The sequence below is a fragment of the Ammospiza nelsoni genome, chromosome Z, assembly GCF_027579445.1.
Source record: "Ammospiza nelsoni isolate bAmmNel1 chromosome Z, bAmmNel1.pri, whole genome shotgun sequence".
Taxonomy (NCBI): Eukaryota; Metazoa; Chordata; class Aves; order Passeriformes; family Passerellidae; genus Ammospiza; species Ammospiza nelsoni.
Genome location: NC_080669.1, coordinates 7,322,403 through 7,394,006, shown reverse-complemented (window position 1 = coordinate 7,394,006; position 71,604 = coordinate 7,322,403). Strand labels below are relative to the sequence as shown.

At 48.4% G+C, this 71,604-nt stretch overlaps 1 pseudogene; it reads left to right on the top strand.

The window, feature by feature from the left end:
- Positions 1 to 23,884: 23,884 nt before the first annotated feature.
- On the top strand, positions 23,885 to 38,793 carry LOC132087011 (serine/threonine-protein kinase PAK 3-like; annotated as a pseudogene).
- The last annotated feature ends 32,811 nt before the right edge of the window (positions 38,794 to 71,604 follow it).

Below are 71,604 nucleotides of genomic sequence, written 5' to 3'. Positions count from 1 at the left end.
GCGGATTTCTTTGTGACAAAGAAGAGGACCAGAGCCTGCACCTGGGCCCCGAAACTTCAGCTATAGCTAAGAAGTGCAAAAGCCTGCCATCAGGTCATAAGTAAAGAGGTCAACTTGAGGAAGACGTCTTGGCCTTCATCAGAAGGACACCATTCCCCACTTTAAAACCCACCAGCCCATTTGAAGTGAAAGACTGCAGAAATGTGAAAGAACTTTGGACTCAATTATAATACATTTTAATACAGAGGGGGGCACACAGTGTTACCTAATGAATACGTGTTAGGTTTTTTGGGAATTATATGAATGTGTACTCATTTTAGATGAGTAGAGAGCCAGTGATTCTTCACACATGTCTTTAGGAGACAACTCCTCCTGTGCCTGGCGCTGTAATAAACACACCACCTTCTAACTTCAACTGTGGTGAGTTCTATTCCACACTTCATTTGGTGACCGCAGCAGGAACGCTTCTCTGCTCCAGCAAGAACAACCGCGCTGTGGACGTCTCTGGGCACTGCCAGGACATTCCTTTCCTGGAGGCACCTCTGCTCTGGGCTGTTCCTCGTGGGGGACAGACAAGACTGCTGGGACTGTGGAGAAAGTATATATATAACCCTGTATAAAGTAACCCGTAAGGAGAACACAGGGGAAGGGCTGTTCCTAAGTCACACAGAGATGTCCTGCGCACAACGTACGCCTGTACAGTTTGGGTTTGGGTCTTGCTACCGGCAGAAAGGATTTGCTGTGTCAATAAGGACCTGCTAGAAATTCTGGGGGTGAATTGAGCAAATGCTGTTTTATTGCTGCAATTTTTCCTGTGTGTTGTAATTGTGGTTGTGTTTTCAGTGGGTGTGTGTTGAGGAAGATGATGTGGGTGGATGCTGATGTGGTAGATGGTGAGTTGTGTTGAGAAAAGCGAGCACTCTGTCCCCTCATAAAGAGAGACTCCTTTCCCGGTGAGCTTGTGTGTGTGGACTTTATAATTGCAGGGGTTGGTACTCCCTGTGACACCTGGTGCCTGGGTATATAGGGGGGTTGAGTGTTTTTTTCCCCACATTGTGATCATTTGGGACTGAATGGTTGTGTTTGGGGAGATTTTAGAATTTTGTTTGCAACAAGTGCAGCAATTTATGCAGAAAACTACAGTGTGGTGATTTACGTATGTTGACCTATGGTAGTTCCTTTATACCACCCCCCCTTCCCCAGGGTTACATATCTCCTGCCAGAAGGTGGACACTCTCTTTCCTCTCCTGGACATCCTCGTTCCTCTCCTGGATGCTCCCTCTCTCTCCTGGAGTTTTTCTCCATTAAAGCTGTGCGATTTGGTCCCGAGAAGAAAGAGCGCCTCTCATCTTTTGCTTTGTCCTTGTCAGTGTCACTGGGGTCCAGAGCTCGCCAAACTGATCCCCCACGAGGCAAAAACCCACAAATGGCCCCACATGCAGAGCTCAAAAATTGGCGACATTTCTGATGGACAGGAGTGTTTGCCATACTTTTGGAATTCCCTATTCCCACATATGTCAGGCAGTTGTTGAAAGGATGCACCACACTCTAAAACCCTTAAATGGTCAAAAAAGGGGGAGTGGCCCAAGCAACACCTCTGATAAGGTAGAGCAAAGCTTTAGATGTCTTTATCTTTTGAATAGATCATTTGTAGGACCTAATCCTCCCATTTTTAGGCACTTTTCAAACAGCACACAGGCAAAACTGAAAGAAAATGCTCCCGTTTTGATTAGAAACATTCAGTTAGGACAAATTGAAGGACCATTTGCACTAATCACTTGGGGCAAAGGGTATGCTTGTATTTATTTGCACAGGTGCCAGACCTAAGTGGGTCCCCGCGAAGAACGTGAAACCGTCTCATACACAAGAGCGCACCGACAATTCCACCAGCAGGGAAATGAGCACGCAGACGTGAGCCACACGGAGAAACTACAGTTCATGCCAGACATTCCCTGTTCAACCTGTGAAAGCTACAAATCTTGAGTTTGATTGCTGCTCTTTAGACTGTGAAAATTGTTTGTATCATAGAGCTCTTTCAGCAAAAGCATGGTGTCCGTTTTGTTCAAAAGAATTCTAAGATACCCAAATTTATAAAAACTGAAGGTCCGAGGAACAGTTTAGTGCCCTGAACAAGTGCTAAAAGATTTGCTTGAGAGCTGAAAGCGATGGGGAAGCAGCTGAACAGAAGCATGGAGTTTGATCAAATGATATACTGGCATTTGTTGGTTTTGCTTGCTTGCTTTTGCAGTGCATATATGCCTGTAGATCAACCAAAAATGAATGTTTACCTTGCTTTAGCCAAGTCAGCAGGCTCAGACACCATATGTTTGACCAATTTGAGCCCAGACAAACCCTTGGTGACCTGTTTGGTCGGTGTGCCAGTGCCAGCCAAGGAATGGCCAATAGCCAATCGTGACAAATATTGGTGTGAGGCTGCCAACGAGACCAATCCCATAACCAGCTGGCATCATTGGGCCCCTGATCTGCTTAGAGCACCTTCTAAACCTCAAGAATTGGAATTCTTGGTTCATTTCTAATGGAAATTTGTGCTGCCTTTCAGTACCAGGGAGATCCACAGTTAAATGTTACTCCCCATCATCCTGTGGACAGATACTCAAGTTTGTGGTGCAATTGTACTACCCCAGTGTCCCCTAAGGGTGAAACTGCTGACAAGCAGATGACCTAGATGAATCCCCACGACAATTAGTAACAGAATATTGACTCATTGGTGGAGATGAAGCCTGACAGGGAATTCCTCAAAAATTAAGGGTGGCCCATCTAGCATCAGACAACTCACTGGGATAGCACCTATCGTTAAAAAAGCCATCAAGAGAAAACAGAGAAAAAAGATTTGCCCATCATTATAAAGAAAAGTGTAATAGCAATTTCAGACCTAGGGCCCTGCTAAATGAGTTACATCAAATTTATTTCTGCATCCACTTGCCTCAGGTGAGGCATTGAGACCATTATAGCAATTGGGGTGTTGGGTGGAGAAAGAAGACAGTGCTACTTGCGTTGCAATTAGTGACGTGATGACTGATGTTAGTGTTGTCAGACATGCAACCTTACAGAACAGAGCAGCAATTGATTTTCTTTTACTGGCACATGGACATGGTTGTGAGGAATTTGAATGATTGTGTTGCATGAACCTGTCTGATCACTCTGAATCCATGCAGAAAAGCATACAAAAGCTGAAAGATTTGACAGCTCCAAAAAAAGAAGACGGTGGGTCATGGTTAGATGATTTGTTCTAAGGATGGAGCTTTGCACCTTGGCTAAGGGGAACTTTGTAGAATAGGTCTCTATGGATTGGGTGTTTTGGTAGTGGTACTAGTAGTAATACCTTGCATACATTGGTGTGTGTGACAAATGATGGACAAAATGATCAAAGAAGTTTTTGTCACACAAGAGAGAGAGGTAGGGAATGGTTTCACAGAGAGTTCTTGAAATCTCACACAGATGGTGGATGAAGGTATGGACATGGAGGGAGGTTTTGAATTAAGACCTTGGAACAGGCGAGACTTTTTTGGAACAATGACTTGTAATTGCTATCAGACATGACTTTTGCCCTTTGAACTGACTGGACTTTCACAGCATTAAAATTGCTGTGTTGGAGTGTAGCAATGCTTAATGCGAGCAAAAAGGATGCTTTAAGCAAGTAATAAGCAGGTATGCTGCAGTAAAGCTATGAAATGCAAGGTAGTTAATAAACGACACGGATACAAAGGTTTCTTTTTAGTTGTACTGAGAGGGGGAATTGTGGGAATCCTTCAAATCAGGGGGTTTTGGGAAAGCTACAAAAGGCAGAGCTCAGAGAAAGCGGTTGGAGCTAAGCAGCAGCCATAGGATTTGTCAGCACAAGAGTTATAGAAGTAGAAAAGTAAGGAGAAATAGCAAAATGGCCTGTGTGTTAGTGCTTGGCTAGAATAACTCGTTAGCCTTCAAAAAAGTATCTCTAGCAAGATATTAGGAACTTCTCAGCTTAATAATGGAGCTCAGTGCATTGTGTTTTAAGGCTTACAAGCAGGTATTGTATTCAAAAGAAGCAAGCACTGTTTTAACAAAAGGTACGTGTGCTTATAGTGGTTGGATAGAACTACTTTCAGTATGCTTCTGCTTTGTGTGATTGGTCAAAAAATTTTTCAAGTAAGCTGTGCCATTAAGTTCTTTGCCTGCTGCCACAGATGTGAGCCGCTGGCATCTTCCCATAGTCAGACCCAAGTAATGAGACTGATGCTGGAAAACAAACAGCTCGAGGCGCGTTCCTCAGCAGTCCCGTCCCGTTCGTGATTTGTACAGGGACCCCCGGCTGGCAATAGTGTATAGATGTTAAATTACATCCATGATAAATTAATAGGTATTGTTTCATTAATTTTGATACTTTTGAATTTCATATAGATTTATATATTTTAATTTAATAAAGATTTGATTTCTTCCTCCAGCTTGGGAGAGCGAAGAATTACAACAGTGCAAAACCTTCTGCCCACACAGCAGTCAGCCCCCAGGCGTGTGCATGCACACCCACCCACTGCGCTTGCTCTTCTCAGCATCTCAGGGCTGCTGTTTGCACAAAATTGGGATGAATTTAACTCAACAGAGCCACGGCTGGTGTGTCCAGCTTGTCATGAACACTCATGTGACAACGAACAACACAGAGCTCTCAAATCACATGATCACAGGTCATTTCATTCCTGCTGGGCACTGAGGACATCTTAAAAGTGCCAAAGACACAGAAAACGGGGTGGAAAACACTGGCATCATGGTACTGCTGGTATCCTCATGAAGGATAATCTCTTGAATTTCTTAAGGTGGGAGCTTTCCAAAAACTAGGAAAATTGCTCAGCACTGGCTGCCCAATTGTGAATGGTTTTCTTGACTTGGCAAAGCTGGGGTGTTAACAATGGACTCCGTCCTTGGTTCAAATCACCTGCCCTCACTGCAGACAAAAGCACCACCACCAGCAGCAGAAGCTACTTCAGTCAATTTTCTCAAAAAGCTCTGGTAAATTTGGGAGAGGAAAAGAAAACAGATCAGACACTGGGGATTAATGACAAGACTCTGAGGAACAGTTCCAAAGCAAAGGGCAGCAGCTTCTCTCTGGGCCCCTCCTTGTGCTCCAAGGCAGCCAGGCTGCCCTGGCTGCCCAGGACCCTGCGCCCCGCAGGCTCTGCAGAGCTGCACAGCGGGGAGGCAGCTTCGGGCACCTCAGCCCCTGGGCAGGAGTGGCTGCTTGCCCTGCAGGGCTGCCTGTGGGCAAAAGCAGGGTGCTGGCCTTCTGCTCTTGGCCCTAGCCTGGCCTTGCAGGGCTAATCCTGTTCACTGTCTCAAATGTGCTAAAGACAGACTTGTTTGTTTCCAGCTCTGCACAGCATTGATGTGCACTGCAAAATACCAAAGGACTAAGGCCTGAACAACAGACCCTGACTGAAGCCTCCACAACAGGACCCGAGCCAAAGCTGCTCTCTAGATGATCTTTCCAACCCAAAGTTCTATGTATCTGCTCCTTAACCAAGTATTACTGTCAAATATATTGTTGCCTCCATTCACTGGTGAAGCATGTCTGCATCTTTCCGCATGAGGAAAATGGACAAGGCCACACCTGGTCTTGGTTCTTCCTTGAGCCCTGGGCAGGCTCGAGGAGAAAACCAAGAGGAGAATGAAATCAGCTGTGCCCCAGCAGAAGCTCTGGCACATTGCTCGTCCAGCACTGTCGGAGCCGGGCTACTCTCACAGCGCACTCGGGAGCCTCGTGGCCAGCAAAGGTGGAGGCACCGCAGCATTTCCCGGTTCCCGGCCGTGGCTCTGCAGGGCTTGGCTGGGACAGCTTCCCCCAGCTGATGTGCAGCACTGGATGAAGGGGAAAGCATTGTGGTACCTGGTGATGTATCTTCCTTAATAACCAGAGACACCCTTTTGTAATAATGCTGAGGTGCTTTGCTTAGCTTATTCTTTCCTGACTCTTTTTTGCACTTTTGCATGACAGAAAATTACACTGTTCCTTCAGATGGTGTCTGTGTCTGCATCTCTGACCCTCCCCAATATCAAAACAAACACACAGCCAGTTTAGCACGAGACCTGCCTCTCTGCCAGCCCATCTCTTGGCAAACACCCCTGGCAGCCATCTCCACAAATGAAATTCCCACGTTGCAACTTCCTTTTCTGCAGGCAAGTGAGAAAAGAAGCCGCTCCCAATTCTGGACACCTGCGAAAACCAGCTGCTTTCAGCAGTCACAACCCTGAAATATCAACCTCCTTCCTTAAGCTGCCACAGGGAGCCCCCACCAAGATCGTTTTGTCCAACGATACCCACAGAAGAGCTGGAGAAGGGAGCAGATTGAAACACAACTGCTTCAGAGTTTAAACCTGCCTTTATCAAATGAGAACACACCAACCTGTCCCAAAGGGAAAGCAGGCAGGAACGAGAAGCTCCTCTCCCACAATAGCAAACTCTGTGCTTCCTTCTGTTCCAGCTGAAGAGTGGAGGCCATGGGCTACACCTCACTTTGGGAAGGAGCCCTGGGAATTAGCCTGATCTGGGAGGGCAAAAAAAGGAGCTCTCCAAAAAGCAGGAAAAGATCCTCTGGAAGGAATAGATGATGACAATATTTCTGCAGAAAAGCGAAAAAAAGGATAATTGAAGCATTTCCAAGTGCCCAGACTGAAATTTATTTGCCAGTACGACAACCCCAAAGTCTCTGTGGTGTGTCAAGAAACTCAGGAATGAACTGCAAGGCTTGGATAAACATCATTGGTGTTGTTAGCCTTAAGAAACACATAATCCCATAAGCGATTATATGCAGGTGCTTTTATGAAGACCTCTGGGTTTCAGGAGTATTCAATTCAAATCTGACTCCAACCATATATTTGAGATGATCATGCTTTTATGTTCTATTGTTACATAACTTCCATGTTAATTATTACACTTCTATTGTTCTATTGTATACATAGACTTCAGCCAAGCATAGCCCTCCCTAAATTTCCAATATAATTGTTCATGATTCTTCTCATGACTACAAATAATTATATTTAATTACTAAACAATCATCACATCTAACAATTATATAATTTTTCATACTGCTTATGCAGGTTGATCTGGGAAAACACAAAGCCTAAAATTTTCAGATTCAATCTTTTACATTTTCCAGGGCTCCACTATCAGTGTCTGTCCCCCAGAGCACAAGCAGCTCCCCAACAAGACTAAGGGACAAAGCTTCCCCCTTCAGCTCCCCACAGCAGCTCTAGGGAATCTCTCTCCATTGCAAGATCTCCTTTGTCAGTCTACAGTGACAGGAGTTGGCTGCAGGAGGCATTTGCATTGGAGCTCTCCCCAGATGGGGGGAAGAAAAGGAAAAGGTGATTCATGAGGAAAGAAAAGGGCAATGCTGTTTGGGAAGACACCAGTGTGAGTTTGCTACAACTCTAGGCCAGAAATGCTTTGAAGAAAGCAACATCCATCCATGGGGCAGCACTTTGGCTTTGATATCCATGCTGACAAAATTGCTGCCCCTTCCTGCTGCTGTAGCTGACTCCAAATCATGAGAAATGCGCCAACTCTGCCAAAGACAGGAGGACATGCTGAGATGAAACCAGCTAGTCTGCTAAAACGGAGTCCAAATTAATGTTTTCTAAGTCCCACTTTTCATCCTTTCTGCAGCCAAGCCAGAGCAATGTCCTTCCTCTCTGTCCCCGATGGTTATCCAGGCATGGGATGCAGCATGTAGACAGAGCCTGTCACTGCTCCCAGTGCCCTGCCCTGCCCTTCGCTGCCTGCCTTGCCCTTCCCTGTCCTGCTGGAACCTGCTGTGCTGTGCCGTGCCGAGCCGAGCCGAGCCTGGCCAGCGGTCGCGTATTTCGGGAAAGACCCTCCACTCTGCTGGCCGTCAGCGTAATGAACATAGCACTTTCTAACTTTGACTAGTTAGAGAGTCTTTGTCGGTGATTTTCAGTTTTAACAATGCAGGGAGCTTTTGTTTTCCCTGACAGAAGCACAGTTGCTGCCAAGGGAAGCACACCCAAAGACCAGTAGTGACCCAGCCTTCCCTTTGCTTCCCTTTTCCTTCCCTCACTGCTACACAGTGCTCTCATACCACGACCTCAGTGCTGCCTCACCCGAGCATTTAGAGCTGCCTCCACGCCATTCCAGGTGAAGTGCAGGTGCTCACGATTCTGAGGTTTTCCTAGCTTCTTGGGAGAAGGTGTTTGCTTCATCTGGACTTCTTGGCGTTTCATCAGAGGAGCCAGGAACAAGCAAATTTCATCTCCACTGTGAGCTCTTCATTCTGCTTGTTCCCATGGAGCTTAAATACCAACCTGAGCTCGTCGTTCCACTGGTACCCATAGACCATCACAACCCTTCCCTGGCCTCTCCAGAGAGGAGCAGCTGCACATCTTCAGAGCAGCACTTGCCAGCCCGCAGCCCATCAGGGAGGGAAAGAGCTTCTGCCCTTGCTTTCCAAGCAGCTCCTGGTTAATGACCCTTTCAAGTGTTTTCCTGCAGTGCTCTATCATGGGTAGATCTCAAGGGAGAAGCAGGTAGAAAGTGTCAAGTCGCCTAGGAAGGGGGACCTTGAAAACAGAAAGATTCTCTGCCTCATTTTCCTGTCCTCGCTGCAGATTTGGAGGGTGTTCTGGATATTTTATGGACAGACTCTCTGTAGGGGTACAAGGGCACGGTGAAAGATATTGCCTAACAAGTGGTCAGTGTTAGGTGCACTCTCCTCTTTCTTTGAATGAAGCCAAACTGGGACTCTGATAGGACATTGCAGATGTTTAAGACTGTCTGCCCTGCAAATCAAGCCGTGCCATTGAAATGAGCTCTGTGTGCCCAATAACAGCTGCAGCTGAAGAATATGACCTCACTCTCAAGGCTGTTTATAGAATAAACTCACAGTACAAGTTTAGCATGCATGTCCATAGATCTGGGCTCTTCCTGGGTGAATCCATTTTCTGTGGTCTTTTGTGATGAGAAACCAAATGTAGTCAAATCCCAAAGCTGCTGGGAAGACGCACAATGCTGTGATTCTAGGGTGTTTGTGTGTGTGTGTGTCTCTGTGCGTGTCTATATCAGATTTCCGGTCCATGCTTTAATCTATGTACATGTCAATTTGGATAAATATTTTTAAGAGGAAGAACTCACTCCTTCAATCCTCTGGGAAGTCTGAATACATTTCTGGAACGGAGGTTGCTGTGTGCTTCCTGTGATGTTTGATCCAAGGCAGGACTAGAGCTCTGCGTCCCAGAGACACATTTTGGAGCCTGACCAATGTGTTTGGATTCTTGCAGCCAGGCCAGACACTTCAAGCCCCCAGCACTCCAGCTGCCAGCGCAGGTTCTGCAGCATGGACAGCCACAGCTGGCTGTGGAATACTCCTGGGAAAGAGGAATTGCCACCGCCGGTTCTGGACATGGTGCTTGAGACACTGGAGGAGATGTTTTCTCCCTCTGCTTGGGCAACTGCATTGGGCAGGGAAGAAAGGGGCTGGACTGAGAACTTGTGAATGTTGTTGCATGGCTGAGAAGGAAAAGCTTCTTGAGTTCAGCTGTGAATGGACAAGGAAGTATTTGCCTGGTAAAGCATGACTTCTTAAAGAAGAGGGAATGAAAATGTCATCCATGAGTAAGGATGGAAAGGTGTGAGCCTGTGTTGGCCAAGTTTGGGTGCTCCTTTTCCTGGGAAGAACCCCTGATGCAGGAGCATTTGTGGTGAGGAAGTGGAAGCTTTGTAGGTTCTAAGAGGCTTTGTTTGATGGGAAAGAAGAGAAGAGTGTTTGGAGAAGTGGCACTGAAGGCCCAGTGTCCCGTGCAGGGAGGGGCATGCCAGCGGTGCCTCTGTTGCAGCAGCAGATGTGGGCTGTGCCTCTTTTGGGTGGGAAAGCCAAGGCAAAGCAAGGGCTGGGCTGCTGCTGCTGCTGTGTGAGCCCTGCCGTGCGTGTGGGCGCTCCCAGAGCCGTGGCTGGGGCTGGGCGGCAGCTGCAGCTTTCTTGTCCTCTCAGTAAGCTGCTGCCTGCAGTCCAGTTTCCATCTGGGAAATCCTCAGCTGGGCAAACTGGCCAGTCTTGCTGTCCATGTTGCAGAGCTCTTTCCCCTTGCTCTTGGGCATCTCTGTGGGAAGAGTTGTGTGCTGCGGCCTGGATGAGACTTCTGTGCTCAGGGCTGTGGAGGAAGGAGCACATCCCTTTGCCAGGAGCTGGCAGGACTCCTGCTTAGCAACCATTCCATGTGTTCAGTGTCACCCCCATGTTCAACACTGTCAGCTCTGACAGCTTTTGGACTGTGTTTGAGAAGTCAATTTTTCTGACTGTTGAAGGGCTTTGGGTCCCAGAGTTGTTGTTAGGAAGAAGGGATTAAGTGTGTGAGCCATGGAGTTGTTGGACCAGGTGTTTTGTGTAAGTGGTGAGAAGGGTTTCTTCCTTTCTGTTTCTCTTTCAAGGGCAATATTATTGTTGCCCCTGAGTCTTCAGGAGGGGAGCCTGTGGGCAGAGCTGCAGCAGAGGGAGCTTTGCCTGGCACCGAGAGCCGCAGGAACAATTCCCAGGAGCCCGAGGAGCTTGGTAGGGACAGAGCCCCCACTGGTTTCGAGAGGGGTGAGATGGCTGCTCTGAGCCTGCCTCTGGCAGGGAGGGAGATGAGAAGGGTTGAGTTCCTGTCTGCAGGCTTGGTGCTTCCTGGTGCCTTGAGTTCAAATCCTGCACGGGCACAACCTGCCTGAGCCCTGCCCTCCACGCTTCTCCAGAGGCTCTGACACTGAGTCCTCTGCTGGGGCAAGAGAGCAGGGAATAAATCTGACCTTGTGGCAGTTGTGTCACCAAGCCAGGTGTCCCAGTTTTGTGCTGATGTCCGTGGATAAGTTTGCTGCAGGATGTCAGTGCTCTGGAGGCAACCCGGAGTGACTCTTGAAGCAAGAGAGGAAAAGCCCAGCAAAAGGTCAGTGTAGAAGTCTGAGCTTTTTGTCTCCAAGCATTAAATCCATGTAGTAGCCAGTCTGCCGATAGCTGTAGTGAGATACATTAAAAATACAAGCAGCAGAAGCTCTGAGGCCAAGGAAATCATTAGTCACAGATCCAGGAGTGTCGACGGAAGGAGACCCAGACATCCGTTGATCATCATAGGCCCAATTTTATTGATCAGTACGGCGGGTTAAATACAGTTAATAATAAGCTTCATACATATTGCAAAAGTTGAGCTCAGGATTGGTCAGCTTACATATCAGCATCTACGCCTACTTCTACATTCCTATGGTTCTACTTTTGATACTTTCTACATATTCTCAGGATATATTCAGGAATATCTCTACTCCCTTTCCTCATGTTGCAGCAAGGTCACTGCTGACCTTTCCTTTTAGCTTGCTGACTGCTGGCTTTTCTCTTTCAGCTTAACCAGCGGCATTATTTCAGCGTGGTCTTTCTCAGCTAACCAATTATTAATAAATCTCTCCACATTTCCCCCGTTTTCTTCTTGCGCAAGGAGATTAGTTTGCCATGTTTTTGCTATTGTACGGCTAACCATGTTTTGAATACAGTTAAAGATACAAGGCAAAATAAGCAAAAACAGTAAGATTACACCCAGCAGGCCTATAGCATAGATCACAAGGTTCCTCAGCCACGGTCCAAGTCCTAAGCCTTTAAGCCATTCGTCAATTCCTAAACCGTCCTCTTCCTTAAGTTTGTGAAGTCCCTGTTGCAATTCTTTTATCTTAGAGTGAATGGACACCGAATGATCAGACAGATTCATGCAACACATTCCCTCAAACTCTTCACATCCATGCCCTTGTGCTAAGAGCAAAAAATCTACAGCAGCTCTATTCTGCAAAAGAGCATGGTTAACACTTTGCACATCTGCAGTTAACATGTCTAAAATTTGTGATGTCTTGTTCAACTCATCCCTTGCCCAGCATCCTAATTGTTTTGCTAAATTCATAGCTTTATTGGCAGATCCTCCTGGCATGATAGTTGAAACCACCACCTGTTTGAATGTGCCCCAAAACCGTGGATCTCCTATCTTGCTGCAGTCTAAATCATGTATGCTACGTTTTTTCCTGTTTGAATTTTGACTCAGCTGCATTAGCAAGGACACATTAGGGTGAAACAGTGACAATTTTCCCAAATAACAGGGTCCACCCTGTGGTTTAGCTGGTATGCCATTCCACGCCCTGTCTCCACAAATCAAAAATATTCCTGTGGGTAATTTCATTGGTGCTGTGATATTTGTGCCGTTACACTGATTGTAATGCTGTGGAGAGAATTCACTCACATTCAGGGATGAATCTAGGGTGGCCCATGTTTCTTTAGGTTGGTTTAAATTCTGAGCACCCAAAAGTCTGAAGCTAAACCATCCACCAGCTGTAGTGTTAGATACGCTGGCATTTGTACTTTCAAAAAGATCCAATTCCTCAGGAGGAGAATGCAAAGAGGTGTTAAGTGATTGGATTAGTAAGCATTGACGATAGCCATCACTCTGACCTGCAGTATACCCTTGTTGCACCGGCAATGTGATGTTTGACATGTTAGACATACATAAGGTTTGGTTGTTTATCAAACTGCAAAATTCTCCAGGAGACCACACCGGAAGTCCCACCAGGCATGTTCGAAATGGGTTAGTGACTCCTCCAAGACTAAGACAAAGTGATGATTGGTTAGTTTGATTAGCAAGTGTCACCCATAAATTTTCCCTTGGTTGACTAAAGTGTGTTATTCCTACTGCTTCACTTGCTACAGCATTGAGCAGTATAACAAGAATAAACCTCATTTTTCTTTCTGCTTGCTTTGCTTCTCCCTTTCTTCCCTCTGCTTGCGTTGTTTTTCCTTTCTTCGCTGTCTTTTCCCTGGTTTGTTAGATTGTCTATTGTAGGGCTGAGTTAATTTTTGAATGTACTGATCTAATTCTAAATCAGCATCCTTGCTTACAAGTATAGCATGAGATAAGTTTAAAGGCAAATCAGCTTTACAGCGAGCTGCTATGATGCGTGAGGCTTTATTAATTTCAAATATTCTAAGGTTTTCCTGCAACTTCCACCTAAGATATGCTATAATCACTTGTCCTGCACTCTCAAAGAGCTGTAATCCTGTCCGTCCTGGCAGGCCAGTACTTTGTTCAAGAGCTCTAACCCAGAAATAATTTCGAATCTACCTTCCAGAACAAGGGTTACACCATAAATAATCTACTGACCTCTGTGAATACCAATAAACCTGATTACAATCTGCACAATGCAAAGCTACCCATGCATAGCATTTATCATTATCCCTTTTGCAAACATAACAAGGAAGTGAATATAAGTAAGTAAGGACCAGTATGAAATTGTGGTTCTTCAATCCAAAGCAACCAATTCAATGGTGGTGATCGCAAAGCCTCTTCTGCCTTTTTACTGTATGAGGCTAACAGCTCAAGGTCTCTCTTTAACACAAGGTGTATCTTATTTCGTAATCGTAGTTCTTGTTCGTTATCCTCCTCAACAACTATATCTTTCCGAGGGTCCCACAACTGTAAAAGTGTTCTAATCATAGAAAATTAATTAGCAATCACTGATACCCTTATTCAAATGAGACCCTTCCCCTTTTTCCTTCTTTTTCTTATCTGTCTTTAATCTTGCTGCTCCTGATCTCACTGGTCCTGCCACTTGCAAACTCAATTTTTGCAATTTGTCAATGCAGCAATCTAATGCTCTATCAGGATCCCCTTTGAAGGGTCCTACAATTGAATGCTGTGTTAAAGGCACTAATTTCCTACACCTTATAGAAACTATACGTGATTTACTTTGAACCTTAATTCTATTCACAATACATTGTAGTTCCCATCGATAATAAGCAAGAATTTTCTGTTCAGGAGACTCATAAAGATTTAAAGCTATATATGCATTTTGCCCTGTTTGTCTCCTTAATTCATCTTGCCAACTTTTACCCCACGTGTGCTCTTGTTCACAAGTATGACACCACAAATCCCACAATAGTGATTGTTCTATCCAAAAAGTTCTTTCACAACCCCCACAACGTAGAGCTATCCAGGCAGCACAATGTGGATTGTAACAGTCAAGGCAATGTAGTTTCACTGGATTCGTTAAATGAAAAGTTGATAATGAGTCAATAAAACCAATCAGCTCCTGGGCTGTCCGATAGTGACGTGTCAGTGCTCTGTCCAACGCTTCCGAGTACCCCTTCAATTGTAACAGTAGTGGTTGTAGGACTAGAAGCAGTTTCTTCCCCAGTCGCTCCCTGTCCTCCTCCGTGAGGCAATCCACCAGAGGCTGCATCAAAAACAGGTTTAGTCCACTTAGCAGGCACCCACAAAGGCCCTGTAGGTGAGGAAACACAAAGATACCCCCGACCCCAATATAATACTTTTGCAGGTTTTTCCCATAGTCCTGTACTCGGGTTCTTATACTTAACCCAGACCTCTGTTTCCTTAGTATTTTCCTGACCTGACCTCAGATGATGTTTCATTGCAGGGGGGGTATCATCTTCCCCAAAAATGCATAAATGGTTAATCACATACAAAACCTTAGCCAAACATGCTTGTGGATCTGCCAAATCTTGATGTTTTTCAATATACTGCTTAAGGGTACCGTTTGCTCTTTCCACTATTGCCTGTCCAGTAGGAGAGTGTGGAATACCTGTCACATGCTTAACAGACCACTGATTCAAAAATTTCTGGACCCTAGCACTTACATAAGCTGGACCATTATCGGTTTTAATACTCTTTGGAACTCCCATAACAGCGAAACAACTTAACAGGTGTCTGATAACATGTGTAGCTTTGTCTCCTGCCTGAGCCGTAGCCCATATGTAATGACTATATGTATCTATGGTGACGTGCACATGCTTGACTTTACCAAATCTGGCTATGTGTGTAACATCCATTTGCCATTTCTCATTTATTTCTAAACCTCGAGGATTTACCCCGATGCCTAGACCTATCCCACCATTATGATAACTACATGTTGGACATGCTCTGACAATGGCCTTGGCTTCTGACAAACTCAGCTCAAAGTGTTTTGCTAAACCTCTTGCATTTTGATGATATCTACTATGTGCTTCTCTGGCCAATGTGTGCTTGTCAATAGGACAAGAATTATCAATGGGTAGGGTAACCAATTTATCTGCACGTTCATTCCCTTCTCCTAAACCTTCAGACCACTTATGACTCCTAATATGAATCACAGAATATGCTGCATTTCTTTCTCGTAAAGCCTTCCTTAACTGTATCAGTAACTCATACAATCGTTTATTATTCACTTCCTTAATTGCTGCTTCCTCTATTCGTTTGGCTACTCCTGCAACATACATAGAGTCTGTGACCACATTTAAAGGCTCCTGTAAGTTGGATACCGCCCATACTACTGCTAACAATTCCAAAGTTTGTAAGCTATCTGCAGGGTCTGCTGTGAGGAGTTGATGCTTCCATTGTCCCTTTTCTTGCCAGGTAACAGCAGCACGCCTTGATTTCTTTCCTGCATCTGTAAAAGCTGTAATAGCTCCTTCTATGGGGCGTTCTTCTCTCAAAGGTCGAGTAATCCAGTTCCATTCTGTCATCCATTGCAAAACTCTAGGCACTAATTTACTAGTCTCTACTTTAGCAGGTGACATCAATAATGCTTCTTGTAAATTCTTTGAATTAATCAAGTACCAGTCCAAGGTTTCTTTTTCCATAGGCAATCTAATAGTAGCAGGTTCTCTACCATCCACTTCAAGAATTCTGAGACGCCCCTTTTTGATTAATACAGCCAATTGTTCAATTTTTGAAGATATTGTTTTCTTATGCTGTAGTGGTGGTGATAACCATTCCAACACCCGTATCTCCCCCGTTTTCTTTTGCAACTGAGAGAGAGCACCAAGCAAGTGGCAAGGGCTATTCCAGATAGTAAGGTCAATGGGGTGGTCGAGTTGTCGACGAGACACATACCCTTGCTGTACACACTTACTAATTTGCTGCAAAGCAAGATGATGCTCCTTTGTCAGGTGTACAGGAGTAGTAGGGTCCACGCCTTTTAACAAAGGCCGCAGGGTTTCTAATAAATGATTTGGTATTCCCACAATAGGCTTCAGCCACTGTAAGTCTCCCAGCAACTTCTGTGCATCATGTAAAGTTTTAATGTCCAATTGTAATTCCAATTTTTGTGGTATTACTATTTGATCCATCAGAGTCCATCCCAAATATTTCCAGGGCTTTGTAGCCTGAATTTTCTCTGCAGCAATAACAAGTGAATATGCAGCAAGAGTATTTTTAATGGTTTCAATCTGTAAAGAGGAGAATGGCTGTTGCTGTGCAAACAAAATATCGTCCATGTAATGATATATTATAGTTGCTGGCCATTTGCGACGTAGTGGCTGTAAAGCAGCATCAACATAAAGCTGACATAAAGTGGGAGAGTTGCGCATGCCCTGCGGAAGAGATGTCCATTCAAATCTTTTATCCGGTTCTCCACGATTTATTGCTGGTAAAGTGAAAGCAAATCTCTTCATGTCATCAGGATGTAGGCCAATAGTGAAAAAACAATCCTTTAGGTCAATAATTAAAAGTGGCCAGTGTTCTGGAATCATAGCTGGATTTGGAAGACCAGGCTGTAAAGCTCCCATTGGTTCCATTTGGTCATTCACAGCCCTCAAATCGTGTATCAAATGATATTTCCCTGATTTCTTTTTGATTACAAAAATAGGTGTATTCCAAGGGCTTGTAGATAGTCGTAGGTGCCCTTTTGTATATTGTTCCTGTACCAATTCATGGGCATGCATAAGACTCTCCCCTTTTAATGGCCATTGCTTAACCACCACCGGTGTATCTGTTTTCCAGGTGAGTGGAATGGGGAAAGTCCAAGCAATGGCAATTACCCCAAAGGGTGCTGATTAGTTAACACCACTCCCAATTGTGTTAAAATGTCCCTTCCAATTAAACAAGAAACTGTAGGAGGCAGTTGAACAATTGAAAACACAGCAGATATTTGTTGATTCTCAATACACACAGACAAAGACGGCGACCTGCTTGCCAGTGTAAATCCTCCCACTCCTGTGAGCATGTTTGATGAGGGAAATAGAGGCCAGTGTTGTGGCCATGCTTCTGGAGAAATGATGCTAGTATCTGCTCCTGTATCCAATAATCCATAAAGGGTAATGCTTTGATGCCCATAAGTAATTCCAACCTTTTGCTTTGGTCTATTTTGTAAATCCACAGTTAAAAGTGTAACACCAGTAGAGCCAAAACCTTTTTCATCCCGTGTTTGTCCAGTAAATGATTGTATTCCTGATGTCATTTGTGACAGTGGTACCAATTGTGCAATGCGTTGTCCTTTTGTAATTTTAATCGGAGGATAAAGGGTGTAAGCCATGATTTGTATTTCCCCAGTAAAGTCTGCATCGATAACACCAGGCAAAACAAATAATCCCAACATAGTTGTAGAAGAACGTCCCAGCAATAATGCTCCACATGTTTGTCCATTTAATATAAGAGGGCCCTTTACTCCAGTGGGTATCCTCTCAGGCCGATTCGTCATTAGTGTGACGTCTACTGCTGCTGATAAGTCCAAGCCGAGGCTCCCTGTTGTTGCGGGTTGCAGACAGGAGGTAGCAGCGATGTTACGGCAGCAGCTGGTGTCTCTGATGACACGGTGGCAACTTGTGTCTGTCCCTCATTGCCGCATCGGTAACACTTGATGAATGGTCTCGAGCCTCCTTACGTGACCACCAGTGAGCCGCTTCGGGGAGGAGCAAGAGCAGCTAACACCTGATTTTGAGTAGACTATGCTTTTGCAACCCTAATCCTAATTCCTTTAAGGCTTCTACTATAAATGCCTGTGAAGCTGTTGGCATTAATGCCATTCACTCTAATGCTTCCTCAATAGCCCAATTTGCCCCTAAAGTAGCTAGCACTCTTTGGGTTGCTGGATTGCTATTTTGCAAGGCACACTACTTCAATAGGGCCCTGCAACACCAGCCCGATCTATAGCAGTAGCTGCTCTATCGATAAAATTTCCAAATGATTCTTCTCTACCTTGTTTAATGCCCATATAAACCGGTAACCCTCCTGGCTCTTTAACCATGTCAATTGCAGCACTCACTAACCACATAGACTCCCTAAGTTTATCTTCTCCCGATATCATCTGTGCCTCTGTACGTAAAAATGCCTCTAAGCCCATCAGCTCCTTTACTGTTACTCCATGTAATGGGTCATGTGCATTAAACAACAACTGCTGATGCTGAGTGAATATCAACCGAACTATTCCTCTTAAATCATTAGGACATAAAACCTGAGTATTAAAAAGATAATCTAGCATTTGCTTAACAGGTTCACTTTTTACTCCAAACTGACTAACCGTAGAACGTAGCTGAGTTAACAGCTTCCAATCTAAGGGAGTATATTCTGCTATATTATGCGTAAGGTTCCCCTGTGCATCATAGTGTGGTGTGTATGTAACTGGGCATGCAAGACTAGAAGCTATTTCCACCGCCTCACCATCCCCCATTTGCATTACTTCTTTCGCCAAAGCAGCCCAAGCTTCCCTCCTCTGTTTAGCCATCTCCCCCCATGGATCACGGTGTGCCCCTGGGATGGGATCTGGCTCTTTAAGGGTGCTATGCTGCTGGCGCTTCGGTGCAGACACCGAGTTTTCGCACGGGGAAGGCAGTGAAGCAGAGGCTTGCTCGCGCGGGGGAAGCAGGGGAAGCAGCCCCCCCGCTGGAGCTGACAGTGAAACCGGAGCCGGCTCAAGCTGAGACGGCCCGTGGGGGGCAATCAGCCCCCCCGCTGGAGCCGGCTCGCGCGGTGTATGCAGCCCCCCCGCCGAAACTGTAATCGGAGCCGGCTCATTGAGGGGAAGCGGCGGAGGCAAGGCTGGCGGCGGAGGCGAAGCTGGCTTGCTCCCACTCCCACCGTCCGACCCGCCCAAAGCCGGTGGCGGAGGCAAAGCTGGTTTGCTCTTACCCCCACCATCCGACTCGCCCGAAGCCGGTAGCTGAGGCAAAGCTGGTTTGCTCTTACCCCCACCATCCGACTCGCTCTCCCCCTCTGACAGGAAAGGTGCAGACGGTTCCACTGCGCCTATAGGAAAATCTTCCACACTACTTTCCTGGGGACCCTTAGGCATAAGTATCTTAGTTACAGAAGGTGCCAGGGGATCATCCTCACGACCATACCCTATATTCCTCCTATGAGCTTCTGTTGCCCTTTCTGCTGCCTTTCTCTCAGAGACCTGCTGCAGTAACGTGTTATACACCACCCGCCATAACTTCCCGAATTTCTTTGCTGACTTATCATCGTCCAACACTGTATCCCACAATATTTCCCCAAACTTCATCCACTCTGCTAGCTCATGAACTGTATGAGGGTTAGAAAAAATACCCTTAGCATGGCCATAGGCTAATAACCCTGGTAACTCCTTTTTTAAATCTATCCCTTTTATCCCACGCCGCTCTAAATAGGCGGTAAATAAATCATATGCCGCTTGCCTATCCATACCTATTAATCAGCGCGCGCTGTTGCAGCTCTCCAGGCTCCCGCGGCACGTATTGGCTTAAGTCCACCGTTGTGAACCTTAAGGGTGCTTCAAATTCCGGCACCGTCCCTGCTGCCGGGACCCAAACCCAACTTCCCGACCGTGGCGTAATCCCTTTTTCTTTTAATCGAGAAAAAGGGCAGAGATTCGGTTATGCCCGCATTCTCCACCATTTGTCGACGGAAGGAGACCCAGACATCCGTTGATCATCATAGGCCCAATTTTATTGATCAGTACGGCGGGTTAAATACAGTTAATAATAAGCTTCATACATATTGCAAAAGTTGAGCTCAGGATTGGTCAGCTTACATATCAGCATCTACGCCTACTTCTACATTCCTATGGTTCTACTTTTGATACTTTCTACATATTCTCAGGATATATTCAGGAATATCTCTACTCCCTTTCCTCATGTTGCAGCAAGGTCACTGCTGACCTTTCCTTTTAGCTTGCTGACTGCTGGCTTTTCTCTTTCAGCTTAACCAGCAGCATTATTTCAGCGTGGTCTTTCTCAGCTAACCAATTATTAATAAATCTCTCCACACAGAAGCTCAAGGAAAATCTGAAATCAGCCCTTAAAGTTAATGAGAACTAAAGGAGAGAGAGAGCACTTTGGGTCTGCATCCTTGAGCAAAGCTGGTGCTGCCTGAAATCCTGTTAGGGAGCTCTTTCCTTCACAGCTGTGAGAAACAGAATTCACTGCTTAGAATTATAAAATGTATAATACTAATAGGATAAAAAAAGACAATATTTGCAGCACTGTGGTGCTCGGGGCTAACACCCAAACAACACCTGGTGCTAAGTGACAGTGTTAGCTTTATGGTGTTACATTGCTGAGAGGCAAGTATATTCATGTGTTTCATGAATTTTTCAAGCATTCTTGGGAATTTTCTGATGTTTTGGGAACTCCTTAGTTTGATTGCTTTGCACTCAGTTTTACTGCATGACATCCTTTGCATCAGGTCAACATATATTATTTCTGCTTGTGTCTCCTGATGTTTCACACCCTCTGATAAGGCTTTAGTAGGTTCTCCCTAAATTTCACATGGTATTCTCTAATTGTCCTCTGGTGCTCTGGTTTGTGTCAGGGTTATTTTATCACTTGGACAGGTTGGGCAGTGGACAGCCTTACACTGATTTTAGTTACACACAAGCCTTTTTTCCAGTTATGTTTTGCTAGGGTCTATAACACAATACATTCATCACACAATTGTTTCCATAAGTGATGCATAGATATTATATTCATTACGCTACTGTTTCTATGAGCAACACAGTGCAAACTTAAGCTGATAGATTCTATTATATTACAAGCAGCTACAAGAGTTCTAACTGATGCTATTTCTAAATACTTATAATCACTAACAATGCCCATAAGCTAATACATAAATGCCTAAGCCAAAATTACCTGGTCATTTGTCACGGAGCTGTTCATCCCAGAGCTGGCGGTTGTTTTGGAGGAGCTGTGGCTCACTGCAGAGAGCAGGTTGTAGATGGCAGGGAATGGTGCTAGTTGATAACTCAGCTCCCAGCACCTTCAGCTTCAGCCATTTCAGTGAGGACTGAGGTGTCTCTGTCAGCACAGAGAAAGAACCAGGCTGGGCTTCTTTGTGGCAGCTGGGTCTGTCTGTGTTTCAAGCTCTCATGGGGGCCTTGGCCCTGCGAAAGTATCCTAAAAAGTGTATTGGGATACTTCAAAACTGCAGAAGTTATAAACTCTTGGAAGGAGTCTGGCTCTTTGAAGAGCAGGCTTCAAATTGCCAAGTGAGATTTTGCCTTTCGGCTCATCTTTTACAGACTTTGATAGAAGGACAGTTACTTCCAAGAGGACAAATGATGCAGAGAGGCCAATATTGACCCAGTGTTCCCTTTGCTTCCCAGACTTCCAGCTAATCTGCCTTGCCAGGAGGGCTGCCCTGCATGGGAAGAAGGACCAGAGGCAGAGCCTGTGAGCATCAGACGGGTGGAATCCCTTAGTGTACACATAGATTTATAGATTTCTACAATTCTCTTTCTATATCCATATAGTTGCATTTATAGATTTACAGAGGTGGGTTTATATGTGCATATATATACATCTATATAGTTAAATTGATCTCTATTGTTCTAGATGGGATAGAATTAGTTACATTTCTAGATTTTGAGATCTACATTTATACAGTTATTAGAGTTACATTTACATGCCTACATTTAGACACCTACATTTAGATGCTTAAATTTAGATGCTTAGATATAGATCTAGAAATATGCTGAGTTATTTAGTTAGAGGTATGTGGAAGTTTAGATGCATAGATTGAGCTGTGTAATCCTAGGCTGCATTTTTACCTCTTTCCCCCCTCGGCTGCTTTTTCACCTCTTGCTTTTGCCCCTGTGCCCCCTGTGTCCCCTGTCCCTGTGCTGGGTCCAAGCTGGCGGCCGGTGCGGGCGGAGCAGCACTTCCAGCCCCGGCTGTCCCTGGAGCGGTGGGAGCTGCCGCTGGCCCCAGGCACTGTCCCCTGAGGAGCTGCTGAAGGACGGTGAGACAGAGGGGGCTGAGGGGGCTGAGGGGGCGGTGGCGCCGAAGGGACGCTGACCCTGAGCTGCTGCTGGGGCTGAGGGCTGTGGGGCAGCCGAGGGCCATGGTGGCCCTGAGGTGACAGGGAAGTGGCACAGGCTGACAGACCAAAACTTCTCATGCATTTCTTCATCAATCTGCAGAAATGTTGGGTAAACAATTTGCTATTCCCTTTACTGATGCTTCTAGTATTGCGTGATCCTGTCCTGCCCGGTCAACGAGATGGCATTGGTTTAGGCATGGTGTTAGACCTAGGGGTACTCAGCCCTTGCAGTTATGGCAAATGGATGTAACTCATGTAGAAGAATTTGGTCAGGAAAAATTTGTACATGTTTGCATTGATACCTATGCTTGTGTTTTATAGGGTACTCTCTTAACTGGTGAGACGTCATGTTGAGAAACATTTGTACAATTGTTTTCCTATATTAGGTATCCCCTTAGCAATTAAGACTGACAATAGTCATGCTTCGTGTTCCTTTAGATTCAACTTTCTGTAATTTATGGGGTATTTGATGTTACACTGGTATTTCTCACAATCCTACTGGACAGGCAATTATTGAGCGTGCCCATCAGATATTCAAGGGCATGCTGCAAAAACAAAAAGTGGGAACTCCAGAGTTATCCCCTGAGGAAAACACAGCTGAAGCCAATTTTGTGCCTAATTAGCTCAGAACAACAGGAGATAGGGAAGATGCACCTATTCTTGTGCATCATGCCCTCACAGATAATCCAAGGGAGGAATTGCCTGACGGCATTCAGGTCATGTTCACAAGTCCAGGAACAGGGGTGTGGCAAGGACCAGCTACAGTCAAATGAAGAGAAAGAAGTTCTGTGGGTTTACTTACAGATAAAGGCGTTCGTTGGATTCCAGCCACGTGGACCTTCACTTCCCTCACAAGTTGTAAATCAGATAGAAAATGCTTGATATCTGCATAGTTGTGCATGTAAGCCATGGCTTAAAGTTCATTGTATCAAGTGTAACTAAAAAACTTGGTGACGAGTTTGTCAAGAACATAATTGAGCAGTGGTCCGAGGGAAAAGCAAAAATTTCAGCCTATCAACCTAATATGCAATAACTGCTCATACACACTTAACACTAGTACCCCGAAAATGGCATTAGCTAAATTTTTAAGGCATAACTCAAGAAGATATCAGAGTTTTCTCTAAGATGTATCTTTGATAGAAATATATAAGCAAAGATTGTTACTGCAATTGCAGTTTAAACTTGTTTTAATTGCTGTAGTAAATCAAATTGTGCTAGAGAGCAAGATAATAGCTACAGAATGTAGAGTAAGAATAGCAATACCACAAACACATCTAAAGCAGTTTGGGCAAAGCACAGGCGTGATGGACCACAAGGGCGACAATGGCACCAGTCTGGAAAATAGTAACCATGTTGCTTAGTGGAGTGATTAAGGAAACGCAGGGGGTATACAAAATAGAGCAGCGAGCTAACATGAGGGTTACATAGGCTAGCAGAACAAGGCAAGAATCTTTCTGCCTATCACTAGCTCCACCTTCGGATCCATTTGGCACCTGTTTAATTGGCATTCCTTCAGACTCAATGGAAGAATTGGGAAATTAGATCAGAGCTCAAATTTATGGCAACTGAAGTAAGGCCTGTTCAAATTGGTGCACTAATCAAAATGGGATGATCACAGAAATTTGGTGTGAAAAACAAAGCATCTCTAGAAATCCGTTAGGAATTCAGGCATTTACAATCGTTCAAGGTTTAAATACTACAAGTCAGTGACCACAGGAATTGGATATTTTGGGATCAGTGCCAGGAAATTACTGTTTGTTCTATGATTACCACCAGGTTAAAGAGCTGATTAGGGAGAAATCAGAAAAACTCGGCGATGACGGCACTTGGATATTTCCTGTTTCTTCCTGGTATTACAATACCATGGCATACTGAGCCAATTGGACATGGTTGTATCCCTAAAACCAAAATCTGCAAGGATGTCACCTCCTGGAGTTTTTCTCATTTGTGGAGATAAAGCTTAGCCTGAGACTCCTGAGAAAGCATGAGGAGGACTGTGCTATTTTGGGAAACTGACACTGTTTGCCCCTAGCATTCAACAGATGCTTGACATCAGGCACAAATTAAATGTCCAAAACGTACTGTGCATCTATTAGGTTCAGACTGTAAGGATAATGTAGAATTGTAGAATATGCCTTTGGTTCTACTGGCATCACTTTTTACACCAGGAGTAGCTTCATCACAGGCCCTTACACAATTCAAACGATTGGCTTGTTGGACAAACAAACAAATTAACATCTGCCATACTGAATGAGCTTACCACTGATGTGGGTAGCATACGCCATGCTGTATTACAGGATAGGGCTGCAATAGTGTTTTTGTTGCTAGCACAGAGAGATGGGTGTGAAGATTTTGAAGGGATGAGTTGCATGAATCTCTCTGAGCACTCTGAATCTATGGACAAGCAAGTGTCATTGCTTAAGGAGAACATGATAAAAGATGACAGTTGTTTAGAATTCTTTTGATGAGTGGCTAAAATCCTGGGGAATAAGAGGCTGGCTCAAGGACTTAGTATGCTTTGGTATTAGGTATTCTTGGCTATGTAATGAATAAATAATTTTACATATTATAGGCTTTGTATTTCATTCTTTTATCAGTTCTGCTAATAGTGCCTTGCTTACTATGCTGTAAGCAAAAGGAAATTGACCGTGCTTTTAAATCAGTCTGGCTTCTGCAAAAACAAAAGCGGGGAACTGTTGAAGATATTTTGCAGGTGGAGGAGTTTTTGCAAGACAACGGCCGTATTCAGCCGATGCACAATCCAGCCTGCTTGTAATAATGGACACTGAACACGTTCAGTGGGGTCGATATATCCTTGAAGAAGATGAAAGAAAAAGAGTCATCAGGACTCAGCAAGTTTGTCAGCAAGCTTGAGAAAGTGAGCCATGGGTGGGCCATACAACCCCAGCAAGATGCGTGAAAACTTAGATAATCCAAGCAGCATTCTATTTTAGATGTGTGAACAGCTAGGATTAACCAATCATGTATTAGCTAGAGACGTGTGGACAGTAGAGATTTATTATAGATAGTCTTTTTAGGAACAATAAATTTTTCTTCACTGGATCATATTGGTTATGGTGTGATGCCCATGAACCTCCGCACCCTGCACTTAAGGGTGGGTTGGTGTTGCCCAGAAAATGTACACATTTGGGGAAGTGCCCTTGGAAGAGAGGGGCTTGATTGCCAAGGAAACTGCTTCCCCAGGAGCCCCCAAAGAGACAGGTGCAAGTGTCTCCATTTGACTTCCTGTGTTTCCTTCAGTCCTTGCACTTGGCTGAGAGGCAGGCGAAGGATGTGAAGAGCAGCTTAGGCATCTGCCTAAGCATCCAGAGACCAAGCCAAGCACCTGTGGCAGGGTTTGTTGCTCACCTTTAAGCACAGGTCTGAGCCGGATCCTGTTTGTCCAGCCGAGTGCCCCAAAGCTCTCTTGGGGAGCTGTGAATTCAAAGGCCTGATGCACACATTCATGCCACCTCCCCTATCTGGTGAGTTTTAACTCTTGGCAAGATGTGTTTGCCCCGTGCTTGCTGGAAGCTGCTCTGCTCCAGAGCCACCAGGGAGCTGGGCTGTGCTGGCCTGGCACTGTGGAGAGTCCTCCCCTGAGCACTTGGCTGGGCTTGGTGTGTCCCAGGATGTCTTAGAAACTTGGGGCAATGGATTTGTTCCAATCAGAGGCATTTGGGGCAGGGTTGGTGCAGCCCACTTGGCAGCGTGTCCAAGGGCCCTTGCTGACACGGCGCAGCATGGTTACCATGGAACAGAATGGAACAGGGCCCTTTGTGACACGTGGTGAAGTGGCTGCTGGCGGTGACGAAGCAACGCCACAGTGCTCGGTGCACTAGACAGGACAGGACGTGCCAGAGCTGTGCTGTGAGGAGCCCCACACAGCCGGCTCTTTCGTCACTGACCCACAGCGATTCCAAGGCGTTTTTCCTGCAGCTGGCCTTGCAGCCAGACTGCGGGACTTGCTACCTCCGAGCTTTTCCCAGGCATCTGTCTCAAAGGTGTCCTAGAGGCCAGAAAGCAGGATGGCAGGCCGAGTGCTCAGGCTCTTCAGGGTGCTTTGGGGGAAGAAAAAGAAAGGGCCTGCAGCCTCCCCAGCGCAGCAGCCTGCAGAGCCGGAGAAGTTGCAGCCAGTGCAGGACGGTGAGTGGCAGAGCTGGGCCGCAGGACTGGTGCCTGCGGCCGGCCTGGCCCCATCCCATCCCCGCCCCTATGGATGTGCCCACAGACAGGACGTAAGAGGGGCTGGGGCTGCCCCTGCTGGCCATGCTCCGTCGGGGGCTGTCCCTGCCTGGGCCGTGCAGGGCTGTGCCGTGTTCTCCGGCCTTTCCCGCAGCCCCTCAGCTCTGGCTGCACTCGCTCTTTGCCAGATGGGGGCAAGGATGGGACACTGGAGCAGGACCCCACTCACGGCTGCTTCCACAGACCAGCGCAGGTACCTGCGGCCATCCCCACCTGGGCTGGGCCTGCTGGCACTGCTCGGCCCAGCACCGCCCTTGGAGCAGGCCACGGAACGTCCCTCTCTTCCTGCCCTTCCTTCTGTTGCAGATACTGCGGAGGTTCCTGGGCCTTGGGCGCAGAAACACCAGCGCCGCAACAACCGAGGGCACGGCTGAGCTGCAGGCAGAGGCTGATGTCACTTCAGCCTCCCCGGAACGTGCAGCAGACTCTGTCAGGGCAGTGGCTGAGAGCAGGCCAGAGGCTGTCATGGCCCTGCAGGGTCTGCACTTGAACAAGCACAGTGCCAGTGCCCTGTCGGTTGTGTCCAGGCACCTGCTGAGCGAGTGCGGGGACAGGCTGCACCCAGAGCTCAGAGGCCACGTGGAGCTCAGCAAGGAGCCCTCGCTGGTGAGAAGGGGCAGTGCCTGATATCTACTTGGAACAGGAGGTAGTAGAACAGGAAGGCCATCTTGCAATGGTGCCTGCTGTATCTGAAGTGAAATAGGCACCTTTGTGGCTAGGGAGCTGCGTGGGCAAGAAGGATGGCAGGCTGGCGGCCTTGAGCAGCTGAAGATGCGGCAGCGCGTGGCCAGGGGGCCAAGAAGGCCAAGGGCTTGGTGGCTGTGCCAGCAGCAGTGGGGCAGCAGGAGCAGGGCAGTGAGCGTGGCCCTGTGCTGGGCAGCGCTGCGGCCACAGCTGGAGTGCTGTGTGCACTTGTGGGCCCTGGGGAGCAGAAAGTCATGGAGGGGCTGCAGCGTGTGCACAGAAGGACAGGGGAGCTGGGCAAGGGGGTGCAGCACAAGGCCAGGGAGGAGGTGCCGAGGGAGCTTTAGCCTGGACAATGGGGGGGGCTCATTAGGCACCTTCAGGCGGACTTCCATAGATTGCTGCCTTAGATCCATAGATCCAAAGCTCAGCACAAGGGCTGTTTCCCTTCCAGACATCCCCTCACTGCATCCAAGTTCTTTAGACACTGGTGTGAGCAACACTTTCTTATTTTGTTTATTTGTTGGTTTGATAGAAAGAAAACCCTTGTGCAATTTCTCCTTCTCCAGGGAGCAAGGGAGCTTTGTCTCAATCTTTCCTGCCCTTTTACAGCACTGGCAGAAATTCTGCTAGAATTTTACTTTTCAAAGAGGCAGTTCTGGATAATGCAGTATTTATGCACAGGAACACATAGTTTGGGGCAGGGATGTTTGTGCAGAACAAGCTGTTCTGGTGCCCGACCAGCCAGTAGGGCTTGCTTATCATTTTCAAGTAAACGGCTCCCGTGTTTTTCGGCAGCCCAGGGAATCAGTGTGTTTTGTGTTTGGGACTTGATCAGGAAATCAATGTGCTTGCATTCCAGCTGGCCCTCAGAGATTAGAGAAGGTGGGAGGAGCTGGGCTGCATTTCTGATTCCAGCCACTTTAGCACCATCAGTGTGGTCAAGTGCAAGAGAAGAACTTGCCCGAGCACAGATGCACAAAGAGTGCTGTTCCCTGTGCAGCGCTCTGGGTCTGATTGCATTCCATAAGGACCCACATGCTCCAGAGACCCCAAGAGTGTGGGTTACTGAAGCAACAGGAGAGCAAGTTCAGGATGGCTTCTGATTGGGGCACTGCTACCAAGTGATGATGTGTGTAGCGACAGAAAGAACATTATTGATCCCGGGTGACCCCCACGTGGCGAAAAATGTGCTTTGACTCTGTGGTTTAGAAGTTTAAACAAATTCTTTATTAAGCTATGTTATATTAAACTAGTACTATGTTAAAACTATACTATGGAAATACTATACTAAAAAGATACTAAAGCAAAACTAGTGACTGTCTCCACACAGTCTTTTATCTAATTAGCTAATCAATCCAAACAACTGTCACTAAAATGCAATAACAAATCACTTACAGTAAACAATCGCTATAACACATTCTTCATGGACTAAGCAACAAGAACAGCAAGTAGAGATAATAATTGTTTTCTCTTCTTCTCTAAGTTTCTCACTACACTTCCTTAAAAAAAAGCCTAGGAGAGAAAATTATATCTCTCTCCATTCAAAGAATGTAAATCCCACAGTACAGTAAAGAGAGATTATAAAAGTGAGATCTGTCTATCTATCTATCTATTTGAATCTTCCTGGCTCTGCTCCAAAGCAGTGGAAGATGCAATGCTCACCTAAACGCATCCCTTCAGGAGAGACAAACAGGACATGGTAGAAGCAGAGGGAGGCCCTCACCAGACCCTTGAGAAATGCCCCAACTTCCCTGTCAGCTGCCTGAGAGGCTCTTGCAGCTTCTGTCCCAGTTGGCCCCTGATTGTAGAGCCAGGGTCACTTTGGAATCTGTGCCTCCCCTCAAACAGAGAATGACCCAGCAGAGCAGCAGCACAGTGCTTTGGGAACGTGTGAGCCCAGCAGTCTTGGAGTCTTGGCCCACAAAGGTCATATGGGAAGCTGAAACCCATCTTCTCTCGCTTTCTGTGCAGGTGCTTCTTGAGAGAGAGCAGGAGCAGACTGCTTCATCAGAGATGCCATGACAGACTCAGGGACAGCTGTTCCCAGCCCGACAGCAGGAAGAGCAGCTTGGGCAGCAGGTGGAAGAGCCACAGGAGAAAGGCCAGGTAAGCCTGACTGGCCAGGGCAAAGAGGGAAGGGCAGGAAGAAGGGCATAAACCACAGCTCTTGGGACTGAGGAGGCCAGGAATCCCACAGGCACTGGAAGCACAGAGCCTTGGAATCTGCAGAGATCAGCCCTGGGACAGGAGGGTTACAGTGGAAGCAGATGTGGGTAGGGAAGCAGAAAGAAGTGGCTGAATCCATGTGATTTTGAGGCAAAAAGAGGGAAAAGCTGAGCCTGATGACAGCTTCCAGTCACTTGCTCTGCTTTTGTGTGCACAGAACATCAAGGTAGAACCACAAGCAGAGCTGCCTGAATCTCAGAGTGACATGGCAGTGAAGAGGAGGAATGAAGACATCCAAGAAGAGAAGAATCTCCCTATGCAGAGGGACAGTCAACAAAAACAGGTGAATGAAAGAATGGCAGCTGCTCCACTCATGAAAGAGAGTCCTTTCCGTTGTTGTTTACAGAACATGGACAAACAGGTGCCGGCACAACTGCAGGAAACTGAGGCTAGGATCAAGGCAAGGAAGAAGAGGCCAGACGAAAAAATTGAAATAATCAAAGAGAAAATTAATCGCCTCCTTCAGGAGTAAAAGGATTTAGAAAAGCAAGTGAAATAGCAATAGGCACTGCAGTCACCCAAGGGGTGGTTTCTGCCCTCCTTGCCTTTGCAGTGCAGAGCAGCAGGGGGGTGGGGTGTTGCCTCTGAGTGCCATCCTGATGAGGCCTCTGTCAGAGCTGCTCTCAAGGACACTTCCTGCTCTGCTGAATCGCAGCTGATGCTCTAGACAGTGGCATTACTCCCTTGGCCATTTAGCCAGCAGTCATCCCAATGAACTCCTGCTGGCTTCTGCCGGGTGACCTTGTTTCTTGAGGTGTTTTTGCAGGTGAACACGGTCACTCACATAGATTTGGAATACAGGCTACAAGCTGTCTGTAACCCTTGTGAATCTGCTCCTGTCCTTTACTTCTTCCGAGTCGATGACTCCTGGCTGACGGGGACAAGCTGTAGTCTCTGACTGCTTTGTTCTGTTTGACTTGAGGTGGAAGGTTCGCCATCCTACCTGGCAGCCTGCAGCGAGTTCCAGCAAGTGATGGGCAACCAAGAGCCCCGAGGCTGGCATGAGGCCCAGGAACTGTACCATCCAGAGATGCTGCAGGATAAGCACGTCCCGAGGAAGGTGCAGATAAAGAGAATTTCATGGCAGGAGGTAGAACATTAGAATGAGGAGCTGCAAATGTATCTGCAGACCTAGGAGGGGGAAAGGAGTCTTTGAGAGGAAGTGGAGCGGTCGTTGCTGCAGTCATCCTTTAGAACAAGAAAGTGGCTATGAACATGAGTAAAATCAGTCTTTGGTTTTGACCATTTGGTTTCACAAGTGGACATCCAAAGCAATCCAGTTGAAGAGCTCTGCATGTGGCTAACAGCAGCTTCCTAAGGGCTTGCATTTCAAATGGCAATCTCTCTTGCATTTCAGGGCAATCTCTGCCACACCTTCCTGACATCAACTCATTTCTTCTCTCAGATCTACACCAACTCTGACACTGAAGCTGCTGCAGCAATGCCGCCCCAAGGAGCCTTTGCTCCCCAGCCAAAGACGTGGAGCCTGAGCACTTGGTTCACCTCCCATGCTGACCCAGCTGCTGCTCTGCAACAGGAGATGGCGGGTGACTCCCTGGAGCAACACAGTACGTCTGCTGTCTTTCTTATCTGAGGGACAGTGTATTGTGTGCACATGTCAGCACAGCTGTACCAAAGGGCTCTCCTCACTTCAGGGTCACAGAAGTGCTGGCATTGCTCCAAGGCAGCAAGAGAGAGCTCTGGGTGTTCCTGCTGCCTCAGAGGGCAGCTTAGACTGACTGGAGTTTGCCTGGGCTTCCCTCTCTGCCAAAGGCAGAAGCAGGAATTGTTCCTGCATCAGCAGAAGGCTGTGACTGCTTGAGTTCTAGCCACTGGTAGAAGGCCTGCTGAGATCAGTCTCTAGAAGAACAAATCAAGCCCTTTGTGATTCTGCAGCACAACCCAATGAATCTGCTTCTTGCCTGTAACAGCTGCCAGTGCTGTGCTCTCAGATAAGACCTGGTAGAGTTGAGAAGAGAGCCCAGGGGATTCTGTGTCTACCATCACCTGTTGGGACAAAAAGGGCACTGATCCACACCTCGGTGGGGCTGATCTCAAAGCCCATCCTGTTGTGTCCTGAATGGGGGCAAAAGCTTGTACAGGGCTCAGGCTCACTCTGGCTTCTTCCCATCAGTGCCTGTCAGTGCTCATGCTTGGCCTTTGCCAGCCTGGTTGTGCTCGCTGCCCCAGCCCTGAGGGCTGCAGGGACTGCAGAGGCTGGAGCCTTCCTTAGCTGGGAGGGTCCCGCTGCTGCCCGGCTGCTGCAGCGCGGAGCTGCCTGAGGCAGCAGCCCCTTCTCTGGGCCAGCTTCTGCCTCGCACGGCCTGGACTCACAATAGGGTCAGCATCTCCTCTGGGCAGCTCTCTGTGTCACAGGGGTGCCTGAGGAGCACTGCTGTCCCTCTGTGCCCGGGCCTGCCATGCCGAGTTGGGAAGATGGGGAGGTGTGCGGTGCCGAGAGTGCGAGTGCAATGGGAGCGACTGATCCGCGCTGTCAGGGTGAAGAGAAGCGGCGTGGTTCTTCACGCGGGGCACGGGCAAGGGCGTCTTTGAGCTCAGCCTGCTCATAAAGGGTGAGGGTCCTGATGCTGAAAGCCCCGTCGCGATTGGTTCTGGCATGAGCTGCTCTGGTTTACAACTGGGAAGGCATTCTATTGGCAAACTGCTGCAAGGTGGAAAAGATGGGAACACTTGGCAATATTCCTCCTGTTCTGAACTTGACATCTGTTCAGAGGAATTGATTCGGGATGTGCAGGTGCATTTAATCTTAGCAAGTAGGAAACCTTTTCTAAATCTCGCAGTGTTTATTCCCAACAAAACAAAGGCACTCTTAGTTCCAGCTCTCCTCAATGTTTCTAGAGGACAAACTTACTTGCTTTGGTATGTATTCTCTTCTGGTCTCAGTGTAGTCTGAATCCATCTCCCTGTGCTTCCCTGTGTGTCTGCTGCCAAGAGGTTTCTCACTTCAAAGGATGCAAGAAATCAGTCTCTGTGCCAGCCAGACTTGTGCTGTGGACGTGCTGTTCTTTTCTTGTTGTTCCAGTTCCTGTTCCTGTTGTTGTTAGCCACCTCAGAGCTGGCTAACAAAGGGAGGGCTCAGAGCCCCAGACAGTGGGGCTGCCATTTGTATCTCCGAGAAGGTGGGATCTCTGCTTTAAAGTGAACATTTTGCATTTTGTTTCCCTCAGGCAGAATGGTGAAGACGGAAAATCCTATCATCAAATACATTGAACTGGAAAGTATTGGCAGTGGGTGAGTCCAAGCAATGCTAATTTTACAAAACTATGCATGAGGTGTTTTGCTGGTGGAATAGGTATCAAGCGTGAAGTCAGACAAGCTGCAAATGTGTTCAGGCACTGGGCTTAGATTGTCAATGCTGATCAGAATTTCTAATTGTGCTCAGAAGGCATTGTCCAGAACATCTCCATGCTTCCAGAGTCCTGCAGCTTTTAGGCATTTACAGCAGAGATCTCCTGTGTGGGCTGGCTTTCACTGCAAGATCTAAATGGCTTCTCCTTTCTCTGCTTCTCTTTTGTTTCTAGGAGTTTTGGAGATGTTTTTAAAGCACTCGACACTGCCACAGGAGGAGAGGTAAATGTCAACAGCCCCTGCAGACTCTGCTGCTCTTGAGGGGCTTTCCCCACAGCTCTCCTCTGGTGTGAGCTGTGGCTGGAGCTTGGCTAGAGCCATGCTGAAAAGGAACAAGAAGCATAGACTGGTGCCAGCCTGCAAAATACATTTGGCACTTTGTCCTCCTCAGCTGCCGGAAGGAAGGCACGCAGGGCAGCGCTTCCTTTCAGACAAGGACGCGCTCACTCGCTCTCCATTGCTAAAACAAAGGTGGTGCCATAGAGCACCTCCCTGCTCTTTGGGGCTACAGCTTCAGGGTCCTGAATTCTCAATTCTGGCTGCCAGCAAATCCATCGGAAAGTTACTGGTAGTTCCTTAGCCACCTGCAGTGCTGCACTTGGCAATTGCACATAGGGAGAGATCTGCAAGTGCCCTAAAAGCCCTAAGCCCTGCCCATTGCCCAAGATGGATCCACAGAGTATTAAGGCATGGATTACTTCTTCTGAATCCTAGAAAGAGCAGCAGAGAGTGTGGTCAGAGGTTTGTGGGTCATAGTTGAGACACCACTGTTACCAAGTGGACAAGGCAAAATGTCAGCGGCCCCACATGTTCTGTAACTGGCTCCCAAGGGAGCAGAGAAATGGGCTGTTGGAATGTCAGTTCCTAATTACTGCAGTGCCTAATCACAAGGCAGTTTGGCACAGCTCAGCTGTATCATTGCAAAATCACTCGCTTCATGTGCGTTGTTGTCTCCTGCCACCAACTGCTCAAGTTACTGATTTTCAATGTCATTTTAGGTGGCCATAAAGAAAATAAATCTTCAAGGACCGAGAAGGATGGAACGAAGCATTAATGAAATCCAAATCATGAAGAGGTACAGGAGTCCCGATGTTGTGAATTTTTTAGACAGGTGAGTGGTTCTGGTCTTATCCCATGTGTGCATTTACATACAGCAAACATAAGAGGTTAAAAACCCACTTTGGTCAGTGGCAGATAGTAGAGCTGTCAATTTTTATTTATTCATATCTCTCTACTCATCTCCAATGGATGAGAAGAGAGTGCATCCCTTCTGCATGAGTCTTCCCTGGCACACCTAGTTTGAAAATTATTCCAAAATTATTCAAAATCTGGATCAGCTGTATCTTCCTTAGTCATCAGCCTCGAAGTTTACTGCCTCCACATAGTTTTGGGATTGATTTTTTCAAGTTTCTGAAGTGCTGATGAACCGTCCTAAAATGGATTTCCCTTGGATTGTTGCCACTCTTTGCCATTGCTGGGCATGCCAGGAAGACTAGGTGCTTATTTCCAGAAACACCATGCCTGACAGGTTTTTTACCTGGGCTGTTTCTAAACTGCATTTTTCACTCACTAGCCATCTAAGACATCTCCTTTTTCACAGCTGTGCTTTTCTCCTTGAGACTGCAAAGATTGCAAACAATGCACAGCCAAGAGGGAATATCTATTGCTATGATTCTGTCCTTGTCACAAAGGCATTTGGAAGTAAGAAACCTGGAGGCAAAAATCAACGTAGCCATGCATGCTCATCTCCACGGCCTTCTTTCCTTCTTTCAGCTACCTTGTGGGTGAGGAACTCTGGCTGGTGCTGGAGTACATGGACGGAGGCACCCTGAACGATATCCTCAGCACGACCGCTCTGTATGAAGATGAGGCAGCAGCCATCAGTCGGGAGGTCAGCAATCCCATCTGTGTTTCCAAGGGCTTGGGCAGGATTGTCTGGGAAACAGGGGCTCAGACCTGCAGTGATTTCCTGTGCCAAGCTTTGGTTCTGTGTTGCTGGTGTGCTATGGGCAAGAAAAAGCATCTCAAGTGAAAGGCCTGCCAGTGCTCCTGCACTCCCTGTACTCAGTGCCAGTACTCTTCTCTCCTGCTGTTGTATTCTCGCTCGGGCTCATGTATTTGTATTTGCTGTTCTCCACCTTGCCTCTCTAAATGTTTGCCTGGAGTCTGTCTTCACTGCATTCCTTGCCTGTGAAAGCAAAGGTGCTGGTGGCAGGATTTGAAATGATCAGCAAAGAAAAAAGAGAGAGACTCGTTTCTCTCAGGCCTCAGCATACAAGGACAGGAGTGCAGCCAAAAGGCTCTTTGCTTCTGAGCACATGCACTGCAGCAGCAGTCATCCTGGCTGGTTTGCAGGGCACAGTTTATAACAGCAGGTGCTGTTGCTCTTTCAGAAGCTGACATGCCTTTCCTCAGAAAGGTCCTGCTCTTCAAGTGCTGGAGCAGCAAGCTCTTCCTCTCAGTGGCACTGTGTTCTGCCATTACTGCCCATTCCCCTGCAGAGGGAATCTTTTAGATTCTTTGTTGCCTTTCTTGTGGGATGAAATCACATCACTCATTTTGGCCCTCCTCTTTCTGTTTTCTCTCTCAGTGCCTGGAAGGACTGCATTTTCTTCACTCAAACCATGTGATCCATCGAGATGTGAAGAGTGACAACATCCTTCTCAGAACCGATGGTTCTGTCAAGCTGGGTCAGTGTATTCTTGGTCAGGAGCAGCATTCCAGGGATGTGGGTGTGGGGCTGCTTGGAGTGACAGCCAGCTCCTCAAAAATGGTGCTGGTGGCAGCGCAGGGACACCCACTGTGAGCTGAGGGCACAGTTGCAACGTGCACATAGGTAGGACAAGGAACAAGCAGTCAAGAGTGGCCTTGCTCTGTGTGTGTCCCTTCCAGAGGGAGGGAGTTACAAGTCTAAAGCTTCCAAAGAACAAAAGACACTACTGGCGACAGTGTAAAAAATGGGGGGAGTTTAAAAGTCGCCAATGCCAGGAGATTCAACAGCACATTTTCCAACTTCTACTGGGCAATTCTTTGGCTTGCTTTCCTAATTGCACAGAATTCAAATAGAAACAGAGTTTTGCTTTCTCCTCAGGTGATTTTGGCCTCTCTACTCAGCTCAGCCCTGAGCAGAGCAGACGGTGCTCGGTAGTCGGGACTCCTTGGTGGCTGGCGCCAGAAGTGCTGACAAGTCAACCATATGGTCCCAAAGTGGACATATGGTCTTTTGGAATCGTGGGGATTGAAATGATCGAACAAGAACCTCCCTACTGGAACCAAAGTCCCATCACGGTAAGGAGCAAATACTCACTGATCCCACTGTCTTTCTCACCTGTCCCTTGTCCTGCGTGCCATTGGGCAAAAGCCCATTGCCATCTGCCTGAACTACTTCCACCAAGGTCTCCTCCTAAAAATGTGCCTGCAACACATCAGCATCTGCTGTAGTTTTGGTTTCAGCAGTGGGGGAACTCAAGCCTTACCACATGCAAACAAACTCCAAACAAACTCTCTTCTCAGGCAACACTTTCCTTTGGCTTTTAAGTGGTTCCAGTCCTTTGGCTGTGGAGATGGCCTTAATAGTAGAAAGGAAGCATCTGACAACTGCTGTTATCTTTCCAGAAATGAAGGAAGGCAACACAAACCCAACAAAGTTTCTAAAACTGTGGTCTTTAGAGATGAACCTAACTCCCTGTACAGTTTCTTCTCACTGGGAAACATGCCTGAAACCTGGGCATGAGAGTGTAAAGGCCACTGAGTCTCTTCTGCTTCTTGTACAGTGCTGCTGAAACACTCAGTCACTGTGTTTCTCTCCTAGCCAAAGGCAAATTCTCTGTGTCACCAAGTCAGAGCCTGGTGATGTGGAGAGCCTGCCAAAACCTCCAATTTCTTTCCAGGCCCTTTCTGGCATGGGCCTACCATTAATGCATTGACTTGAGTAGCCAAATGAGCAGAGGGTGGCCATAGGGATGGCACCTCTCCTTCTTCTGACCATGACAATTTTTCTTTTGCTGCAAAATGGGAAGCTGCAATTTTCAGACTGCCGAGAGACAGAGCTGCAGGTGGCTCCTTTGTGCCCAAGCAGCAATTTTCATCCCAATACATTTGTGCAGGCATCTAAATGTGTCTCTGTTGAAGATGAGATTGCAAATGTTTATTTCCTTACCTGGGGATTAATTGATGGATTCCCTTTCTTTCCTTCCAATTACCATTGTTTTCAAAAAAAGCACAAAAGGTATGATGAGTTTTGTTCTTGGGCACGTGCGCTTAAAGGACCAACAAGCACTGCAGACATGCCTTTCATGTACTAACCCTTGAAATTAGTTTGTATAGCACAGTCCCTCTTCCAAAAAGCCTCTCAAGCTGGTGTGAATCCTTATGGAAGCAAATGTGCGTTTTCTGATGTAGTTCCCATTAACTAGCACAGTCAATGAAATCAGCTGCCAAGGCAAGATCTGTGGGATGGTGGAAAAGCTGTGGCTGCATCAGGTTTGGGTTTTCTGGTTGGTAAAGGAAAATGATCTCTGGGTCTCTGCCAGGGCAGAAACTGTCACTGAAGAACAGAGGTTAAACAAAGGGAGGTGGGAGAGCACTTAGAGATGTGAAAGCAGCAAGTGGAGCCTGGTGTCTCCTTTTTCTCCAGGCTACACAACTGATAGCCACAGTAGGGACCCCACGGCTGCAGCAGCCCAACCGATTCTCGCCTTGCCTGCGTGACTTCCTGAGATGCTGCCTGCAGACAGACGAGGAGCAGCGCTGGTCTGCCAGGGAGCTCCTGCAGGTAAAATGGGAAGGGGCTGCAGGTGAAACAGGTTCTGAGGCATGGGCTCCTCCTCCACTCAAGTCCAAGGCATCAGATGAGCCCCCTTCCTCCTCACCTCCATTCTTGGTGCTCTTCAAATGAAAATGATGAGGAATCCTAGACTGGGCTGAGCTGCCAGGGCCCTGTAAAGGTCCTCTGGTGAAAGTGTCCTGCAATGAGCAGGGACATCTTCAAAGAGATCAGGTTTCTCAGAGCCCTTTCCCACTGGAGCCGGAATGGTTGCAGGGATGGTGCTCCTAAAAGCTCTTGCGGGCAACCAGTGCCAGAGTCACACCATGCTCCGAGTAAACAAGTTCTGATTAGATCCTGTTTGTGTTTAAAAATATTCACCCACATCCTATTGTAACTGGCCCTGTTAAAAAATATGTCCCTCACTTTCTTCAAAGCCACTCTGAAGTCTTGGAAAGTGGCAATAAAGTCTCCCTGGGGCCTGTTCTTCACAAAACTGAGTAACTCCACCTCTCTCTGCATTTCCTGAGTCAGAGAGCTCCTCTGGCTGTTTCGGTCGCCCTCTTTTGTCATTTGGTGGGGTGCTCAGTTTTATCTAATGGCAAAAGAATTGAAGTAGAGCAATGCAGGCTGCAGAGACGTGAAATGGTGGTGCAGGAACCCAAGGAAGCCAGTCCCAGCCTAGGGGTCAGAGATTTGGCTGTTGCCAGGAGGGGTCCTGGGGTGCTCACTGTGAGCCTCCCGGGGGCCCTGGTTTGTGTCCCCCAGCCCACCCTTAGAGGTTTCTGCCACGCAAACAGGGACAGCTGGGAGGGACTTGTACCAGCCCCATCTGTTGCCAGGCACGTTCAAGCAGACAGGAACTGTGCCAGGGTTAGTGCCAGGTTGTGTGGCAGAGAGGGAACTGCAGGGCCCAGTGCCACTGGGCTGGCCCTGCTGGGAAGGAAGGTGCCATCCAGCACATGAGGGGCAGGGCATGGAAAGGTAGACAGTGCTCTGTCTCCCTGTGGGAATCAACACAGTGCCTGTCTTTCAAAGAGAGGGACCAGTGTGAGGCTTTAGAGATACCTGAAAAGAAGAAACTCCAAGGACAGAAAGCACCATTTCTAGAGCACTGGCAGGGCAAAAATCCTAGCAAGATGAAGACACCTGGATAAATGGATGAGTGGGATTCTGGGCCACATTTGCCTGTGATGGCTAAGTCCGGCGCATAAAGATGGAGGTCTAGATGGTCCCATTGGTCCTGTTCCTGCATCCTTCTATAAGACAGAGGAATCCTATGAAGCACTGAGCTTGTAAAGTCATGTTGTTGATTTGTTGATTTGTTTTTTTTTCCCTTTGGGCAGCATCCATTTGTAACATTTGCTGAGCCTGCGTCCAGCCTGGTGCCGCTGATTGTTTCAGTGAAGAAGAGGAGGGAGACAAGAATGTGACAATCACATCAGGACCATTTATTCGGCAACCACTTTAGAGTAGGACTGTAGATTAGGATTAGGATTAGGATTAGGATTAGGATTAGGATTAGGATTAGGATTAGGATTAGGGTTAAGGTTAAGGTTAGAGTAGGATTGTCTAATAGGAGTGCAGAGTAGGATTGGAAATGAATACAGTTTCTGAAACCACAAGTCACCTTGAAGATTCCCTTCCTTCTCACTCTGCGAATACCCTCAAGAATTTCTTCTGAATTGTCTGCTGTTTCTTAAAGGTGGAAAGTGACACGATGTCTTTGACATGGTGTGAAAGTGGGGAAGAAGGATGTTCTTCATTCATCCTCTCCAGACCACACTGCCTTAGGAATCTGGCCCACTGGTCTGTTTTTGGCCAGCTTTGGTATTTCTATTTGAGGCAGAAAGGGCAATGGCATTTGAAGTCAAAACCAAAAGAAGAATGAGGCAGCCCAACACCCTGTGCAGATGCAGGCCTTCAGCTGTGACCGGAGAACATTGGGGCTCCTGCCACTTGGATTTGTATCCCAAAATGCAATAATCTCTTTGGCTGGAGGAGAGCCTTGCTCAAGTGAGAAAGCAGAAAGATCAGAGAGGGTGCTCGGGAAGGTCTCCTGTGGTGCAGAGCTGTCAGCGCCTGTGAGGTGAGAGCGGGCCCAGCCTTGGCTGGGGTGGAGCCCCAGCAGAGCCCCGGCACAGGCCGGAGCAGGCTGAGCCCCGGCAGAGGCAGGCTGGAAGGAGGCCCTTGGAGCTGCAAGAGGCAGCAGCCGGGCCCTGGGTGCCTGTTCCCGGCAGTGGGCGAATCCTCCGCTCTCAGAGCCCAGGTGGCAGCTGGCTGCTGCCGAGGGGAAGCGCAGCCATGCTGGGCACAGCCCAGCCTGGAGGCATTGGCCATCTGGAGTGTGCCCAGGAGCAGAGAAAGGCCAAGGTCAGCCGAGGGTTGCTGGGCTGCCTGAGGATTCCTCTTCTTCTGCCAGCTGCCCTGCACCTCCTGGCAAAGGTCAGCAGTGTGTGCAGCACTCTGGGCACCGGGGCAGGGAGCCAGGCTGCTCGGCAGGCTGGAGCACAGGGCAGCCTCCTTCAGGCCCAGCTCTTGTGCCAGGGGAAGCGAGGCCAGCGTGAGGCCGGGACAGCTTGGCAGGGCACATCTGCAGGAGCCAGCGCCTCACGCAGCTCTGGGAGGAAGCGCCCGCAATCCTGCAGTTCTGCACTGAGCCCGAGCAAAGGGGTGAGATGCAGAGTGTTTGGCAGGAATATTCAGGCCCACCAGGCCAGCCTGCTTTGTGCTCTCTGGCTCACAGCAAGCGCTGTTCAATGCAGCTCACACCTCTATTGCAGGGCTGTTCTTCTTCTCAGTAATCATCGCTCAGCTGTCTCTCACTGACATATTGCTGGCTGAAGACCTGTCTCTTCCATATCCCCTATAAAAAGACCTTACCTTAGATTCTCAAATTTAGCATGCATGCATGCCTGTGTTAAAAACAACCCCCACAAATCTTTAGGAAAATCAAGACATTAAAGCAGATTTCATTTATCAAACCCACAGCAACTGCGTTGAAATGTGGGTGCATGAGCCTTTCTTCAAAATTTTCTTAAGAAGATCTCTAGAGTAATTTTTGAGAGATAAGTATGCTGCCCCTAAAAAGTCCAGATTACTTGGCAAGGGGTAATTAGTCATCCATTAAGCATTCCAGCAGTTGCGTAGCATTTTCTTCTGATAACTGATCCCTGGATATTGCAACCAGCTTCTGATTTGTGTCTGCCCACTTCTTTTCCATGTTCTGAGCCAAGAGCAATAGTATCCTTGTGAGTGCATCTGAACACACTGGACACTGACACCTCATCCTATTGCCTATGTTCTCCCATGGAAGATTCCTTGCTCTTTTTTCTCTGCCACCAAAGGGGATCTGCAGTCCCTGCCGGGCACTGCTCGCTGTGGGTTGTCCAGGCAGAGGCGATGCTCTGGTGCACCTGGCACAGGTGAGCCTCGGGCCCGGGCAGGGAGCGATGCTCCGAGCTGCCGTGGATCCGGCGGCGAAGCCGAGCGGTGCTGTGGCCTGGCTGGGAAGCCGAGCGGCGCCCGTGGCGCTGCCTCCCCGGGCAGGGCTGTGCTCTCAGCGCTGCCGGGGCTGCCGAGCAGCGCTTTCCACTCGCCTCCGGCTCCGGAGCCAGCCCCGCAGCCACGCTCTCCCGAACCGCACTGACCCGCGCCCGTTCTCGGCCTGGCTGCAGGACTCCGTGATTCCGGGCTCTCTGGGTTCCCAGTCCACCTGCAGGAGCCTCCGCTCCTGGACCCCCGCCCTGGGCTTTCTTCTCCTACGTCTTTCCCAGGCCCTGTCCACTCTACTCCGGATCTCCCCCCCTTCACAGGTTGTCCTCTGTCTCCTGGGTTCTCCCTCCTCTCTCGGGTTTTCCCCAGTCCTAAGCTACCCCTTGTCCCAAGCTCCCTCCTTTCCCTAGCTGTAGCCAGTGGTTTTATTTGTCTCCCTGGATCTCCCCTTCTCCCGATTAGTCCTCCCTCTTCCAGGATCTCCCTCCTCTCCCAGGGCTCTCTACTGTCTTGGAAGGCTACCCACCCTTTCCCAGGGACCTCATCCCCCCTGTCCCGTGATCTCCTCTACTCCCGGGCTCGCCCCCCTCTCCTGGGATTTTCTCCCTCCACCCAGCATCTCTCCCCTCTCCCGCTCACTCCTCCCTCTGCCAGGTCTCTCTCCCCTCTGCCGGGATGTCCGCCCGTTCCCGGAGCGCCCCATGCCCCCGGCCCCTCGCCGCCCGTCCCTCGCCGCCTCGGCCGGGCCGCTCCGGGGCCGCGCTCGGAGCGCAGCGGGGCCGGGCCGGGGCCGCCGGGGCCGCGTCAGCTCCGCCCCGCGGGAGGAGCCGCGACAGCGCCCCGGCAGCGGCCCCGCACAGTCGGAGCGGCCCCGGCTGCGCCCGGAGCTGGGCCTGGGAGGGGCTGCGGCCTGTGAGAGCTGCTCCGGGCTCGCTCCGGACACGAGGAGCTGCGACCTGTGCTCGCTTTGTACCCTCAAGGCTGCCGGATGCCTTGCACTAAAGCTGGACTGCCGGGCTATTCCGGTCTCTTCTGGTACTCAGCTGAGTATTGCTGGCCGCGGGTCTCTGTACGAATCACGAAAGGGACGGGACTGCTGAGGAACGCGCCTGGAGCTGTTTGTTTTCCAGCATCAGTCTCGTTACATGGTTGTTACAGTGGGAAGATGCCAGCAGCTCACATCCCTGGCAGCAGGCAATGAACTTACTTGAAAAGTTTTTTGACCACTCACACAAAGCAAGAGCATATTGACAGTAGTTCTGTGCAACCACTATAAGCACACGTAGCTTTTGTTAAAACACTGCTTGCTTATTTCAAACACTGTACCTGCTTTTGAGCCTTAAAACACAATGCACAGAGCTCCATTATTGTGATAAATAGGTATCATTCATGCTGATAAAATTTGAAAGAGTAATTGATACTGATACAGTAATTAATATTTGAGAATAATAAATAGTTAAAAAGTTGTAATGCCAAAGAAGAGAGGGAGAGGAGGGGCTCCACCCCCCTTCCCAGCAGCTGTTCTCAAGGACCACAGGAAAGAAGCTGAAGATACAGTTGCTAAAAATGAGCAAGAACCTGGTTCGGTCCCAACAAATCCTAATTATAAGGGATTTATTGCCTTGATATGTAGATGGAGTGATACGTTAGTCTTGGCTTACATTGGCTGTACTGGCTACGTGCTGGCTTGATGCGCATGTGTAACCCAAAGGTGAATTAAAGGACAACAAAGAAGACTACAGGGCCTTCATCAGTGACGACCCCCAAAGACTTGTGCGACCACCAAACCGAGTGGTGGCGCATGCGTGGTAAAGGTGGTGAGGAAGGCGGAGACAGAAAAGTGACGAACCAAAAATAGGAGGAGATGGTATTGACATATGGCATACAAGGGGTGATTTTCACTTGGCAAGCTTGTACGTGAAGTGGCAAGGGTCAAGAACTCTGCCCTCCGTACCTCGCGGTATCTTTTGCTTATGTGCTATTATTTGAACCAAATTATCCCTTATTTATATATTTTCTAAACTATTCAATTAAAATTACTGCTACCTAAATATTGTTTGGTTTTTTGGTTTTTTTGATGGGATAATTGGGCAAATATAACAATTATTAAGCTTAGAAGTTCCTAATATCTTGCTAGAGATACTTTTCTGTAGCTTAGGGAGTCATTCCAGCCAAGCGTTGATACACTGGTGGGTCAGTATCAATCAAATTAGAATGAGGAGCCCAATTCAGCTCCACGGAGCAGCCTCTGGACTGACTGACAGAAGTTCCCAGGCAATGGGAGCTCTCCTAAGATACAGACATTGCATTGGTTCAGAGTCTGGGGGCACAGAGATAGACCAATGAGATGTCTCGGCCTGGGAGTTTTGACTGGGCTAAATGGACTGTGGGTGCTGAAGGCAATAAACGAAGCTGTTTGCTGATGACCAAAGGGAGTTCTGTTTTGTGTTACATCTCAGACATATGAATGTCCTGCATTCTACAGTAATAGACACAAACCATTGTTCTATTTGTCCTTACTTTTCTACTACTTATATAAATTTTCTGCTGACAAATCTACTGCTTAGCTCTAACCAAAGTTCTGCTTTCTCTGAGGTCTGCCTTTTGCAGCTGTCCCAGAACCCTCTGATTTGAAGGATTCCCACAATTCCCCCTCACGGTTTGGCTAAATAGAAGCCTTTGTAACCGTGTCGTTTATTAACTACCTTGCATTTCATAGCTTTACTGTAGTATACCTGCTTGTTACTTGCATAAAGCATCCTTCTTGCTCGCATTCAGCCTTGCTATATTCCAAGACAGCAATTTTAATGCTGTGAAAGTCCAGTCAGTTCAAAGGACAAAAGTCATGTCTGATAGCAATTACAAGTGATTGTTCCAAAAAAGTCTCGCCTGTTCTAAGGTCTTAATTCAAAACCTTCCTCCATGTCCATACCTTCATCCACCATCTGTGTGAGATTTTGAGAATTCTGTGTGAATCCATTTCATGCCTCTCTCTCTTGTGTGATAAAAACTTCTTAGATTGTTTTGTCCATCATTTGTCACACACACCGACGTATGCAAGGTATTACTACCAGTATCACTGCCAAAACACCCAACATATGGAGACCTATTCTACAAGGTCCCCTTAGCCATGGTGCAAACCTCCATCCTTGGAACAAATCATCTAACCAGGAGCCACCATCTTCTTTAATTGGAGCTGTCAAATCTTTCAGCTTTTCTATGCTTTTGAGGATAAATACAGAGTGATCAGACAGGTTCATACAACACAATCCTTCAAATTCCTCACAACCATGTCCTTGTGCCAGTAAAAGAAAATCAATTGCTGCTCTATTTGGAAGGGCAGCATGTCTAACACTATTAACATCGGTCAACATGTCACTGATTGCAGTGGATGTGCCATTAGTTTGTTTACTCAGCCAATATGCAACCCGATCTAATTGTTTCAATGCCATTGCTGAAGGCAGCCGGGGTAAAAACAAACCTGCGGAAACCCTTTTTGCAGCCTTCCAAGGCGTGAAATCACTTCTACAGTTTTCACAATAATGACGAGCAGATCTTGTTCCCCTTTGTTTCTTCTTAATGACCGCTTTGGCAGTAGGCGCAATTACAGTGAGCATCCCATTGCTACATGGGCCACCTTCATGGGATGCCCTGCCAGGGCCTATCTACACAGGTGAACCAACATCCTTTTGGTAACTGTCGTGGATATTGGTCAGCTTTAGAAAGCAACTCTCAACATTCTTAATAATTACACCAAAACCTTGAGTTTCTGTATGCAAAACAATGGAGAGTAACATTGTGCTTTGGAGGATCACTTTCTCACTAATCATTAGCTGTAAATGTAAGGCAAAAATCCATTGTTAAAGGACCAAGGATTTCTAATTCTTGGGGTGCAGGTACTGCTTTGGGAAGTTCTTTTTCCCAAATGTTACAATCCTATACAGAGCTCCTGCCATTGTCAATTTCACCAGGCTTACTATTGAATTGCTTTTTGACCAAGGGCAAATTCTTTACTGGCACACTGACTAGTCAGGTTGAGAAAGGCTTTTCTGTTCCGAATTAGACAAACACATGGTATGCGAGCCTGCTGCCTTGGCTAAGGTTACCCAGACATTTGGTTTTGGTTGTTCCACAGACAAATCTACACTACAAATTGACTAAAACTCTGCACTAGAAGAAGCAATCAAAACTGACATCGTAGCAAAACATTGGCACAAGTGCTTTTGCGTTTTGGTGAACAAAGGCGTGACTCAGTTTTGCTTGTTCCAAAATGTTTGGCAAAGTGTTGGAAATAAGCACTGTCAGTTTGTCCGCTCTCGCGTTTCCTTCCACTAAAAATCTAGGAAGCGAAGAATGAGCCCTGATGTGAGAAGCAAACTGTGGATTAGCTGGTTATTGTAAAGTTGTAAAAAGCCATGAAAGCCAATGATATCAAGTGTCGTTACTAGGATTCTTTAGAACTGATCCTTCTATTCTTTTAACCACATTAGCAACAAACGCAAAATGTGTGAATAAATTAAACGGTTGTGGGAAGAACTGAGAAGCCTGAACCACAGCAGCAAGCTCAACAATCTGACCAGATCCCTCTTCTATTTGAATATCTGATTCCCAAGTTTTAGTTGGGAACTTGGTTTGGTTCAACCAAGTAATGACTGATTTGTGACCTCTGCCAGATCTCTTTAGTGAAGAGAGTTATTGTGTTTAAAGGTTCTTTACTTAAAAAAAGGTTTCTCTCTAAAACTCAATTTTGCCTGCAATAATTTGTGAGCCGGGTAATGAAGAGAAGCAATATCTGCAAAATTAAATAATTCTCATTGCAAATCATCAGAATTTGCAGAATTTTGCATTGCCCAATCAAGATAATTCTTTTCAGTGGTAAATAGAGAACTGCAAATTCTTCACCTGCTAAACTTAATAACCTTGTTCTGGCCTTAATCAGAATTTGTGTTATCCTCTCTAAGACTGTGAAAATAGTCTTTGGAAACCTTGAGGGAAGAAAACCCCATTCTATTATCAACAAAGGATCTCTCTCAGAAGGGTCTGATTGAAAAATGACAGAACAAAGTTGCATCTTTCCTCCTAAAATTGCAGAAAAGAATGGCTTTTCTGGAATACAGCAATGAGCTTGTTGTCTTTGGAGAGCCTCCATGACCTTGTCATGCGCTGCACGAGCTTCAGGTATTCGAGTTCAGGAGAGTCGATGGCGCAGCTTCCTCTCAACAAATTAAAAAGTGGACCCAATTCATCGTTGCTGATTCCCAAAACAGGTCTGACCCAATTGATTTCTTCTAGAAGCTGTTGTAAGTCTTGCAGGGTGTTGACACTGGTCCGGAGCTGTATCTTCTGCAGTGTAATTGTTTTTTTCAGTCATCTTCCATCCCAGATACTTCCAAGGTGGAACTTCTTGAATTTTGGCTATGGAAATTTTAAGTCCAGCATTTTGGATTTCAGTAACAACACTAGGACGAGCTTGCTCCATCTCTGGCTTTGTTGGAGCTGCGATGAGCAAATCATCCCTGTAGTGTGAAATCACGGATCTTGGATACTTCTGTTGAACTGGAGACAAAACTTGTGTGAAAAAATATTGTCAAATTATAGGCGAATTCTTCATTTATAGAGGCAATGTTTTCCAGTGCTATCTCTGCATGGGTTCTCTTTGATTGATGACTAGAACTGAAAAGGCAAATCTTGGAGCATCATTGGGATGAAGTGGGATGTGGAAAAAACAATCCTTTAAATGAATGACAATGAGAGGCCAGTGTTTTGGGATCATTGATAAAGAAGGAAGTCCAGGTTGAAGACGTCTCATGTCTTCAGTCACTACATTGATCTTCATGTCATGAAACAACCTCCAGGAGTCCAATGTCTTCCTGTGGATGACGAATACTGGTGAATTTCAGGGACTCTTTGTGGGTGTGATGTGACTTTCTTGTAATTGCTCCTTTACCAATCATTTAAGGCTATTTATTATTTTCTCTGTTAAAGGCCATTGATCAATCCATATAGGAGGATCAGTTTTCCAGTTCAGCTTTCAAGTGGCAGGTTTTGACGTGGTTTACATCGCAGGCCCACCTCCAGTTCTGTTCCACATTGGGACAGGACGTCTCTCCCCCAGACAGTGAGAAGCTTCTGAACAAGGAAAGGACGCACTATTGCTGTCTTTCCTTCAGGACCTGTAATGTTAATCATGGATGCACTTTGCAAACACACGGTAGCATCTCCAGTCCCTGTGAGGGAAGCTGCAGAAGCTACTAAATCCCAATCTCTGGGACAAAACATGTGAGAGATTACAGTGACATCTGCACCAGTATCCGGCATGCCTGTAATGTAAATTGTTTTACTACAGTGAGTCCGGCAGCAAGTCAATTTTGCTTGCTTGCGGTCTAAAAATTGCATCCAAAAGACCTCAGGACCTTAGCTTCCAAATGGCACAGACAGCATTGAATTCTCTGGAAAGTTGTTTTGCTTGGCTGTACTCATGGGTAGAAGAAATGCAATACCTATAGGTGTTTTTGGTGGAGTCGCTATAGGAACGTTACATGCAAGATTTAAATATATTGGTTTATTGTTAAAATCTATGGAAACAGCTGCTGGAAGGACTGCAAGTCTGAAAATTTTGGTGCTAGCTCTGCCTAGAATCAAAAGCTCTTGTCTTTGCTGAAAAAACCTGATAATTCCAGTAGAAATACTTTCATACCAGAAATTATTTCAAAGGTGTATCAATTTTTGAGGGGGCCAATTCAAACCTTGTACGTGAGGGTATTGACCTGGGACCATTTGAGGGATGGTTACCTGAAGGATAAATGACTGAGGTACCAATGCCATTTGACTGGGTACTTGACTGTAAGGAGGTCACTACTTGTGTCCAGGTGCGGTGATAATCCGTGCTCTTTTTCCAGTTTAACGACAAAGCTTTGCCATCGATGTCCAATTGAGAACAACAGTACTTAGAAAGATGCTTCCCTTTCCTACACTGAGGGCAAATAGAAAGTGGTTTAGGTTTGATTGTTGTTGTAGGACAATCTCTTTTCATGTGTCCTGCTTTACCACAAGCAAAGCCACAAGCCTTTTTATCAGAGTCCAACTGTACAGTACCAACAGATTTTTAGAAAATGTTTCTTTGTGCTTCAAGGGCCTTTTCAAGCTTTTCCATATTTTGTCCCAAATTTTCTCCCAAAGCCTTTCCCAAATTATCTCCCATTGGATTCCTAACTTTTCTTAACAATCTGCAATCAGCTTTCCAAAAGCACTGACTTGCACATTAGCAAGATATTTTGAAGAGATGAGCTTACTGCAAGCTGTTAGCATCTCTGTTACACTTGGAGGCTGATCAGGTAAAGTTATAATAGTTTTTTTTGCATTCTTCCTATAAGTTCTTTGATCTCATGGTGAGAAGGAATTATGTATTGTGCATTTACATTGTTATGAGCATATCTTACAGGTAAGGCAAGGAAGTGTTTATTTGAATCCAAATTTTTTCTAAATTTTGAATAATATTTGAATAATATGTAAGACCACTTAGGTAGTTGCAATGGAAGGTCTACTGTCAATTTAGACCATGTTTTTTTTCCTTTTCATCACTCCTGTATCTGATCCAGAAGAACAGGTAGTGTTGTCACAGCAATCAGCTGTTCCATGAACCCTGCCAAAAAGCTCCAAGTTCCAAGGTTTGTTTTTACCCTAGCTGGCTTCAGCAATGGCATTGAAACAATTAGATAGGTTTGGATATTGGCTGAGTAAACAAACTAATGGCACATCCACAGCAATCAGTGACATGTTGACCAATGTTAATAGTGTTAGACATGCCACCCTTTCAAATAGAGCAGCAATTGATTTTTTTTAACTGGCACAAGGACAAGGTTGTGAGGAATTTGAAGGATTGTGTTGCATGAACCTGTCTGATCACTCTGAATCCATCCTCAAAAGCACACAAAAACTGAAATTAAAGAAGATGGTGGGTCCTGGTCAGATAATTTGTCCTAAGAATGGAGCTTTGCACCTTGGCTAAGGGAACTTTGCAAAATCGGTCTCAGTGTATTGGGTGTTTTGATAGTGATATTAATAGTAATACCTTGCATCCTTCAGTGTGTGCAACGAGAGATGAACAAAACTGTCCAAGAAGTTTTTATCGCACAAGAGAGAGAGGTAGGAAATGGATTCACAGACAGTGCTCAAAATGTCATGGAGATGGTGGATGAAGGTATAGAAATGGAGGAAGGTTTTGAGTTAAGACCCTGGAATCGACAAGAGATTTTTGAACAATGACTTGTAACTATTGTCAGGCATAATTTATGGCCTTTCCACTGACTGGACCTTCACAGCATTTAATTGCTGTGTTGTAATTTAGCAATTTAATGCTTAGTGCCAACAAAAACATGCTTTAGGCAGATAAGAAACAAAAATATTATAGTAAGGCCACAAAACGCAAGTAATAAATGACACAATTGGTAAGGTTTCTTTTTGGGTGAAGAGAGAGGGGGAATTGAGGGAATCCATAAAATTAGAGGGTTTTGGGAAAGCTGCAAAAGGCAGGCCTCAGACACAGCAGAATTGTGAGTAGATCTAAAGCAACAGTCATGAGATAGGTCAGCAGAAAAAATTATTTAAACTGTAGAAAAAGCAAGGGCAAATAGAACAATAAGCCTGTGTATTAATGCTTGTCTGAATAGCTCTCTAAGCTGCACAAAGTTTATCTAGCAAGATATTAGGAAGGTTGACATTTAATAGTGGAGCTCTGTGCATTGTGTTTTAAGGCTTACAAACAGGTACTGTATTTGAAATAAGCAAGCATTGTTTTAACCAAAGCTACGTGTGCTTATGGTGATTGGATAGAACTAGTGTCAATATGTTTTGCTTTGTGTGATTTGTTAAGAAGATTATATAGTAAGTTGTAACCTTCTGATTTTTGGCCTGCTGCCTGGATTGTGAGCTGCTAGCATCTTCCCATTATCATAATCATGTAATTAGACTGATGCTGAAAAATAAACAGCTCTAGGCACTTTCCATAGCAGCCCTGTCTTGTTTGAAGTCTGTAAATAGCCCCCGGGCGGCGTCACTTGGCAGTAGTGTTGCCGCAGCAACTTTCCTGGGAACCCTGCTAGGAAGGGCTGGGGAGGAGAGCTCCAAGTTCTTGGTGACAGGAAGAAAGCCAGAGCCTGCTAACTCACATCTGGATTCACTAAATTGGATCTTTTTAGATTCATACAAATTGGGCTGCTCTCCAGCTGCAGACCCTGAATTTGTATTTGCGACACTTTCAAATGAACTGTTACAGGTACCACACCATATTCCTGCTTGCAGGGATACAGCTGGAAAACTCTCAGGTCCAAGAGCAATCTCAGCATGCCTTCCCCCATGAGCCCAGCAGCCAATGAGACAGGCTTCAAGGCTTCTGAATGAACTGTCTGTGCCTCCACAGCAACTTTCCTGAGCTCTCCCACCTCCACCCCATCCACCTCTCTGGGCAGAGCCATCCCTGCCCTGCTCAAGCCCTGGCTGCCCCCTGCCACCTCTGTCCTCCCCCCTGCCCGCTCCCCTGCAGGCAGAGCCAAATCCAAAGCCCACCCACCCGCTGTAACCGGAGGCTGGGGAGCCAAAATTGGTGAAAATCCCGGAAAGTTTTGGCAGAGGAATCTATATGAAAAGAGTCCTCAGAGCTCCAAAGCCAACTGCCAGCCTGAGCCCGATCCGAGGGGGTGACTTCCTGGGAAGGGCAAACAGTGACAGGAGCGACCCTGCAGCCCCTCGGCCAGGCAGAGCGGGTCCAGGCCCCCCCTTGGCTGACCCCACCTGCACAACTTCAGAATAAGATCCGGCCGCATCCTTTTCAGAAGAGCAGCAGAGCACAGAAACAGCAGCTCCTCTTTTGCAAAACTTCCCCAAACATTAATCTCCTGGACCCGTTTGGTTCCCAGCCTCCATAGAACATGTCCCATGACCCCCCCAAACTCTTGGAATGCAAGAAAAATCAGAAACACTTTTTTGGGCATTCTGGGGGTGGATGATTTCCCGGAGGAGTTGGGACAATGCCTGGTTGCAGCGTCAATGACTCAGGGAATCCTGGAAAAAGCAGAGAACACAACCAAAGCTGGAAGCTGATCTGATTCCCCTTTTCCGGGCTTCGGGGTGCTGTCCACACTGCCTGGAGAAACCCTGGACATGCCAGGACACCCTGAATAAAATCCGAGATCCCCCCAGAGAAGGATGAAGGTCCAGCGCCACTCAGAATTAAAGTCTCAGAGCCAGGTGTTCTGTTCTGATGTTTGAGAAAGTCTCTGTTACAATCATTCTGACCAAAGCTCTCCATTAAAGCTCTGGAGACAGGCATAAGGTGGAGCAAAGACTCTTCCTTTTTGAGAGAGACTAGATTGTGAATTTTCCATTTTATCTGGTCCCAGAAATGAAAGGTAAAATCAGACTTCAAGTCTATATTTTGAGTATTCACTTTTTCCCAGATTAATAAGTCTTTTAGTTCACGTTTTGAGATGTCTGAAAATCTTTTGCCCTGTAAAATTGCCTCAATCTGGTAAAAGACACCCCATTCTGGTTTAGAGAGATGGTTTCCCATCTCGTTGCCCCTGGAGTTGCTACTTATTACTGACAGGGGTATCAGCTACAGGCGGCGAAGGGGACGATCCATTCCTCCTTTGAACAGCCTGGGCCTCTGGCAATGGCACTGTCCATGATCTTCTTTTTATTTTTATATTCCTCTAGCCTAGAAATTTTCTTCACTGAGGAGCAGCTTTCCCAATACCCTCTGATTTTAGGGATTCCTACAATACACTACATAATATATATTTTAATATATGTACTGTAATAAATAGAATATATAATATGTATATATAAAATGGGTGGGATTTCCTAATTTCCAGACACTCATTGTCAAATTAATTGACCCTGAAAACAGCAGAGATGCGCCCATTATACCCGATCAATCCATTTGGGGAAGTTTTAGGTTCAGATTCTTGAGGCTTTACATTTTTACATCTCTAGACAATGCTTCCAGGAATCCAAACAGATTTCAGAAATTAAACTTTTCTCCTTTTTTCCTCAGTCTTTGCACTCCTGTGCACCAGACATCTTCAGTGAATGAGTTCCACTCTAATCCGTCTCCAAGATGAATCTCCCAGCTGTGTTCACACTGGTGGTTCGTGTGTCTCCTCTGCATAGTGCAATTTTAAAATCTTCGTTCTTTATTATCTCTGCCCTTCTTTTTCTGTTTTAACTTGCAAATGAATGCAGATGTATCAGAAATGCATAATTTCATTTCTGACGCGTCATTTCCTGTGTAGTAATTTCATTGCATCCTGTTCTGATGTTATGCTAGCCTTATAGGTTTTATTCTAAGTGGACTCCTGTTTTCTTGAATATGGAAGTTCTATAATGCAATGCTCTCATTCACCTGCTTTCATGAAACCCTTCATTAACATTAGCACAAGGAGCTGTGTGGTTCCCTTCTGCTTTGTAGAAGACTTAGGAAACTCAAGTCCTGCTGAGCTACAAAAGAACATACATGGTGCTTGGTAATTCCCCAATGAGCTTAAATTAATGGTTAAACAACTGCAGCTTATTCACTTCACAGAAATTGGGAGAAAAGACACTGCAAATATTGAGGAATGCACTGCAAGGTGGATGGGCATCCCTCATTTATCCAGACAGACTGATCTCACTGGCAAAATTCCCTCTTTTCCAAAGGTTTTCATTTGCTTTGCCTGTACTTCGTATGGCTGCAGGTCACTTTTCCCTTGATTTAAGGAAGTATGTTGGCAGGTATTCTTGGTGATATATCTTGCTAATTCTGCCCTTGGAGGAATTTCTCAGTTCTGCAGTCCTTATTACACACCCTGTTCTAAAAGACTTTTATGCTATTTTCCCTCTCTCTGTTTTCACACGTTTAACAAAGTTTTCTTTCTAAGGATATTAATCACAATATCCCAAAAGATTAAAAAATGCTTAGTTATTTTTTCCCTAAGTATTTACAAAAGAACAGTCCAAAAAAAAAAAAAAATCTGTATACCTGCTGGATGTAAAATGCAAATAGAAATAAACTTGAAAGATCTCCCAAAAGCCTTAAGAAAAAAAACCTTGCATTCTATAAAACCCAGGGTATTCATCTACAGTATACAAAAATGGGCACGTTCTAGAGGAGAAAATTTGTGCAACGGTTCTGCACAGAATTCTATGCTTTCAAGCTTTTTGTCCTTCAGGAGCAGTGCCATTCTCTGAACTGGAATGTTCTGAGCATGTTCTGCTCACCACGGCAGCTTTCTGCTCTCCCCTGGTACAGATCATCCTGCCAGCAAAGAGGGAGTGCAACCACCACAACTCGCAGCAACTTCCCACACAGCAGGAACCTGAAGGACAGAGATGGCTTTCACCAGCTCCTGTGGGTTCTAACAGTGCCACCTCTCGGCTGCTGAAACCCTGAATTTCTGTGTTGCAGTGCGTTAGTTTCCGAGTCAAATGTTCTGTTAGCTTGCGGTATGTTCAAGTGTTCCCCGACTTCTTGCAGTTAGTTTCTCCCCTGTGTTATGCCCTCCTACCCAAGTGTCCCTCAAGGAATCCCCTCCCTCCTCACCGGATTTTTCCCTGTCTGTCAAGACAACCCGGCCCCTTGGGCCCATCCATCAGCCCAAAGCCTACCCTTTGTTCCAGAAAGTTCCCTGTCCCTCACCCCAAGATCCAATCCCTATCCCAACTCTTCCTCCTCCCCTTGTTCTGATTTGTTGTAGCTCTCAAATCCACACCCCGAGAGTCGCTTATTGGTTACTATATGGTGTCCACCCCCGTTTTGAAAAATTTTAAATGCCCGAGCAGAAGGGTACTTGGGGTTCTTTGAACCTCTGTTCCTCCTTGGGGGAGTTTTCCTGCCAACCTTTCCCCCGCCTCTCTTGATAAATTAGCTGCACTTTACACCGTAGAAGAGTTGTTTCTGCCTCCTTCACTCGGTCCTCCTGGGGTCTCTACTGTTGGGCAGCTGACCTAGAGGTTCTGGCTCAGGCAAAATCCCAACCTAACCAGCTCCTTATTCCTGCCACTGTCCCTGGAACATCACAGAGCTAGCCAGGGCTCCGGAGGGCAGTGACAGTGACCCACGCCTTGGTATGTCACAGCCCCCAGAGCCACACCTGCCAGGCCACAAGCCCCAGCCCTGGTCCCCACTGCCGGCCTCAGGAGCTCCTGGGCATCCTCAGCCTGGGTGCAAAGGCAGCCACAGGAGCCCCCCAGGGCGCTCTGGATCCAGGCTGCAGACACCCTAAAGCCAGCACTGAAAGGGACATGGATGGGGACTGCAGCTGGATCTTCCAGTGCTCACCAGCCCTGGCTGCTCTCTGAGTGAGCCCAAACCTCACCTGCAGCGCCTTAAGCACAATTACCCTTCTGGCCCGTTCTGGAACGTGATGTTCCCACATCCTACACCAGCCCTTTGCAGGGAGTGACCAGCTCCCAGCTGCTCTGCTGCCCTGGCATTACTTTCTCTTTTGCTGCAATGAAGTTAACGGGTACAATCGTGGAAATCCCAGCAAAACATTTGCTTTTCAGGAGCTCTTAGGCAAAAAACCTCCACTGCTCACCAGTTTTTGCCCAGAAAAGGAGATCTTGACAAAGCATAAGGCACAGGCAGGGCTCTGGCATAAGTATTCCTGAGCCACAGGATTTTACCCATTGCTGTTGCCAGCTGCTTTGCTGATATTTTAGAGCCAGTTCTGAACAGGGGCTGCTGTTGACAGGGTAGGAAAATTTGGAGAAGTAAAGGTGCAGGAAACAAAAACAACAACAAGAAAAAAACAAAACCCACAACAAAAATCCCAAGTGGTATAACAATTAAAAATACAGAGCCCAGTAGAAGTCCATGGAGATGGTTCAATAGAAAATGCTACCAGCAGTGAGCAGAGCCCGAGGCTGCTCACTGCCACTACAGGGGCTCCTCAGTTCCCTGCTGCTTTGTGTTTATCTCTGCTGGGCTCCCTCTGTTCCTTCAGCAGATGCAGCCTTGCCTGGAAAGGGCTCCATGCTCTGGTGTTCCCAGCTTGCTCCAGGCTGCATTCTTAGCAACAGTGAAAGAAGAGGTGAAACAGAGAGGCATTTTCTCTCCTGCCTGCAAACTCTTCTCCTTCAGTTCCAGTGCCAGAGATCATTCCTCTGTCAGGTTGGCACTGTGCCTGCTGCATCTTCGTCCCTGTTCCTTGCATCAGCTCCTGCACATCAGCACTCGCTGTGCCACATCATGAACAGAGAGCTGTGTCAGAAGAGCAAGGCTTGCGTTTTCTTGGTTTTTCTAACAGAAGAAGCATGAGTCTAAATAAATTTGTTGTTGGTTTTTGGCCTCCTTTTAGATAACTCTTTTCTGCTTTAATGCAAAAGGCTTTTCTACCACATGGATGGAATTACCTGTAATTGGCAGTTGCTTCAGGCTGTCAGGCACCATGGGAGTTTTTTCTTGTCTCTGATGAGGATTTGGTGAATTTTCCATGGGTCACTTGGTGGTGTCACCATGGGCTGAGCTCAGCGGCCGACTCTGCTGTCCCCAGGGGATGCATTGGGACGCCAAGCCCCTCAGGGCTGGAATTCAGGGTTGGGCCGGATCGGAGCGCCAGGAGCCTGGGCCCGTGAGGAGCTGCTGCTGGCGCTGGCTGCGCTCAGCCCGTTCTGCCGAGCAGCCGCGGCCATGGAGACACGGGCGGGAACTGTGGCCGAGGCCGGCGGGCGGCCCAGGCCGGCTCGCAGCTGCGAGGACGCCGACAGCCTGTGCCCTGAGGCCGAGGCGGTGGCGGGTGCTTTGCGGGCAGGGCTTTTCCGAGCCGGCCGCAGTGTGCTGCCTCCCGTGTGGGCCGCGGCAGAGGCAGGCGGGAGCGCGGCGGGACCGGCAGCGGCGGGCAGAGGCCGCAGAGAGCAGCAGCCCGGCCGGGCCCGCTGCGGAGCGGCACGGAGCTGCCGTGCAGCAACTTTCTAGTTGCTAGAAAGACCCAGAAAGTAGAACAATGGGACCATCTATTCCCCAATTGTCATGTGCAGGACCTGGCCATCCCAGGCAAATGTGGCCCAGAGTCCCAGGCATCTGTTGATTGTGATGTCTTCATCTTGCTGGGATTTTTGCCCTGCCAGTGCTGTAGAAATGGTGCTTTCTGTCCCTGGGTTTTCTCCCTTTCAGGAAACTCCAATGACTCACATAGGTCCCTGCTTTGCAAGAAAAGCACTGTGCTGATTTTTACAGGGAGACAGAGCAGTGTCTGCCTTTCCATGCCCTGGCCCTCGTGTGCTGGATGCACCTTCCTTCCCAGCAGGGCCAGCCCAGTGGCACCGGGTCCTGCAGTTCCCTCTCTGCCACATAACTTGGCAGTAACCCTGGTGCATTCCCGTCACATTTTACCTGCAGGAGCTCCCTGGCAGACCAGCGCTGCTCCTCGTCTCTCTGCAGGCAGCAGCTCAGGAAGTCACGCAGGCAAGGCGAGAATCGGTTGGGCTGCTGCAGCCGTGGGGTCCCTACTGTGGCTATCAGTTGTGTAGCCTGGAGAAAAAGGAGACACCAGGCTCCACTTGCTGCTTTCACATCTCTAAGTGCTCTCCCACCTCCCTTTGTTTAACCTCTTTTCTTCAGTGGCAGTTTCGGCCCTGGCAGAGACCCAGAGATCATTTCCCTTTACCAACCAGAAAACCCAAACCCGACGGCAGCCACAGCTTTTCCACCATCCCACAGATCTTGCCTTGGCAGCTGATTTGATTGACTGACCTAGTTAGTGGGAGCTACATTGGGAAAAGCACATTTGCTTCTCTGAGGGTTCACACCAGCTTGAGAGGCTTTTTGGAAGAGGGACTTTGCTATACAAACTAATTTCAAGGGTTAGTACATGAAAGGCATGTCTGCAGTGCTTGTTGGTCCTTTAAGTGCACGTGCCCTAGCACAAGACTGAACAAGGTTTTTTTGCTGTTCTTGAAAACAATGGTAATTGGAAGGAAGGAAAGGAAATCCATCAATTAATCCCCAGGTAAGGAAATAAACATTTACAATCTCAGCTTCAAGACAGACACATTAAGATGGCTGCACAAATGTACAGGGTTGAAAATACCTGCTTGGGCACACAGGAGCCACCTGCAGCTCTGTCTCTCAGCAGACTGAAAATTGCAGCTTCCCATTTTGCAGCAAAAGAAAAATTGTCATGGTCAGAAGAAGGAGAGGTGCCATCCCTGTGGTCACCCTCTGCTCATTTGGCTACTCAAGTCAATGCATTAATGGTAGGTGCATCCCAGAAAGAGCCAGGAAACAATGGGAGGTTTTGGCAGGCTCTCCGCATCACCAGGCTCTGGCTTGGTCACATGGACAACGTGGCTTGGGCTATGAAGGAAACACGGTGACTGAGTGTTTCAGCAACACTGCGCAAGAAGCAGAAGAGACTCAGTGGCCTTTACACCCTCATGCCCAGGTTTCAGGCATGTTTCCCAGTGAGAAGAAACTGCACAGGGAGTTAGGTTCATCTCTAAAGACCACAGTTTTAGAAACCTTGTTGGGTTTCTTTCCAGAAACCTTCATTTCTGGAAAGATAACAGCAGTTCTCAGATTCTTGTTTCCCGCTATTAAGGCCATCTCCACAGAAAAAAGAACTGGAACCACTGAAAAGCCAAAAGAAAGTGTTGCCTGAGAAGAGAGTTTGTTTGGAGTTTGTTTGCATGTGGTAAGGCTTGAGTTGCCCCACTGCTGAAACCAAAACTACAGCAGATGCTGATGTGCTGCAGGCACATTTTTAGGAGGGGACCTTGGTGGAAGTAGTTCAGGCAGATGGCAATGGGCTTTTGTCCAATGGCACGCAGGACAAGGGACAGGTGAGAAAGACAGTGGGATCAGTGAGTATTTGCTCCTTACCGTGATGGGACTTTGGTTCCAGTAGGGAGGTTCTTGTTCGATCATTTCAATCCCCACGATTCCAAAAGACCATATGTCCACTTTGGAACCATATGTTTGACTTGTCAGCACTTCTGGCGCCAGCCACCAAGGAGTCCCGACTACCGAGCACCGTCTGCTCTGCTCAGGGCTGAGCTGAGTAGAGAGGCCAAAACCAGCTGAAGAGAAAGCAAAACACTGTTTCTATTTGAATTCTGTGCAATTAGGAAAGCAAGCAAAAGAGTTCCACAGTACAACTTTGAAAATGTGCTGTTGAATTTCCTGGCATTGGTGACTTAAAACATCCCCCCATTTTTTGCATTCTCTCCGTGGTGTCTTTTGTTCTTTGGAAGCTTTAGACTTGTAACTCCCTCCCTCTGGAAGGGACCCAGACAGAGCAAGGCCACTCTTGACTGCTTGTTCCTTGTCCTACCTATGTGCACGTTGCAACTGTGCCCTCAGCTCACAGTGGGTGTCCCTGCGCTGCCACCAGCACCATTTTTGAGGAGCTGGCTGTCACTCCAAGCAGCCCCACACCCACATCCCTGGAATGCTGCTCCTGACCAAGAATACACTGACCCAGCTTGACAGAACCATCGGTTCTGAGAAGGATGTTGTCACTCTTCACATCTCGATGGATCACATGGTTTGAGTGAAGAAAATGCAGTCCTTGCAGGCACTGAGAGAAGAAACAGAAAGAGGAGGGCAAAAATGAGTGATGTGATTTCATCCCACAAGAAAGGCAACAAAGAATCTAAAAGATTCCCTCTGCAGGGGAATGGGCAGTAATGGCAGAACACAGTGCCACTGAGAGGAAGAGCTTGCTGCTCCAACACTTGCAGAGCAGGACCTTTCTGAGGAAAGGCATGTCAGCTTCTGAAAGAGCAACAGCACCTGCTGTTATAGACTGTGCCCTGCAAACCAGCCAGGATGACTGCTGCTGCAGTGCATGTGCTCAGAAGCAAAGAGCCTTTTGGCTGCACTCCTGTCCTTGTATGCTGAGGCCTGAGAGAAACGAGTCTCTCTCTTTTTTCTTTGCTGATCATTTCCAATCCTGCCACCAGCACCTTTGCTTTCACAGGCAAGGAATGCAGTGAAGACAGACTCCAGGCAAACATTTAGAGAGGCAAGGTGGAGAACAGCAAATACAAATACATGAGCCCGAGCAAGAATACAACAGCAGGAGAGAAGAGTACTGGCACCGAGTACAGGGAGTGCAGGGGCACTGGCAGGCCTTGCACTTGAGATGCTTTTTCTTGCCCATAGCACACCAGCAGCACAGAACCAAAGCTTGGCACAGGAAATCACTGCAGGTCTGAGCCCCTGTTTCCCAGACAATCCTGCCCAAGCCCTTGGAAACACAGATGGGATTGCTGACCTCCCGACTGATGGCTGCTGCCTCATCTTCATACAGAGCGGTCATGCTGAGGATATCGTTCAGGGTGCCTCCGTCCATGTACTCCAGCACCAGCCAGAGTTCCTGCCCCCGAAAGTAGCTGAAAGAAGGAAACAAGGGTGTGGAGATGAACATGCATGGCTACTTTGCTGGGCAGATGGCTGGTACAGAGACTGATTTAGTACAGTCCTTTGAAGAGTTCTCTAGACAGGAAACAAAGCACGGGGAGATGCATTTCAGGAGAGGAGGACATCTTCCCCACCTTTCAGCAGTTTGACAAAAGAATTCTTTTCCATTTGTAAACCAGAGAAACTCAAGCCTATAACCAATCCCTAAAGGGGCTTTCAGCAGCAGGACCCTGACCTGTTTATGAGCAGGCTGAGCTCCAAGATGCCCCTCTCCCAGCTAAGGAAGGCTCCAGCCTCTGCAGTCCCTGCAGCCCTCAGGGGCAGGGCAGTGACCACAACCAGGCTGGCAAAGGCCAAGCATGAGCACTGACAGGCGCTGATGGGAAGAAGTCCCAGCCAGCCTGAGCCCTTAAAAGCTGTTGCCCCCATTTAGGACACAACAGGATGGGCCTTCAGATCAGCCACACCGAGGTGCGGATCAGTGCCCTTTTTGTCCCAACAGGAGATGGTAGACACAGAATCCCCTGGGCTCTGCTCTCAGCCCCACCACTTCTTATCTGAGAGCACTGGCAGCTGTTAAGGGCAAGAGGCAGATTTATTGGGTTGTGCTGCAGAATCACAAAGGACTTTGTGTTTTCCTAGAGACTAGTCTGAGCAGCGCTGCGCGAGGACGTATGTGGCCCTGAGGTCCGGCTAGCTTAGGAGAGGCGGCCGACGCCTCTGCGCATCTGAGGACCAACCCCCCTCAGCGTCCTGGCCTCGGGCTGGGCTGGATTGCGGACGTGGATAGAAGCGCGCTGATGAGTTGAGGAAAGGAGGCGACCACTTGCTGGGGTGAAAACGTTGGTTTATTGAAGATGGACGGAACCAACCACAAGGAGGGCACCGACCAGCAAATGGCCACAAACAGGGGGAGCAACAAGGTTTTAAAGAAGAGGGGTGGAAAAAAGAGGGACGCCCAGCTAGCCAATAACAGAAGAACAAGGGAGGTACAAAACTTAATGGGCATACAAGAACAACCAATAAATACAAAGTAGAGGAGGGGCCCCGGGACCACAGCCAACCACAACCCCCAGAGAGAAGAAGCTTCTAGAACAGAGGGAGGAGTGGGGGTGATTGACTGGGCCCAGGGAGGAGGAAAACTTGACTTATAAGGATAAGAAGGGGGAGGAGAAGTTACATGACCTAAGAGCTTAGTAACTAAGGGGGAGGGGGTAACCATGGAAACTCAACGGGCAAGGGAACAGTGGCGGGAAAACTGTGAGGGGAAGAACCATTTACAGGAACATAGGGGAAGATACACAAAATGGGGGAGCAAACAGGGAAACTTAAAAACACATTACAACATCTCCCCGTTTCTTAACAAATAAAAATAAAAAGAACAAGGCAGTCCGTAGAAACTTAAAACTCAGGGATCCGCAGCTGGTCCGACCAGTCTTCGCCTTCTTCGAGCTGGGGTTCGTTCGACCATGGATGGTCAAATGGCGGCACGGTTGACCCCTCCTCATCTGCAGCTTCTTCGGCCTCCGAGGAGAGGTCCCCCAGCTCGATGGGCTCCTCTGAGGGAAGGGCAGCGTGATGGACGGATGGCGAGGTAGCTCTGGCTAACATTCTCTGGACCACATCGTGGACCAACATAAAGAAAACTAAAAGTATAAGTAAGCTCAACACAACTTTAGAAACTGATTCTATTATTGAACTGGCCCACCCGCTAAGGCCCAACCCTTGAAAATGTCCCCCAGCCAGTCTGAAGTCTCCTTCTTGACCTGGTGGACGAGGTCCTGGAGCTTCTTGATGGAGTGCCTGGCGTCCTCGGCTCGGGAGGACAGGTTCAAGCAGCAGAGGCCCTCAAACTCCTCGCAATGGTGGTGATGGAGCAGCAATAGAAAATCTATTGCCGCCCGGTTCTGGAGCGTCGCCTTCCTTGTAATTTTCTCGTCTGTAAGGAGGTGGTAAAGCGCAGCCGAAGTAAAATTTGCTTGTTTAGCCACCCAACACTCTAGGCGGCCCAATTCACCTAGAGCTTTAGCCACCGATACCCAAAGCAATAGAATGGTAAAGGCGACGGACTTTGAATGCGACCAATGAGTAATTTTGTCGTCACAATCTTCTGTGAGATCCTTAAGATCTCTTTTAGCTCTGCCCAATTCATATGTGACATTATTTCTCTTCCAATTAACAATTTGAGTCATGTTAGGGGTAAACAGCGTCAGCTGGCCAAAAGTACACGGCCCTCCGACCAGGCCAGAGGGGATGCCTGCCCACGCTCAGTCACCGCAAATCAAAAACACACCCCGAGGAAGGGAATAAGGGGTCCGGCCAGTAGTGGTGGGGCCGAGGATCTTCAGGACAGCTTGACACCACTGTTTGGCCTGATATTCTTTTTTGGTCTGAAGGACCACCTCACTGCCCCTCTCTACGGGGGTGATGGCGTAATCAAACTGAAAGCAAATAGAGGCATTGGCGGAGCCGAGTAGGTGTAGTTCAGTGGGCTCGGAAGTTGCAGGAGCCAGCCTGAACACTCCGTCTCTCCAGGCATTTGAGGTGTCAAAACTCAGAAGGATAGTGAGGCTCCTGGCCAAAATCGGGGAAAAGGAACGTTGGAAGGTGGGAGGGAACTCGTCTGGAGAGAATGGGATCCCCACAAGGCAAGACGACATCGGGTCCTCTGCTGCCCCGGTATCAAGGCAGATACTGTCCTGTCCTAAGGATTGAGCCAAGGCACGCCAGACGTTGACTTTTGGCTGGGGGATGACCCACGACTCCGAAGGTGTCACAAGGAGTCCGCAGGTCAGGAATATTGTTAACAGCAGCTCAGGGTTGGGAACCAGCGATGTTGCAGCGGGGGCCATTGAGGAGATGTAACTGAAACGAACGAAACCGGTAAAAGTATGACGAAATCACAAAAATAGTTCTTCCCCAAACAGCCAACTTAAATAAAACATACATTGTGACATAGCTGGAGCAGGAGGAGAGTAGGAAGAGACATGGGATAACAAATCAAGGGGAGGAGGAGAAGCAGGAGGTGAACGCTCTTCTGAAAGAGGGGGGAGATCTGGAGGAATGGACGGAAGCTGATGGGAAGTCTTCCTCCGCCGCCGCCAACACGCCTGCCGTACCTGTGACACGGCTTCTGCTTTGGTCCTCTGTTTCGGGGCGAAGGGCCTGACCCACTTTGATGGTACCCACCTGGGGCCTGAGGGAGTGGACACGCAAGCGTATCCCCTTCCCCAGGTCACCAGGTCAAAGGGGCCCTCCGTCCGCCAGGTCTCCGGATCCTTAACGAGAACCGGAGGCCTGACTTTAGGCTGCAGCTGCTGGTGGCTGCCGAAATGCCGGACCACTGGAGGATTCTGGCTGTCAAAAGAGCAGTTGAGAAAGTTAAGTGTGTACAAAGCTCTTGACAGCCGGACGTGGGGGGTCTCCACCTTCATCGCCGGTTGTTGGCGGGACAGGATCTTCTTAAGGCTCTGGTGGGCCCTCTCCACCATGGCTTGGCCTGTCGGGGAATAGGGGATGCCGGTCTTATGGACTATTCCCCATTGCTGCAGGAAGCTCCGCAGCTCCTTAGAAGTATACGCTGGACCGTTGTCTGTTTTTAAGGCCCTAGGAATGCCCAAGACAGCGAATGCCTGAAGCAGATGGTTCTGGACATCCGCTGCCTTCTCTCCTGTGTGGGCAGAAGCATAGATGGCCCCGGAGAAGGTATCGATGGAGACATGGACGTAACACAATCGACCGAAAGACGGGATATGTGTCACGTCCATCTGCCACACCTCACAGCTCGCCAGACCCCGGGGATTTGCCCCAGAGGCCACGGTGGGCATCTGGTCTTTTTGGCATTGGGGACATGTGGCCACGATCGCCTTAGCCTGGTCCTGCGTCAGATTGAATTGCCGAACCAGACCGGGCGCATTCTGGTGAAAGAGCTGGTGGCTGATCTTAGCCTGGCCGAACACATCCGGGAGCGGGCCCTGCGTAACGGCAGCCGCGGCCAAGGAGTCGGCACGGCGGTTGCCCTCCGCTATGAACCCGGACAGGTCAGTGTGTGATCTAACATGCATAACATAAAATGGATGCTCGCGGTGGGAGACCAGCTCGACGAGCCTATTCAGTAAATTGAACAGATTTTTGTTGGTAACCTCCTGAAGAACTGCGCACTCAGCTCTAGCCACTACACCCGCGACATACGCAGAATCTGTAACCAAATTGAAAGGTCCTGGGAACCTCTGGAACGCCCTGACGACTGCGTCTAACTCAGCAATCTGTGGAGAACCCTCCACAACAGCAACATCGGTCTCCCACTGCTGAGTCTGAGGATCCTTCCAAGTCATCACCGACTTGTGGGATGCTCCAGACGCGTCGATAAAAACTGTCACGGCATCCAGTGGTTCCCTGCTTTGAACCTTTTTAAGAGATAATTTAAACTCCGAATTGAATAATTTGTGGGCCAGCCGATCCACTGTGATGCGCCCAGTGTAGCTGTCGAGTGCAAACTGAAGATATTCATTAGTTTGCAGCAATTCTTCGAAGGTTTTCAATTTTAATTGGCCTGATTCTAATTTAATTGGAATGTGCATGCATGAAAAATCACACCCTGCCAACTCCCTGATCCTCAATCTCGCCTTGAGGATCAGTTCGGCTACCAACTCCTGTGGCCGTGTCATCCTTTTGGACCGATTATGGCTGAGGAACACCCACTCTATAATTAAGAGGGGGTCACCCAGACCCTGGTCCTTTAGGCTTTGGTCCCACTGATGGATTATGCCATGGAGGTGTGGCAGCTTCCCCAGTACAAAAAATTTGACAGGCAGCCCCGGACGGTATCGGTGAGCCTGCCTGGCCGAAATAGCTTTTTGAATCCTTTCCAAGGCTACCTGTGCCTCTGGGGTGAGAGCCCTAGGGGAACTAAGCCCCTCTCCCCCTCTCAACAAATTGAAAAGGGGGGCTAGGTCTTCGGTCAAAATGCCCAGCCAGGGTCTCACCCAATTTAAAGACCCACACAGTTAATGGACATCCGCTAGGGTCTGGACTTTTGTCCGAATAGCCAATTTTTGCGGAACAATGGTCCGCTTTGTAATTTCAAGGCCCAGGTACTTCCAAGGTGGCATCCGCTGAATCTTGTCCTGCTGGAGCTCGAACCCTGCAGCAACCAACGCATTGGTTGTCAGGTCAAGCGCATGGGCAAGCAGACTGTGGTCGGGCGCACACACGAGGATGTCGTCCATGTAATGATGAATGATGACGCCATCCCCGAGGGCTGTACGTATAGGCAACAGCAGCGAAGCAACATACCATTGGCAGATCACAGGGCTGTTCTTCATTCCCTGAGGGAGCACCCGCCAATGGTAGCGCTTGGCTGGGGACTCACAGTTGATGGACGGAACCGTGAATGCAAAGTGCGGGGCATCGTCCGGGTGAAGGGGAATTTGGAAAAAGCAATCTTTAATGTCTATTACAGCCAGATTCCAATTTTGGAGGAGCATTGATGGGGAGGGCATCCCTGGCTGGAGAGACCCCATGTCAGCTATTATTTCATTAATTTGACGGAGGTCGGTCAGGAGCCGCCACTTATCCTTATTAGGTTTCTTGATGACAAACACTGGGGAGTTCCAAGGTGACATGGTCTCCACCAGGTTGCCTTTGAGCAGCTGCTCCTGAACGAGCTCATTGAGCGCCTTTAATTTTTGCTTACTAAGTGGCCACTGTAAGACCTGTACTGGTTTATCTGAAAGCCAATTCAGTTTCCAGGTCTGGTGCTCTTCAGTGGCCACTGCCCGAAAAACCTGGGGAGCCTTTGGTAGGTCAGTTCGGGCTCCCCACTGGGCTAATAGGTCTCTCCCCCAGAGAGGCTCGGTGTAATCCAAAACGAACAGGCGTATAGAAGCCAATTGCCCGTCGGGCCCCTCAATTTGAACAATGCTCCTAGATTGATTAGCCAATTGTAAACCCCCGACACCTGAAATCGTGCCTGCAGCGCTTTGCAAGCCCCAATGCGACGGCCACTCCCGAGAGGGAATGATCGTCACATCTGCCCCTGTGTCCAAAAGACCCCTTACGATCTTTTTGTCCCCGCCCAACGAAAGTTGGCAAGTCAGGCGGGGCTTCTCCCTCCCTACTAGCTGTGCCCAGGCCACCGTCGGAGACGATGTCCTCTCCGCGGAGTTCTTCTTCCAATGTTCTTCGTCTGGCACCGGAATGGCCTGGGCAATGACCTGTCCCCTAGGGAGGAAGAGTGGGGGTTGGACACAGTACAGCCCTACCGCGAAACGGTCCCGGTCGGTGGTTACCAAACCCGGGACGATGTAGATGTCTCGCGGCGTGTGCTTTGTGTCCCCAACGACGGTCCACCTGCAACGTCCTAGTTTCCTCCAGAGACCCGGGTGTTGTAGGTCGACAGACACCAGCTGGATATTACTGCTAGGGAGATATAAATCCCTAGTCAGCTGCAGCCTGTATGGGGAAACAGAGGACATGGTGTTAAGCGCAGGTACAGTGCCACAGGTAGGTGATGTCACGTCCGATAATGTCGTCAAATCCGGTAAGGCGAAAATTGGCGGCGCTCCCTCGTCTCCTCCCTCCCCGCTTGATGTTATGTTGCCCGCCGCATTTATATCCGCGCGCAGGGAGGGGCTGCGCTCAGGGCCTAGTTTTTTTGGCCCTTTTTCTCCCTCTCCCTCTGCCTCCTGTAGTTGAGGTAATCAAGCCTCATGGGGCACTGGGGCATCCAGTGCCCTATCTCACCACATAAGTGGCAGGGGTGGGTGTCGGTTGTTCTTCTGCCGGGCCCTGGTGTTGGTGGCCCGGCAGCGGGGGCAGCCTCAAGGTCAAATGACTCGGGCTCGGGGAGATCGGCAAAGGCTACGGAGGTTCTGCGTGGGCGCGCAGAGAGAGGAACATGAGCCACTACCGCCTCCATCATCGCCTCCACCGTGGGCCGGGGAGTTCGGAGGAGAGTCCTGATTGCCTTCCTGCATTCAGGATTGGCATTATAGTATGCCATCTTCCTTAGCATACACTCTCTCTCCCGGTCCCGGACACCTGCGCTTCAACGAAGCGGTAGAGGCGTTCGATAAAGGCCAGGTAGGGCTCCTGCGCGCCCTGCCGAACCTCGTCTTCCTCCCATTGGGAGGTGACAACCGCGAGCCTGAAAAAGGCTCGCTCCGCAGCCTGAGCCGTCTCCACTAGATGTTGGGGAAAAAGAGCCCGAGCCTGGGCTGCCCCATTCGCCCACTGCCCCTCGCCCAACAGATGCTCCTCCTGAACTATCAGACCGTCCGCATCATGAGAAGTTGCAGGGTTCCCCCAAAGGTTTGGGAGAACCTCCAAAATCTCCCTCTTCCACTCCGCCACCCAAATCCAGAACTCCATAGGGCCTGTCAAGCTGGAGAAGAGAGCCCTCAGGTCAGCAGGCACCAGATCTCCCTGTGCAAGGGCATCACGGAGCAACCCCCGGAAGTATTCAGACTCCCGGGAGTAGTCCTTCTGCGCCTTGCACAGTTCCTTGATCCGTGCCGGTGCTAAAGGCACCCACTGCGCCAGAGAACTCCCCTCTCCGCTCAGGGTGTACGAAACCGGGGCGGCTTCCAACAAGGGCACCTGCCCCGGCCTCCGGTCATCCACCCCCCCCCCCCGGAACACAAAGCGTGGGAACCGGAAGGGGGAGCGTGGGAACCGGAAATGGAAGAGGTTGAGGCGGGGCCTGGTAGTGAAGTGGGACGAGGGGGTGGGCACGGCACACCACCCCTCTCCGCCCCCTGGGTGGAACATGGGGGCGGAGCCAAACATGAAGGATTGACAAGAGCAACGATGGAGGGATCCACAGGGGGCTGGACTGGGGGAGGAGATATGGGGGGAGCCGAGGGAAGAGCCGGATGGGTGGGAGGAGTAGGGGCGGAATCGGTAGGGGGCGGTACTGGGGGCGGAGGAACAGGAGGAATCGAGGGAGGAGCCGAATATGAGGGAGGTGCAGGGACGGGATTAGCAGGGGGCTGCACTGAGGGCGGAGAAGTAGGAGAGACGGAAGGAGGATATGAAGGGGGGGGAACCGAAAATGGGGTTGGGTCGGGGGGAAGGAAGGGGTTGACGCTGGGGAGGAAAGGGTTGGGAGAACAAGAAGGAGCCCTGGCGGGAGCGACCACGTGGTCACTGCCATCTTGGGCTCCTAGGGAGCCATTTTGCGATTCTTCAACAAACCAAACTAACTTGGAATGAACAACTGGGGACTTGGGGACTGGGGTAGAGGGCGAGGGATGAGAGGATGCCTGGCCAGGGCTCCTCAAAGGGGGAGGCCAAGTAGGTCGAGGGGGAGCCGGGGCAGGATGGACCCCCTGCCTCTTGTCGGCCTTTAGAATCCCGCTCGAGGGCTCCTGCCTGCGGGATGCGGGTAAGGGTTGAGGGACAAGGGCAACGGAACGAGGGGATAAACTAGAACTTGTGGGACCCTTTCTAAGCTCCCCGGACGGACGGAGTGTAGCATGCACTCTGCCCGCCCAATACGCCACAGTAACCAGCTTTGTCTCTCCAGAATTAACAACCTCATTTAATTTGGCCTCAACGGCTGCCCAAAACCGTGGCTGTCTAGCAAGTTCTGGGGAGACTTCGGGAAACTTAGAAAAGACCCACTTAACTAACAGCTTCAAATCCTGCTTGGGCGCCTTGTGCCCACCAGTGAGTAACAAACCCTTAACAAAATAATAAACCTCCTTTTGGGATTTTCCCATGCCTGCACCCATGGCTCCCTTCTAGCACAGAAATTGCTGTCGCTAGAAGGGGGGAACATCCTCTGGTGACACACAACCACCCGCTCGGAGAAAACTGCGAACTTAAACAATGAACCGCCCGCTGCCGGCCCCTGCTCCCCCCACTGCCCCCAGGCCAGGGGTTATCAGTCCGGGGGAGAGAAAGAAATTGGGTAGTGGGTCCGGCCCCACGTCTGGGGAAATCCGGCACCCACAGGGAAGTTAAAACAAGAAAGGCACGGGGTTTGAGGCGAATCCTCAGGAAAGGAGGGTGGGGGGTAGGTCCCCAAGGCAGGGCATGAACCCCTAGGGAGAAGGTAAAAAGGCAAGGGGGAAGCCCAGAGAGTCCCCAAAAGGGGGCCTGGACTTACCAATCCGGCGACGGTGGACAAAGGAAAACCAAGCGGGGGTCCTCAACTCCAGAGTTGTCCTTCGGGTGAAAGGAGTCCCGACTCCGATCCTTGGAGAGCGCTGCCCTTAAAACAGGGCCTGCTACCACCCGAGGTAGTATGGCGTCCAAAGGCACTGTAAAGTCCACTCCGCGGGGTCCGGTCAGCGGGCGAGTGTCCACCTCGTCAGGCCCCACCTTGGGCGCCACACTGCGCGAGAACGTATGTGGCCCTGAGGTCCGGCCAGCTTAGGAGAGGCGGCCGACGCCTCTGCGCATCTGAGGACCAGCCCCCCTCAGCGTCCTGGCCTCGGGCTGGGCGTGATTGCGGACGTGGATAGAAGCGCGCCGATGAGTTGAGGAAAGGAGGCGACCACTTGCTGGGGTGAAAACGTTGGTTTATTGAAGATGGACGGAACCAACCACAAGGAGGGCACCGACCAGCAAATGGCCACGAACAGGGGGAGCAACAAGGTTTTAAAGAAGAGGGTTGGAAAAAAGAGGGACGCCCAGCTAGCCAATAACAGAAGAACAAGGGAGGTACAAAACTTAATGGGCATACAAGAACAACCAATAAGTACAAAATAGAGGAGGGGCCCCGGGACCACAGCCAACCACAACCCCCAGAGAGAAGAAGCTTCTAGAACAGAGGGAGGAGTGGGGGTGATTGACTGGGCCCAGGGAGGAGGAAAACTTGACTTATAAGGATAAGAAGGGGGAGGAGAAGTTACATGACCTAAGAGCTTAGTAACTAAGGGGGAGGGGGTAACCATGGAAACTCAACGGGCAAGGGAACAGTGGCGGGAAAACTGTGAGGGGAGGAACCATTTACAGGAACATAGGGGAAGATACACAAAATGGGGGAGCAAACAGGGAAACTTAAAAACACATTACAACATCTCCCCGTTTCTTAACAAATAAAAATAAAAAGAACAAGGCAGTCCGTAGAAACTTAAAACTCAGGGATCCGCAGCTGGTCCGACCAGTCTTCGCCTTCTTCGAGCTGGGGTTCGTTCGACCATGGATGGTCAAATGGCGGCACGGTTGACCCCTCCTCATCTGCAGCTTCTTCGGCCTCCGAGGAGAGGTCCCCCAGCTCGATGGGCTCCTCTGAGGGAAGGGCAGCGTGATGGACGGATGGCGAGGTAGCTCTGGCTAACATTCTCTGGACCACACCGTGGACCAACATAAAGAAAACTAAAAGTATAAGTAAGATCAACACAACTTTAGAAACTGATTCTATTATTGAACTGGCCCACCCGCTAAGGCCCAACCCTTGAAAATGTCCCCCAGCCAGTCTGAAGTCTCCTTCTTGACCTGGTGGACGAGGTCCTGGAGCTTCTTGATGGAGTGCCTGGCGTCCTCGGCTCGGGAGGACAGGTTCAAGCAGCAGAGGCCCTCAAACTCCTCGCAATGGTGGTGATGGAGCAGCAATAGAAAATCTATTGCTGCCCGGTTCTGGAGTGTTGCCTTCCTTGTAATTTCCTCATCTGTAAGGAGGTGGTAAAGCGCAGCCGACGTAAAATTTGCTTGTTTAGCCACCCAACACTCTAGGCGCCACAATTCACCTAGAGCTTTAGCCACCGATACCCAAAGCAATAGAATGGTAAAGGCGACGGACTTTGAATGCGACCAATGAGTAATTTTGTCGTCACAATCTTCTGTGAGATCCTTAAGATCTCTTTTAGCTCTGCCCAATTCATATGTGACATTATTTCTCTTCCAATTAACAATTTGAGTCATGTTAGGGGTAAACAGCGTCAGCTGGCCAAAAGTACACGGCCCTCCGACCAGGCCAGAGGGGATGCCTGCCCACGCTCAGTCACCGCAAATCAAAAACACACCCCGAGGAAGGGAATAAGGGGTCCGGCCAGTAGTGGTGGGGCCGAGGATCTTCAGGACAGCTTGACACCACTGTTTGGCCTGATATTCTTTTTTGGTCTGAAGGACCACCTCACTGCCCCTCTCTACGGGGGTGATGGCGTAATCAAACTGAAAGCAAATAGAGGCATTGGCGGAGCCGAGTAGGTGTAGTTCAGTGGGCTCGGAAGTTGCAGGAGCCAGCCTGAACACTCCGTCTCTCCAGGCATTTGAGGTGTCAAAACTCAGAAGGATAGTGAGGCTCCTGGCCAAAATCGGGGAAAAGGAACGTTGGAAGGTGGGAGGGAACTCGTCTGGAGAGAATGGGATCCCCACAAGGCAAGACGACATCGGGTCCTCTGCTGCCCCGGTATCAAGGCAGATACTGTCCTGTCCTAAGGATTGAGCCAAGGCACGCCAGACGTTGACTTTTGGCTGGGGGATGACCCACGACTCCGAAGGTGTCACAAGGAGTCCGCAGGTCAGGAATATTGTTAACAGCAGCTCAGGGTTGGGAACCAGCGATGTTGCAGCGGGGGCCATTGAGGAGATGTAACTGAAACGAACGAAACCGGTAAAAGTATGACGAAATCACAAAAATAGTTCTTCCCCAAACAGCCAACTTAAATAAAACATACATTGTGACATAGCTGGAGCAGGAGGAGAGTAGGAAGAGACATGGGATAACAAATCAAGGGGAGGAGGAGAAGCAGGAGGTGAACGCTCTTCTGAAAGAGGGGGGAGATCTGGAGGAATGGACGGAAGCTGATGGGAAGTCTTCCTCCGCCGCCGCCAACACGCCTGCCGTACCTGTGACACGGCTTCTGCTTTGGTCCTCTGTTTCGGGGCGAAGGGCCTGACCCACTTTGATGGTACCCACCTGGGGCCTGAGGGAGTGGACACGCAAGCGTATCCCCTTCCCCAGGTCACCAGGTCAAAGGGGCCCTCCGTCCGCCAGGTCTCCGGATCCTTAACGAGAACCGGAGGCCTGACTTTAGGCTGCAGCTGCTGGTGGCTGCCGAAATGCCGGACCACTGGAGGATTCTGGCTGTCAAAAGAGCAGTTGAGAAAGTTAAGTGTGTACAAAGCTCTTGACAGCCGGACGTGGGGGGTCTCCACCTTCATCGCCGGTTGTTGGCGGGACAGGATCTTCTTAAGGCTCTGGTGGGCCCTCTCCACCATGGCTTGGCCTGTCGGGGAATAGGGGATGCCGGTCTTATGGACTATTCCCCATTGCTGCAGGAAGCTCCGCAGCTCCTTAGAAGTATACGCTGGACCGTTGTCTGTTTTTAAGGCCCTAGGAATGCCCAAGACAGCGAATGCCTGAAGCAGATGGTTCTGGACATCCGCTGCCTTCTCT